The sequence below is a fragment of the Myotis brandtii genome, unplaced genomic scaffold, assembly GCF_000412655.1.
Source record: "Myotis brandtii unplaced genomic scaffold, ASM41265v1 scaffold266, whole genome shotgun sequence".
Lineage (NCBI taxonomy): Eukaryota > Metazoa > Chordata > Mammalia > Chiroptera > Vespertilionidae > Myotis > Myotis brandtii.
This window is the reverse complement of record NW_005360124.1, coordinates 9,610,112-9,675,721: the sequence shown is the minus strand read 5'-3', so window position 1 is coordinate 9,675,721 and position 65,610 is coordinate 9,610,112. Positions and strand designations below refer to the sequence as shown.

Below are 65,610 nucleotides of genomic sequence, written 5' to 3'. Positions count from 1 at the left end.
TGCCTAAGTGACTGTTACGGTGGAAAGACTGGAATGACCGGTCGCTATGATGCGCACTGACCACCAGCAGGCAGACGCTCAATGCAGGAGCTGCCCCCTGGTGGTCAGTGCACTCTCACAGCAGGGGTGCAGGTCAGCCAGAAGCTGGGCTCAAGGCTGGTGAGCGCAGCTGCCACAGCAGGAGCCTCTCCCAACTCCGCGGCAGCACTACCAAGCAGCGGCAGCAGGCACAGCAGGCCAGGATGAGCACGAGTGGTGCAGCGCCCGGCCCCGATTCGGGCTTCTCCCTGGCTGCCTGCCACTTCGCGCACTGCTACCTTATACATCCCCTGAGGAATCCCAGACTGTGAGAGGGATATCCGACTGCTGGCTTAGGCCCGATCCTGGTGCCGTTCTCTGTAGAAGGCAGTCATTCTGAACAACTCAGCGACTCAGGGAAGTGCAGGGAACTCAGGGTGAGCCTGCCTCCGTGCTTGACTCACCCACTTGAGGGTGTTTGCAGGACAGACTGTGGTGGCCCAGCCTGTGCACGTGCAACAGCTGCTGAAGCTCAAGCAGCAGGCCGTGCAGAAGCAGGAGGCCATCCTGCCACAAGCGGCAGTTGGACATTTCCCAAGGGGTCCCAGACTGTGAAAGAGTGCAGGCTGAGCTGAGGAATGCCCCCTACAACCACCACCATGCACAAAATTTGTGCACCAGACCTCTAGTATTATATAAAATCAAAATATCCTTCAGTAAACTATAATCCCTAAAGTAATTTGTTTATAATTATTTAAGTACAATTGCTAATGGTTCATGCAATTTATTTCCCCACATTTTAAATAGAACAGTGCTTGTTTTGAATTAAATAGCATAAGATTCAATTTTATTATTTCAGCATACTACAGTATCATAGTATAAAAGTCATATTTATTTGTGAGTATATATAATTAGCATATTTTTATTTCAGTTTAATGTTGGATATCAAATTAGGCCAATTTCATATGCATAGATAAATTAAAATGTGAAATGTTAATATTTTGTATCATAGATTATGAATCCAAGGCAATTTATTAATCACAGATATGTATATAAGTCATTTTTTCTAAAATCATATACTCAGAGGCCCATTTATTGAAGAAAACAAGATATGATAAAAAATGAATGTGGATTTGACCCAATAATCAAACATTCATGAATAACTGACAAACCTACCTTTTAAATCTGGCATATGTTGGCTGACATGACTATTGCAATGCTGAATTATGAGAGCATGTCTTTAAGAAAGTATTTGTAAGAATTGCTTAAAGCCTCACACTAAATATATAGAATTTAACTTAGGATGAGCAAATGCCTCTTTATTATTATTACTAGAGGCCCGGTGCACAAAATTCATGCAATTTGGGGGGGTCCTCCCAGCCTGTCCTGTGCCCTGTCACAGTGCAGGAACCCCGCGATTGATTGCTCCAAAGAGGTAGGCCAGAGCCGGGGGCCCACCTACATGTCGTGTGGAGCTGGGAGGCAAAACCCCCAAGACCCCCAGGCAGGCCTCGCCGGACCCCCAGGCAGGCCTTGCCAAGCAGAGCCGGGATCCCCAGGCAAGCCTCACCTGACCCCCAGGCAGGCCTCGCCTCGTGGAGCCAGGGGACCCACCTACTCGTGTGCGGAGCTGGGAGGAGGCAGGACTCCCAGGCAGGTTCTGTGCCACGCACGCAGCATCAAGCCCAGCCCCGCCCACCTGTGCGTGCCTGCTGTGCGTGCAGCCATCTTGTGACGGCATGAGGGCATCACGGTGTGATGACCACTTAGGCTTTTATTAGTAAGGATTGTTACTTAATAATCATGGCTGACATTTTTTATGTGTTTACTTCCAGGCATTTTGCTAAGAATTTAAAAAACATTTCTTCAAGTCCTCTTTGTACAACTCTAGAAGTTTAGCACTACTATTATGTTATTTATAAGTAGGAAACTAGGGCTTAGTTATATTGAGCAATTTGCCCAAAGTTATAAGGTTTAGTCATATGTTATAGAGTAGGTCATAAATCTGAATCTTTAAGAATAAAAATTTCGCCCTAACAGGTTTGGCTCAGTGGATAGAGTGTCGGCCTGTGGACTGAAGGGTCCCGGGTTCAATTCCGGTCAAGGGCATGTACCTTGGTTGCGGGCACATCCCCAGGAGGGGGTGTGCAAGAGGCAGCTGATCGATGTTTCTCTCTCATCGATATTTCTAACTCTCTATCCCTCTCCCTTCCTCTCTGTAAAAAATCAATAAAATATATATTTTTTTAAAAAGAATAAAAATTTCATAATTTCCTTGCTCATTTAAACAATTAAATTAATTTAAAATAATCTGAAGTTCTCAGAAGAATTTAAAGAATAATACAAAATACTCTTATTTATCTTACATCCAGTTCAATTTTTTGCCATACTTTAGTTCTTTTTCTAGATATTTCTCCTGTTTTGTTTTGTTTTGAATTTGGGACCTGTTTCTTTGTCTCCACATTTTGGCTGCTTGCCTATGTCTGTTTCTATGTATTAAATAGAGCTGCTATGTTGCCTTGTATAGTAGGTGTCCTCTAGGGCCCAGTAAAATAGACTTTTTAGTGTTGTAGGCAAAGATATGCTAACAAAATATTCTATCAGCATATCTACAAACTAGTAGCACTCGTTATTGAGATATAGTATAGTATTATCTTGTGTTTTGTTCGTTTTTCAGGTGAATGAACCATTAGTTCATCTAGAACAGTGATTCTCAACCTGTGGGTCGCGACCCGTTTGGCGGTCAAATGACCCTTTCACAGGGGTCGCCTAAGACCATCCTGCATATCAGATATTTACATTATGATTCATAACAGTAGCAACATTACAATTATGAAGTAGTAACGAAAATAATTTTATGGTTGGGTCACAACATGAGGAACTGTATTTAAAGGGCCAGAAAGTTGAGAACCACTGATCTAGAAGGTATACAGAAGACTCTTTAGCTTTCCTTTTCTTATTACTTTACTATATAATTTTATCAATACAGTCATTTTTATATCTCCTGGAAAGAAAACACTTGGGCTGAATTTTGCTATTGTCAACTTAAATTGAAAGGTACATTTTCCAGAATTACCCTCCCTGTAAGGTTTAGGATTAGCGTTGGCCAACAGAGGAAATCATATGAGATTTGGAGGTGGAGGGAAATTATGGGTCATCTGGAGTGACATGCAGACAAAGAGGTGCCCAGTGGTCCCTCATACTTCTTTGCTGTACCTTTAGCTCATCTTGGGGACGGATGCCCTGGTGACTACCAAGGTCCCAGGTCCGGCCAGAGAAGCTTGCCTTTTGAGCCACAGAGGCTTCCCAGATATTTTTCAATGAATATTCCTTTGCAGTACCCTTTTGAAGGCTCTATGTGCCAGGCTCCTCAGATTCCCCTATAAGTTCTGACTTATTCATACATGGCAGGGCTTCAGTAGAAATAAATATTGATTCTTTCTCTGGTCTTATGACTTCCTCCTTCCAAATCTTCATTTCCCAAGCTTCTCTCACATGTTGTAGAAGGGCTAATCCATACGATAAATTCTCCATTCACCTAATGCTCTATGTACCACTGCCTCCCTGAGTGAACCCTGACTTATACAACTCCAAACTAATCCCACTTTCAAGGAAACAGACATTTGGTGGGCACCTATCTTGACGCAGGGGCTGGCTTAAGCACTGATATCAAAAGAATTTTTTAAAAGTGAAATCAGTTTATTGTTAACAAACTGATATCTCCCCTAAAAGAGTATTTGTAAAGCTCCAAAAAATATTTTGACACTAAGTTTCTCATCTGTATGAATACCTAGTAATTAATGTGAAGTCAAGGGATAATGACAAAAGCATAGGATTCGAGTGAAGCCTAATCTTAAATTTCATTTTACACTTATTAGTTGTATAACTTTGAGCATATAGCTAAATTTTATTGATCATTAGATCCACCCTTCATAAAATGAGAGTAATACAACTAACCTGCATTGTTATCGTCAAGATAAAATACGGGATTGTATTTAAAGTACCTAGCTAGTACTATGGCTGCTATATGGAGGTACTACACAGCTCTGGGGGTTGAACCACATTACTCAGTCCTCACTACCACAGTCCTGAGGACTTTTATGCAGCCAAGGACTTTTTTCTATGACTTTTATTCTGAGCAAAATGTATTCAGCCAAGAAAGAATGGGAAATAGTGGTCTTAAAATAATTTCTGCAGCAGAAACTGGATTTCAAATGATATAATGAACTAATGTGCAGTAAAGGGATGGAAATAATTAGCTCAGACAAGGCATTTGATAGCGTTAGCAGAAAAATAATTGATCTATATTTTATGTGATTCTTTTTTAAAAAAGGACTATATGGATAAATTACTAAAGTCTTTCATAGTTATACCCCAAATATATATACATAATAAATAGTGGCATACAATCTTCTGATAAATTATATGTATTTGATTAGAACTCAGTATTTGCTCTTTTTATGAGCCTAAGACTGTGCTCTTTTTCAGAAGTGAAATTTCTATTTTTCATTTAAATATGCAATCTTCGTACATACATCTTATTTATCCATTAGTTACTTATTACTTGTATATTTTCACAGAGATGTTGAAAAAAAGTTTCTGAATATAAACACAATGAAATTGTATCATGCATGAACATTGGAAGAACTAAATTAGGTCCAACCTGAAAAACATGTTTATCTACATTGTCAAAAAGTTGGACCTGTTCTTTGGACACTCATTTTACATATTTCAGGTCCTTTATTTAGTTGTTGTCTGGAATTGTGTTGATTTATCCACACTTAAATTAGGAATGAAGTTAATGGTTAGGGAAATTTTATTTCCTTAGCCCAAAGGTGAATCACATACAGAGAACAGAAACCATAGTTCATATTTCTGTTCCATTTCAGACTATTTCCTGAGGCTCCTTCATGTCCTGGTCGCATGGCCAATAGCTTTGGACTACCACTTCTGCTTCAAACAGAATGTAATTTTTAACCTAAAGACTTCACACTATTAAGTGATTGGTTTCACTACACTAAATCCTGGAAGTTTTCAATTTCTACTGCCTCGAGCTTTGCCCCAATTTTAGTATCCATTGGCTCTAGTGCCCTAAATGTAGTTTCTTTGGGACTTCATGACCTCTCTCTCTTAGACTTTCTTAATCTTAGTGTCCAACTCTTGTTCTGATGTATGCCCCTGTGCTTACTAGTAAATCACTATCAGCTACCCTGAGTTGCAGAGTTGGAAAAAATAACGTTCCATTCAAGTTCATTTTCTCCACAGGAATTTATCCTTTGCTGTCCTCAACTTGACCTAAGTTTACTGTTTCAATCCTCCAACCAAGTACTGATATTATAAAATGTTTACATAGATATTGAAAGGTACTTAGCGAAGCATACTGTATATTACGATACATATCATTATTATCCACATTGGCATCTTTAATAATAGTTATGCCTATTTAATTTAAATATTAATTAAATTATCCTTAATTTAATAAAATAAATTAAAATTTATTTTAAGACCACTATTTCCCATTCTTTCTTGGCTGAATACATTTTGCTCAGAATAAAAGTCATAGAAAAAAGTCCTTGGCTGCATAAAAGTCCTCAGGACTGTGGTAGTGAGGACTGAGTAATGTGGTTCAACCCCCAGAGCTGTGTAGTACCTCCATATAGCAGCCATAGTACTAGCTAGGTACTTTAAATACAATCCCGTATTTTATCTTGACGATAACAATGCAGGTTAGTTGTATTACTCTCATTTTATGAAGGGTGGATCTAATGATCAATAAAATTTAGCTATATGCTCAAAGTTATACAACTAATAAGTGTAAAATGAAATTTAAGATTAGGCTTCACTCGAATCCTATGCTTTTGTCATTATCCCTTGACTTCACATTAATTACTAGGTATTCATACAGATGAGAAACTTAGTGTCAAAATATTTTTTGGAGCTTTACAAATACTCTTTTAGGGGAGATATCAGTTTGTTAACAATAAACTGATTTCACTTTTAAAAAATTCTTTTGAAGATCAATATGCTAAATCCAAATTTTAAAAAACCTTTAAAAAGGCCATTTAAAATAATATTTGCAGTGTACTATAGCTACATAAGATATTATCATTGGGGAAGCTGCATAAAATGCACAAGGGAACTTTATAATTTTGTATCTCTAATGTGCCTTAAGCTATTAAACAATAAAATATTATATAAATATGAAAAAGTTATGCAAATCATTTTACTTTGTTTTAACATATTTGAAAAATAATCAGGCACACAGTTCTCTTCTCCACTAATTGAAATGCCATCCATTAATCACAATGCAATTAATTATGAGAGGTGGTTACATTTACCCATACAGGAGCTAATTCTAGGACTGTGGAGGCTTTAGTGGCTACCACATTAACATGATAGTATATACTGAAGAAATTTTTTTTTAAAAAAGGAAGAAAACACAAGAGGATTTCTAACAGTGGGAGAGGATTATGAAGAACCATGAAAAATATTTAAAAGTATATTTTGGATTGTCGAAACTTTGAATAAATTGTGAAATTTATTTTTCCTGTTTAACAAATTTATGGACATCTATAGAACACCATTAAAAAAAGTTTAGAAATACAATGTAAGTTTTAATTGGAATGAAAGCATGAAGCTAAAAGGCATTTCACCATCATCATCATTATCATCATCATCACTGTTGTCTTTGTCATTATTTAGCACCTTTTTTTGAATCAAACACTATTCATAGTATTAATTTTTATATTAGAATCTCTTAGATTTTAGCTAGGACTAACCATGAGCAATAAAAATATTTAAGAATAACAGAAACAACTCAACTGATTGGTAAATCATTACTATAGTTAGCAACTATAGTATTTTAATTTAGAAATATGTTCATAAAAACATTTTTACATTTATGTTAGATTTTAAAGTGTTATGATAACATTAAAGCTTTGACTCATTTATTTTAGAGTTCCAATTATGTTCTAGTATTGTACTAAAATATAGTGGTGACAAAATAGATCCAATGAAGCCTATAATTTAGTGGGAAGAAAAAAGTAGTCAAAATATAAAAAACATGGTTGCAAACTGCAATAAGAATTATACATGCAAAAGTTAAAATTTGAGTTTTCTTCTGAGCCCTGTCACTAGTTAGCTGTGAACCATTTAGGAAATTACATATTATTATAGATCAATAATTTTTCAACTGAAAATTTTATTTTGCAAACATTTTTAATATATGTATGTATAAGCAGATTTATTTTCTATGATTAATTTTTAAAGAAACATTAAAATTGTAATATAATTAGTTATTTGGAAAAGACGGCTATTAACTTTCACTATTAAACAATTTTTTCTGTATAGTACAAAAATAATAATAATAAGACCATAAGACTTGGTATGGATGCAATCCTAAAACTATATTTTAAAGGAAAATGTGCTTATCAAAATTTTGTCCTGCTACTTTATATTCTCACTATATTTTTAAGGTCAAAATTGCAATTTTCTTCTTGGGATTGAGATGCAGTGAGCTATGGATAGACTTTTAAAATAAGATTTATTTGTTATTTTGAGAATTGCTTAAAATGAGATTTACACATTTGTTTTCTGCTGGGTTTTAAGGTCACAGCTAATATATATTAACTAGAGGTCTGATGCATGGAATTCATGTAAGAGTAGGCCTTCCTTCCCCCGGCTGCTGGCACCAACTTCCCTCTGGTACCTGGAACCTGGGCTTCCCTCTGGCCACCGGCACCCCGGACCCAGGCTTCCTTCCCAGCCCCAGTCATCCGGAAAGACGTCTGGTCTAATTAGCATATTATGCTTTTATTGTTATAGATTGCTTTAGTGCTGGATACTATGTGTTATTTCTCACACAATTGTGATATGTGAAGAAGGTGGTGTTTATAACCCCCAATTTACAGGTGAAGAAACTGAGAGTGAATAGCCACCTTCTCTGCCTACATGTCAGTCAGAGAGGGCAAAATTTGAACCCAGGGAATCTGCCTCTAGATTTTCAAACCTGCCACCAGGCCACTCTGCCTTTTTAAGCAAACATCTAAGAATGGCCTTAACTTTTGGATACTAACGAATGTAGACCTTCCCTTCACTTACTTGGTACTAAGTTTGGAAGACACTTTTTTGACAGTTTTAATGTGTTAAAATGTACTGACCTGCCTTCCAGCATTTTCAAATCATTGTCTCTTTCGTTAGTGTAAGAATGGGATTATCCTGGACTTGTTAAAATGGCAGAAAAACCTGTAGGATTCTTTTAAAAAGCTCTGACCTAGTTTTATAAGTGTGCAATGTGCTATTAAGGTTTAAGGTCAAGATGAGGGCTTCCTTTCCTTAAATTTGCAAATCTGTATTAATGAACCTCAGTTGTGGCCTTTACTTGGTTGCTTTTCTCTGTATACCAGAGCTTGAAGGAGACTCTTAGTCCCCCAAAATCTAGAGTTCCAGGAGTCGTACGTCATTTGGTTCAATTCCCTGTCATAACAGGAGCATTTAATTGGTTTAAAATCTATCAATTCAAATAACTTGCAAGCATAATTATAATTTCAGATGGATATGAGGGTAAAGTATGCTAATAGAAAACATTGTTTCTTTCAAAAAGTTGTTGAAATTAGTCTAAATGATGTTAAGTTCCAGGCCGCATTTACTGTAAATTCATTATTTAAGAATTAATTGCATAGAAAAAGAGGAAACAAGAGACTAACCTCTAAGAAACCCTTTCACTGTATTAATATCTTATGCTCAACTTTTTTTTAAATCTTAATAGAGTGGTACAAAGGGAGTAATGGCATTTGTAAATTTTCAGTGCTTTTAATAAATTCACTTTAAATGTATCTAAACGTTTAAAAATTTTATTGTTTTAGGAAAATAGATCTTCTCTTAACATATTTAGGATTGGGCACATGACAATTATAGTCAATTTGTTCTCAATCCAGGCTAAACATTAGAATCACATGGAAGATTTAAAGGTAAAAAACATTAATGCTGTGATCTCATTCTAGGCAAAATTAATTAGAATCTCTAGGATGAAACTCTGTCCATATTAATGTTTGAATGCACCTTCACCCCAATTAGGTAATTTTGTTTTTTAAAATATGTTTTTATTGATTTCAGAGGGAGGAAGGGAGAGGGAGAGAGGGATAGAAACATCAATAATGAAAGAGAATCATATACTGGGTGCCTCCTGCATGCCTCCTACTGGGGATTGAGCCCATAACCAGGGCATGTGCCCAGATTAGGAACTGAACCTCAACCTCCTGGTTCATGGGTTGACACTCAACCACTGAACCACACTGGCCAGCCACTTCGGTAATTTTAATGACTAATACATAGTTTCATCTCTTTTCTCATATACTGACCTACAACTGTGATCTTTCTATTCCTGTGAGTACTACTAGTAAAAGGTTATCCCCAATGGCTTTTCCTTCTTCTTTTTAAAATTTTTATCTTTGCACATTTAATTACATTTATACCTCAATTACTTGATAGACTTAATTTTGACATTTTCTTAATAACACATTGAGTCCTAGTTAAAATAAAAATTTCCTTCATTTGCACTTTCCCAGTCTTTAAATCGCCCTATATTTAGCATGCATTTGTCTATTTTTGTGATTCAGGTTCAACTTCCAATATATTTGTGTATGCTTTCCTAATAGTATAAAGCACTGAATTAAATTTTGAAATCTGATAATGGAGACGGTATGAAATAAATGTGGAGAAAAATACAAAACCTCTTCCTTAGCAAATATTTTTGTTGTTGTTTCTTGTTTATAAACTCCTACTCATGTGATCCTTTTGTTGAAATTTCCTAGGGGATACACCTGTTTTTAAAATAACTTTTACATGTATATGTCAAATTCTTCTCTTCTTAAGACTCATCTCAAGTTCCACCTTTTCTATGAAGCTTTTCCTAATGTAATTCTGCCTTCCCTCCACTTCCTGAAATCACCTCTCCTGTGATCCCACAATACACTATCTAAATTAGTCATCGTCCTTTTTTTTTTTTTTTTTTTTTTTTTTTTAGCAAAGAATGTTGCTTGAGAGCAAGGATATGCTTATTCATTTTAGTATATCAAGAACCTTGAACCTGGTTGTCATGAAAACACACACACATATTTTCTTGAAAGGATGAAAGATTCTGTGGCAAACAGCCTATATATACTGTTCATCTTGTTCAATTTCATAGCAGTATTAGCAAGCAGAACCTGCCTTGCATTCAAAGTTGACACAGTAGCAAATAAGATTTTTAATTGGAAGCTGCTGTGCAGGGTTTCTAATTGTATTGTCAATTTTAATTTCTTTTATATATCTCTTTTATTCATTTTGGGGTCTGGAAAAATGTATGTAGTCCCATGAATAGTCTAAACAGTTATCATTAGGAACTTGGCTTCATAAGGGAATCCAATATGCATATGGGATAAACTATTTGTTCCAAAGAATGAAGTCTATCTTGCCGTTTTTTTGTCTTTATTGGATATTTTGTCCATGCTAGGTCAAGCCCCTTGATTCAACTTTACATTTCTCTTTCTCAAAAAAGTGTTCTTTTCTATCTCTGGGCTATGCACAAACTTACATGAATTCTAAAGCCTATTTTACTTCAGAAACTTTGTAAAATTTTGGCTGCTTGTTAACATGAATTCCACCTAGTTTTTTATTTAGTGATTTATTTGTCTCAAACTAAAAAACAACACTTTTGCTTCATATGTGTTATTTGAAAAAGAAATGGCCTGTTTATAGTTAACTCTATAGAATTAACTCTACAGAATTGGTATCAATAAAGAATAATTTTTAAATATACTTTTAAACAAGTACTTTTTATTGCCACTGGTTTTTTTCTTACCTCTTTTTGATGTTTTTCAAAATCATTATGAAAGGAGTCTTAGAAACAAAACTGAATTGCAAACTGTGTCTTTCAAAGCTTCACAAATTCAACTATTTATTTCGCCTTGTGCTGTTATGTAAAATTTGTCCTAGCATTTTGCTCTGCAAGACGGCAATTATTAACAATATATTTCTCTAAACTGTTGCCGCAAAGCTATTATTCATGCAGGGTTACAACCGAGTTAATTTTGGGAGAGAGCTGTTCAAAGAAGCCCAGAGCTGTGGTGCTTATGAGCACCGCCTTTTCTGTTATTTCTAATTAGTGTGAAATGGTTCCAAACAGGAGTCCGCCCCGCGGAAGTCTGTGTAGCACAAAGCCAGCCTCATCAACGGACACAGGGAACAGTTTTGTTTTGCTGAATAAACAACTGCGTCATGAAGCCTTTTCAAAAGGAATACAATCTGATTTACCACGCTCCTTAACTGTTGAACGTTGTTTATATGGCTTCAAGTCTTTTTTATTAAAATTTAAAAGGCTTATTATTATGACTCAACACAGATGATGATATGTTTGCAATGTTCCCTGCAAAAGGACTGTAGACTTATCCTAGTAAGACATTTTCCCTTCTCTTTCTATTTTATAAATGAACTGTCATCTTTTGTTTTGTGTGGTTTGGATGCATGACTACCCTTCTACATGTCTCATTACACCATTAAAACAATTTTGCTATCAATAATTACAATATTGCAAGAAAATCCGTTTATTACTTTTTCTACAAAATTTCATTTGTAGTGTTTTACAGATTACTGTTCTCTTGCAATAGAAGTTCTCAACGCATGTTGCTAGTCATGTGTATGAATGGGTGTTTAACTGGTTTAAATATAGCTCAAGCTGGAGATCTTCCGACATTTGCATTAGATGAGTTAATTGGACAATTGCATCCGATTGAGAACATATCTCCGATTTCCCATTCGGGATTCACTAGAGAAAAACCCAGAGAACTGACTGTACATAATAAGACAAACCACACAAATCTTGGTCTTGAGTTTGCCCTGGGTTGCTCAGAATAATGTATAAAATTATGCTAAATTTTTGTTTCTTCTTGGGAGACTTAAACATGTCTTACATTTTCTGCATCCTTCCAAAACGCCTAGCATATTGTAAGTACACAGAGTGGATGCTCAATAAATGTTTTTTTGAATGAATTTATGAATGGGTGTCAGCAATATTGCTTTCCACATGCAAAGTAATATGAAAAGCTAAATTACTTTCAATGAATGCCTTTAAAATATACTTACATGAAGTAATACTTATGTTATTATATTATCTTTAATGTCTAACCATGGAGTGTCATAGATTGCACTATTAGATACAAAGCCATTTCAGATTCAGATCAGAGAATATTGAAGAGATTATAAAATCACAATCGCTTATTACCTTGACGTAGGAGTTGTGCATTCATATTTAGATAGAAACCACACAATTTAATTCTAAATATGCTTTTACTTCTGAGATCAGTGGAAAAAATATTTAACCAGTGAAATGCTAATGGCTATGGAAGGCAAGGCTCACTATGGCAGTGTGGCTAAAAGAAAAAAGTGCTCAAGAGACTATCAATTTATATGGATAAATGAAAATATAAGCCTTCAGAAGCCAATGAGCAGGTTTGATATTTTTTCCCTCTTCTGATTTAACTTACAAAAACCTAAATACTAAGACACATGTTTCTATCTTTGCTAGCATTATCACAATCTTTGCCTTATTGCATATTCACAAAAACCAATGAGATGTTTTAAGGTGAGAAATAGATAGCTACAGGTCAAGTTGTAGCTATAGATTATTTTGATACACACACATACATATCTACACATGCATATATATGTTATGAAATGGAATATTGTTTAATATTAATCTGTAGCAGCTTTTTCCCTAACAGTCTTGATATATAGTTTATTATTTCTTTGTTTCAGCTGTATTCACTAGCAAAAGAGACTAAATGTCACTTAAAGAGCCGACTATCAGCAAGAACGTGACCTGAAAGTTTTTTACCTTTCATGTTGGTGTTTTCCACAGCAAAAACTCAATTCCTGCCATGTCCTGTTTTTCTACCCCTGAAATCTCAGTAACTTTAGCATTCCACTCAGAGATCTATAAAAGAATTTCCTCTTATTAAATATGTTGCATTAATGATTTTCAAATCATTTTTTAAAAGTCTACATGAAATAAGAACTTTAATGTACATTGGAACTACTAAAGAGAAAAGGTACATTCTTCCCAGATATTAAGGTTTTATTTGCTTGACAGTAGCATCTCTACTTATTTCAGGTAAATAACTCATCTTCTAACCTAACCAACTGTGCTTTCATTTAAACAGGTTGAGTTGAATTTGCAGAATTAGTTATTTCATATTTCATATTCATGAATATATAAAAGAAAATGAGTCTGTTTAGACTCATGAGCTATATATGTTTTTAACCAGACTCATTTTGTTTTGTTTTGCTTTTTATTTTAGTTTCCTGTCCCTTGTGGAATTTTATTATTGCTTCATTACTAAAATCAGTACATGAGGGATGGGGTGCAAAATCCAGTTTTTATCTAGAGTGTCTTTTTGAAACACTGACAATGAAGAAAATTAAGAATAAGTCAAAATTACAGCTAAACAACCACGGGAAAAAAACTAAAGTTACTCTTTTCACCTTCTGATTTCGTATTTCAACAGTATTTTAAAGCTTAATGCTTGGCACTGTGTGATTAGTGTGTAGAATATCCTTTTTCACCAGAAGATACCATACAGATTTTTGCAAGGTAACAATTTACTAAAGCTGAAATTAGATGTCAATATACCATAATCTGGTGGTAATCTGGACAAAAGAATTAAGAGACCAAGTAACATGTTCTTCAAATTATAGCATTGAGGTGGTAATCTGGACAAAAGAATTAAGAGACCAAGTAATCTTCAAATTATAGCATTGGGGTACACCTGGAGTTCACTTTCTAGCAATGTAAGAGTGTTAATTTATTTAAATTCCACATTAAAAGGGCAATCCTGGGTGAAAGTCAAGCACTACATATCTTTAACATTGTCACAGTGGAGGGGTCATAGATGAAAGAGATGCAGTGAGAATTCACCACCTAATGCTTCTCCCTGTACCAGAGGATTCCCTTACCTGTAGTTAGCCTAATTAAACTGGAGAGGGGAGTGTTCTTAATTGGTTCCCTGCTCTATTAAGTAATGTAGATTTTTTTCCCTAGTTGTATAAGGTATCTTCTCTCTTTGGTCATACTCTGTATACCTGGAAATTACGGATTTCTGTACCATGCTGTTTTCCTGTATTCACTTCCTTTAAAACTATGGATGTTTTCATTGGTCATTTATCACATTTACTAATGCTACACACATTATTTAGACAAAATTGATCTGTGTGAATAGCACTGTTTGTTATTTAACTTCCAGATTGTTTTATTGCCAGTTTTTAAAATTGGCAAACGTACTAATAGAGCTTTAATATTTACAGTTGCCTGAATTGAGTCGTGCATTATGCTGAGCATTTTTCTCATCCATGTCCTCGGTTTAACCCTTATTTCTGGTGGTGGGTAGTGTGATTCCCATTTTATCCCTGAGACATTGAGACCCACTGAAATTAGACAGAGAGTATTTTAACCTGGGACTATACTACTCCATGCAATTCATTTACACCTTGTTTAAATATTACACACCCTTAAAATGTCTTTCCTACAATGACCAAGCCATACTTCCATCCTGGATCACATAACAGTTTCTAATGAAAACAACAACAATAAAAACTTCAAATCAATAATTTCTCAGTTTTATCACACTTAAAAATCAGGCACTTTTACTCTTTCTTTTTATATATGTTGTGCTGTTTTGAGTTTGTTGTTTTTATTAGAAAACAGTTATTGTGTTGAGTTTATATTTCTTTGTTTTGCCTTTGTTTTTGTTTTTGTTTTTTTTTAAATATGGAACGCTTCACGAATTTGCTTGTCATCCTTGCACAGCGGCCATGCTAATCTTCTCTGTATCGTTCCAATTTTAGTATATGTGCTGCCGAAGCGAGCAGTTGCCTTTGTTTTTTATTTTTTTTGTTTACGTTTGGTAGTCCAAAATTATTTATGCCCTGCCCTGTAACCAAATATTCTGATAATTTGACCTTTAATATTTTCCTTTCCTTCCTATTATCATAAAACCTATAGTGATAATCCAATCTAAACCCCTGCTTCAGGTCCTGAGTAGGCTTTTATCAAGGCAGAGATTAGAACCCAAATTATCCAATTCTGAAGTAAGTGCTCAGTCTACCTAGGCTGTTTTGTTTTCTATTTTTGTTCAATTCACTTTGGTTACTGCAAAAGTTTGATTGTTCTGTTTTATTTATTTTTCATAGTAGAGATTACTTTAAAAAAATCAATTTACATAGTGCTTAGCTTAGTATAGATCCATGGTCGGCAAACTGCAGCTTGCGAGCCACATGCGGCTCTTTGGCCCCTTGAGTGTGGCTCTTCCACAAAATACCATGTGGGGGGGCGCATGTACAGTGTGATTGAAACTTCGTGGCCCATGCGCAGAAGTCGATATTTTGTGGAAGAGCCGGTATTTTGTGGAAGAGCCACACTTAAGGGGCCAAAGAGCCGCATGTGGCTTATGAGCCGTGGTTTGCCGAGCTGCAGTTTTCCGACCACTGGTAGATCATCAGCTATTCTTTCATGTGAATTCAAGTTTCCTAGCCACTCTGGCTTCAAAGACATTACTGTTTTAATATCACGTGGCTTGCCAAAATGATGAAAAGCAACTATGAGTTACAGACTCAAATTAAGCAAGTAACATTCTTTAACCAATACTCTCTCACCATTACAGAACGGTGAAGATTTGTTCTCAATGGTGGGTTCCAAATGCTCTGATATTTTGTCATTATGGAACACTTTCATTTTGGCTGCAAAACAAATGGAAATTTCAGATTGCAGCAATAAACTTATGCCTACCAATATTTACAAGCCCAACATCATGTTTGCATGAATCCTTATCTTTCTGATATTTATTCTACGGTCAAAATCCATAAATGGCGTGATGCATAGTACTGTTGCCTGGCTTAGGAGGCTATGATGCTGGTGTGAGAATGCTGCAAGGAAAAATGTAGATTTAGGATTAAGGTTATTTTCCATATTTTTTCACTAACTTAAAAAATTAGAAAATATAACTTTAGAGCAATTTTCCAAGAAACTGATAGTGTAATAATGGTGTATATTATTTTGAATGGCTAGCACTACAAATAAAAAAGCAACATGGCTGCTGGTAAGCCTCCCCCAAAAAGGCATCAAATCTTGCACCTAGCACTACAAATAAAAAAGCAACATGGCTGCTGGTATTTAAGCCTCCCCCAAAAAGGCATCAAATCTTGCAATACTAATACTTAACATTTTAGAAAGAATGGCAAACTAATTTGCCTGAGTTGCACTTCATTTACAGAATCATATTTCTAAAAGTCTATTCTAAGGCTTCCAATTTGAAGTCATCAGCCAAGTAAGCTATCATTTTATAAAACAGGTATAAAAACCCCTTCGACAATCAAAAGGCTCAATATAGTTGTGGCTTGTCAAGACTCATTGGTTTCAAATAAGTGATATTCCAGGTAAATTGTATATCCACAAAAGCTCCTTTTCAGTGATACATATACTATAGTTTGTTTTTTATTTTTCATAACTATAAGATAAAACCCTATTGACATAATTGCAGAGGTTTTTTCAAAGTATTGTTTAAAGTACAGAACTTTATTTCCCTAAAAAAAGTCACTAGAAGTGGTGCTAGGCTTTTCATCCCCAATGTACATGCTGCTTATTTAAGCTGATTGCTTGGCACACTGGCTGCCCCTTAGGCCCACTCCCTTTGGCTTCCTCATGTGACAACAAGTATACTTTGGATATGAGATTTCATCACAAACAAAAACTCTTTATCTTGAAATTATCATTCATTTTAAAGATTTAGATGCCAAAACAGAAACATGAGTGAGTTGTTTCAGGCCATTGGGTTGAGTATGCTTATACTACATTCTTTTTATAAATTATTATCATTTATTTGAGAGAGAGAGGAAGGGGGGAGGAGAGAAAGAAGGGGGGGAAGAGAGAGAAACATTGATTTGCTGCTCCACTTATTTATGCATTCATTGGTTGCTTCCTGTATGTGCCCTGACCAGAAAACGAGCCTGCAGCCTTGGCATATGAGTTGACTCTCTAATCAACTGAACTACCTGGACAGGGCCTAAACTACTTTCATGTGTTTCTGAGGTCAGACTGAGAAATAACATTTCACTTTACAATTGGCCAAAAATAAAAATAAAAAAAAGGAAATAAGACAAAGCTTCTAGAAACCAATTAATGAACAAATATTAAGAACAAAAAGCATTACTTAGCAATGTGACATAAAAACCTACACTAATAAAAGAGAAACATGGTAATTAGCGTACGACCGCTACCCTTTTCATTGGCTAATCAGTGAGTATATGCAAATGATATGAGATTTCATCACAAACAAAAACTCTTTATCTTGAAATTATCATTCATTTTAAAGATTTAGATGCCAAAACAGAAACATGAGTGAGTTGTTTCAGGCCATTGGGTTGAGTATGCTTATACTACATTCTTTTTATAAATTATTATCATTTATTTGAGAGAGAGAGAGAGGGAGAGAGAGAGGAAGGGGGGAGGAGAGAAAGAAGGGGGGGAAGAGAGAGAAACATTGATTTGCTGCTCCACTTATTTATGCATTCATTGGTTGCTTCCTGTATGTGCCCTGACCAGAAAACGAGCCTGCAGCCTTGGCATATGAGTTGACTCTCTAATCAACTGAACTACCTGGACAGGGCCTAAACTACTTTCATGTGTTTCTGAGGTCAGACTGAGAAATAACATTTCACTTTACAATTGGCCAAAAATAAAAATAAAAAAAAGGAAATAAGACAAAGCTTCTAGAAACCAATTAATGAACAAATATTAAGAACAAAAAGCATTACTTAGCAATGTGACATAAAAATATTCTAATAATTACAAACAATATTTGAGTGCTTACAATGTTCCAGGCATTATATTGTGTTTTCATCATTTGTCCATATTGACTTTTTACAACACTATGCCTGATAGAAGACACAAACACGCAACGGGGGGCCTGTTTGTCCATATTGACTTTTTACAACACTATAAGGTAAGTACATTATTATACAATTACCATTCAAATAAATTGTGGTTTGAAATATAAGTAGGGCTATGGTCTGAATGTTTGTGTCACCTCAAAATTCACATGTTGATATCCAAATGCCCAATGTGATAGTATTGAAGGTGGAGCCACTGGGAGATGATTAGGTCAAGAGGGTGGAGCCTTCATTGATGGGATTAGTGCTCTTATAAAACACACCCCGAGAGCTCCCTAGCCCTTTTCACCAGGTGAGGACATAGAAATATGGTACTGAACCAGGAAGAGGGGCCTCACCAAAGTGTGACCATACTAGTGCCTTGATCTTGGACATCCCAGCCTACAGAATTGTGAAAAATAAGTTTATGTTGTTTATAAACTACCCAGTCTGTAGTATTTTGTTATAGCAGCCTGAACAAACTAAGACAGGTAGCTCTCACAATATCTGTTACCTAGTAAGTTGATAAAATGGAATTTGAGCTGGTCCTTAGGATTGAGAGCTTATTTGATTAACCACCAGGTTGTCCTCATAGAAAAGCATAAAGTATCTTTTATTGTACTAGAATGTACTAGAATGTGTGTGTATTTAATGAGTGATTGAATACTATTATTTTAAACACTATTTTGTCCATGAGAACACTGATGCATGAAAGATTAAGTAATTTGTTTAATCTAATCTACACAGTTCTGTAAAAAGAAAAAGAGAAAAACACTGAAAGTTATGTTCCCTACAAGCTTGAGTACTTCTCATTGAAAATCTACTAAATATTTAAAACGTATTATATGCCAAGAACTGTGTTGAGGAAATCCTTTAAAATCTTTAAATCAGAGAGATTTTGTCATTGTTAGATGAGCCAAACACAATCATTACCTTTGTGGAGTCTAGAATTGTCAAATTTTCATAGTTCTATAAGTTTACCCTAACAATTATTTCAGTTACCTAAATATAAGTGCTTACTTGATCAAGTGTTTTTAAAAAAATAAAAAATATATTTTATTTCATAAAATAAATGTCAGTTTTCAATGAAGTATAATAAGTAATATATTCTTTAAATATAACAAAAAATCCCTAAAAGTAAATTGCAATGTTGGATCAAATGAAGTATGTAATTCATTTTTAGGATGCCATGTTCCCTGTTCCCTTGAATAAAGATAACACAAAGAATGTTGGTAGAATATAATATAGAATTTGTAACAAAAATCAACTTATGAATTAAAGAAACAAAACTGCTTTATTAAGGCAACTGCTTATGATGAATATAGGATTGATGACATTAAAAATTTTATCTAATTATAAAAACAAATTTGATTCTTGATAAACCTGCTGTCAAATAACTCAAGACCAAGAAGTAGTAAGTAAAAATTAATATTATTTATATAGTTATTAAATGGTTCATTATCAGTTATTATTTATTCATTCTTAATTGCTATAATACCATATATAGATAATGGACAACTTTTTAAAATGATGTTTGCTTGGTTGTTGACCTGGGCAAGACTCTCTGACCTCCAATACAGTGTTAATTAAAGACAATTTTCCATTATGCTCAGAGAAAAGAAATAGAATGGGAAAGAAGATAACTTCTAAGTAATAAATTATTAAGTATGGAATGTGGCTTCAGAGAAATAAAAATTTGAAGGTACTCCAGGATGTTCACCCAGGTCAGTATTTCTAGACCTTCTATTTTGCACCCAGAGGAAAATATAAGAGTTTTATTGGGCTCTGGTTGAACAGTAGGCTTATTTGACTTCCTTTTGTCCAGAGGATTTCTGGGGTTCTGATTATTCTAGGTCATAGGATGGTGTTGTAGCAACTTTGTTGATGAAACAGATCAAGATAACTTCCCATCAAGTACTTTATTGATGTCACAGGGAAAAAAAGTGAGTCAATTGCATACCATAACCTACTTTTACAATGCAAATGTCACAAGTTAGAGCACCGGGGATATGACTAATTGCTTATGGCACGGGAAAAGTTATTGCAAGAGATTTAGAAGACAGTAAAATAGAGTATTACTATATATTTGCTCAATAGTAATCACATGTTAAACTCTATTTTTTAAAAACCTTAAATTTGTCAGAACATATTTATTAAAAAAATGGCATTTTTTTCTGAAAGGAATTTTTTTTACAGTAATATAGGGTAAAATCGCTTCATGTCCTTCATCTCTAGTGTCCCTTTCACCCTTCTCTCTTTTGAAAATTCTTCTTTTTCCTCTTCTCCTTTGCACTTCTTTAATTTACAGTATTGCTGTGTGTGCATTCCTCAAGAAATGTGAAATGGAGCAAGAGGCTGTAACAGGGGAGGGAGGAATTCTAACAGCTAAACAGGTGCACACAGAAAATAAATAAAAAATGAGAATCAGACCCCCTGGGTTCTATAAAAGGAGCATTTGCTGAATAACTAATTTGGTAGCCCTTGTGCCCTATGAATTATTGTTCTGATTTACCCACTTACACTGTCTAACAAACTCAAATTGCTCAACACTCTAATTATTCTGTATGCAACATGAGAAGAGTGTAACTTCTAACACCAGTTATTAAAGATATGAAGTGATTCTGTTTTTTCACTGTTTTTGTTTATTTTGTTTCAGTTTCCTGCTATGTTGAAGGACATATTAATGCTTAAATTTTGTTGCATTATGTTGTATTTTTAAATTTTGCCACACAATTCAATGTAATTGTTTAAATATTAAAATGGTTATTTTGAAATAATAATAATCTACACAATATCCTCTATTTCATTCATTTACTAAAGATTTATTGAACATCTACTATGTATATCCCTACCTGCTATGTGCCAGTTTATACTGAAACTATAGCCATTTGAAAATTTTTACAATATTACAGATCAGTCATTCTACATAATATATTCTTCAAATAGTATCTTCCAATCTATTCCATCATTTTACTATTCACTTTCTAAACATATGAGCCATGAATAGCTAAAGCCAGTTAAATTTAAAATAAAGATTTTTTTTTAAAAAAAGAATTATCTGAATAGACACTTCTCCATAGAGGACATACAGAAGGCCAATAGACATATGAAAGGATGCTCAGTGTCACTAATCATCGTCACTAATCATCAGAGAAATGCAAATCAAAACCACAATGAGATATCACCTCACACGTGTCAGAATGGCTATCATTAATAAGTCAACAAACAAGTGTTGAAAAGGATGTAGAAAAAAGGGAACCCTCATGCCCTGTTGGTAGGAATGCAGTTTGGTGCAGCCACTGTGGAAAGTAGCATGGAGTTACCTCAAAAATTAAAAATGGAACTGCCTTATGACCTAGTGATTCCACTTCTGGGATGTGTCAGAAGAAACCCAAAACATGAATTGGAAAGAATATATGCACCTCTAAGTTTACTGCAGCTTTATTTATAATAGCCATTATTCTATTTTCTTAATCTCTCTCAAAATTATCTAATTCTAACTCTAACACTATCACCTTATGTTTCCATCATTTTTCACCTGGTCTATTGAGGAATTGTTTTAGTTTTCTATGCTATGTAAAAAGTTACCACACATTTAGCACCTTGTAGCCATATGTGTTTATTGTAGGTTCTCTGTTCAGTGAGACGTGGATTTCAGGGTCCTATTCTAACCTTATTCAGGTTGCTGGCAGAATTCAGTTCCTTGTGATTATAGGAAGGAGGACTCTCCTATTTCCCTCGCTGTTGGTCAGGGAATGCTCTCAGTCCCTAGAGCTGACCCTCAGGTCCTTGATACGTGGTTATCTCCATAGGCAGTTCACAATATGGATGTTTGTTTCTTCAAAGCCAGCAGGATAATGTGTTCTGCTTTAAATCTCTTCTCTCGGGAAAATACTGACCCCTTTTTAAAGGGCTTTTTAAAAGGACTCTCATTAGGTCAGGCCTGGGATAATCTCTCCTTTATTGATTTCAAAGTTAACGGATTAGAGACCTTAGTTATATCTGCAAAATACCTTCACCTTTGCCATACAACATAACCTAATCATGGGGGTAAATCCTATCATATTCATAAATTTTACCCTTATTCAAGGAGACGGGATTACAAGGGGTGTATATGTAAGAGAGTGAGGACTTTGGGGGCCATCTTATAATTTTACATTCCAAAATTGTTAATTAGTACCTAAATGCATTCTGACCGATTCCATTCTTCAATGCTGAAAGAATCATCTCAAACATAACTTTTATCATTTTGTTCCCTAAATTAAACTATTTCTCCTTCCCATTGCTGTTGATATTAAAAAAATACATTTTTACAGGAACTATAATACCTAGCAGGGTCTCTGGCCCAACTCATCTCTCCGGCTATGTCTTCTACCCGGTTCTTTCACTTTCTGCATTTCAATCAAACTGATTTTCTCTTGGTTCCTTTATTTATCAAGTTCATTCTCCCCAAAGGGCATTTTGCATTCCCTGATGTCTTTACCTAGACCTTTCTTCTGTCCCCTTTCATCTAGCTATTCTGACTCATTCTCCAGATCTCACATAAACTATTACTTCCTTTTATAGGTACTCTTTGTACTATGTACCTTTTCGATAGCACTTTTCAAAGCTGCAATTTTCCTGTGTTGTGAAGGGCATACTGTTTCCTCTACTAACTTCCCTCGGGCAGGAACCAATGTGGGTTCTTACAGCCTTGTGTACCCCTGTGTCTGGGACAGTAGCTTGCACAAATTCACTAAATATATGTTAACTGACCAATTAAATAAAAGTTTCTTGCATGACATATTTTATATTTGGTTTTGAAAAGAAATATAATATTTTCTATTTATACATGTTTATGTATAATTAATATTTTAAAACATAATTAATGGTTATCATTTAATAGAGTATATATTGGAGTACTGTAAAAGTGATTGTGTTTGTCAATATCCATCGTTCAGATTTTGAGCAATTTAGAACAAATTGTTTAATATTTCAGTCATGAAGAGCAAATCATTCGAAGGCACATGAAAATATTTGTAGAGAAGATGTTTTAATTATAGGTTTATATTTTATTTATCTTTTAAAAAATATATTTTTATTGATTTCAGAGAGGGAGAGTGAGATAGAAACATCAATGATGAGAGAGAATCATCCATCAGCTGCCTACCGCACTTCCCACACTGGGGATAGAGCCCATAAGCTGGCATGTGCCCTGACCAGGAATCAAACTGTGACCTCCTGGTTCATAGGTTGATACTCAAGTACACCAGTCGAACTAATTGTAGGTTTTTAAAAAAGAACTATACTCTGATGTGCTGTGAAGATTTAAAAGGCCTCTTAGTATTACAGCTGGAGGTGTAATAAAATCTAGTTGAAAATATAATAACAAAAAGTAAAGCTCCAGAAACTGACATAGACTAATTCAAACCTGTTTTACTTTTAAAAAGTAATTAACCAGGTTGATTTCACTTTTAATCTGATTAACTCTTCTTTATGAAACTGCATATACAATATCTCAAGCTAAAATTTGAATATTTATTTGAATAGGAGAAGAAATGTGTAAGGGAAAGAAATCCTGCCAAATCTAATGCCTACCAAACAGATTTTTTTTATTGAATATGAATGATTGCTTAATTCACCATATTTTGCAGATTAAATTTTGTTAATTCTACTTTTTCAGGTTTCATGTCCTAAGAAGCAAATTCAGGACCCATCTCTGTACCGAAGTATTCTGGAATATATGACCCTGACTACTTTCTGCTTTAAAGGGTATCAAACTGGGGAAGGAAGCACTCTCAATAGTCACTAATATTATTTCTATTTTAAAAATATTTTAGCAATTATAAGCTATTTTCTTATGTTAGTGGACGTGGTGGGTGATATGATTTCTTAGGGAATAAATAATACTTTTGAAGCAAAGAACTACTTTCCAAACAAGATTGTTCTTAGGACACATTGTGTGAAAAATTAAAATCCTATTATTGTATTATACATTTAGAATTGTTATATCTTCTAGATGAATTGATCGTTTATCATTATGCAATGTTTTCCTTTATCCCTGCTAATATTATTTGTTTTGATGTCAACATTCTGTAATATTAATATACCCACTCCAACTTTCATTTGATTAGAATTTACATGATAGAGCTTCTTTGTATTCTTTTATCTTTACCCATGTTTTTATATTTAAAGTAGATTTATTATAGACATACATAAGTGAGTCTTGCAGTTTTATCATATCTATCAATCTTTGCCTTTTAATTGGGGTATGTAGGTCATGTATACTTAATGCAATTAAGTATTGATATGGTTTGATTTAAAACTGTCATTTTGCTAGTAGTATTTTGCTTGTCTGATTTTTTCTGTTCCCTTTTTCTTCATCTTTTACTTCAAATGTTACTTGAGCATTTTTAAATGATTACATGATTGACTTACTTGTTATCACTACCGCTTTTTAATTTTTCAGTGGTTGCTTAAAGGTTATAACATACATCTTTAACTTATCAAGGTCAATCTTCAAATAATATTCTTCCACTTTTCACATGTAGTATAAGAACATTACAATAGTATACTTTAATTTCTTCCCTCCTATCCTTCACTATTATTTCTAAATATGTTATAAAACAAGGAATACATTTATACTCTTGCTTTGCTTTAGAAAAATTAATAATCTTTTATATAAATTAAAAACAATGAACAAAATCATAGTAATTCTTATTTCACAAATCCTGATAATTTCACTTCTTGTTTATATCAAATTTCCAGCTGGTTTCATACTCCTGCCTGCAGAACTTTTCTGATATTTCTTGTCATGCCAGTCTGCTAGCAACGAATTTTCTCAGGTTTTGTTTGTCTGTGAAAGTCTTTATGTAACCTTCATTTTTATTTTACACAAAGAAGTCCAAAAGCAGCATGGATCCAGGGATGATTAAACCAGTAATTCAATAGCATCATCCAACATCCAGTTTCTTTCTAGCTTTAGGCTCTTCTATCCTGGAAATATTGGTTCCTATCTTGCACTTTCATAATCATAGCATAACTGGATCAGCCCAAAGAATCTCATGCTTATCAATCTGAACATCTGAAAGAGAATGTCCTTTGTTCCTTTCCTAGAACACCAAGAGAATATTTTTTCCCCCCATTAACACTTTGGTTTAGATTAAGGTGCAAGGCTACCATGATAAAAGTGCAGTTGTGAAAGTGTTGAAATGAGCTGTTTAGTAGTCAACCATCAGAATCAGCCAAGAGCTATCCTCATTTTTAATATTTCAACATGATAATAACTAGGTTTTATACAATTTGTTGGTTTATTTTTCATCTCGTAGAATGAGATTTCTAAGAGGAAATTGATTGTAAGACATTTTTTTCCCTTCAGTCACATAAGAAAGGAAATTCTATAGATCAATGATGTATTAAGGTCCTCCCACATTTTGAGGATGTTTAGGGGGTTTTGATGGCATGTTTTCTCTCAGAAAGCCACAGGCAAGCAAGTATAAAACATCACCTCCAAGTATATCCTTTGATTTTACAATCAAAACCTTTCATATCAAAAACATACTTGCAAAAAATGGAAATGGATGCAATTTCAATAGCTTGAAGTAGAGTCAACCTAAGAAAAAATGAGAAGTTAATGCAAAGACATATGTAAAACTAAGGTCTTTTTTGAAAAATTCTAATATATTGATGTTTAGAAGTCTATTACCAAATTAGTATTGTGTTGCCTTGGCCCAGTGGTTCAGTTGGTTGGAGTATCACCCGTACAGCAAAAAGGTTTCAGATTAGATTCCTGGTCATATGAGAGGCAACAGATAGAATTTTTTCTCTCACATTTCTTCCTCTCTCCCTCTCTCCCTCTTCCCCTTCCTCTCTTTCTAAAGCAATAAACATATCCTTGGGCGAGGATAATAAAATTAGCATTTTGCTGACTTTTGTATAAGTTTTGAAATTAACCAATATATGCCTTATTCCCCTGAGATTATAATATCTAAAACTTTGTCTCAGAAATAAATGTGAAAGTGCTTAATAGCATTGTTAAATATCACAGATTCATAAACAGTTGTATGAGGTAAAAAAACAATAACATTCTTCTGATGTGTTTTTTAGTTTGTTAGTGTACTCATCAAGTATCTGCACAGCCTCAGTTAAACACTTTGTCAGAAAAGGAGTTTACAGTCTCCCAAAGAAGACCAGTTCAAATAATAAGTTTCTTTTTTTTGGGGGGGGGGTGTACCATATTACTTTATTTGAAGGAATGATACAAATGAAAGAACGTAAGTGGATGATTTGGTACAAGTTACAGAAAAATAAAGGGAACTCCAACATGCATACTGGTTTGGTGACCAGGGAAGTCACCTCCATTGCCATGGGAAGCCAACCTGAGGCTTAGCTCTCTTCATTGTCTCCCAGGGTGTGCTTGTCAAAGAGATACTCGGCCATGACGATTTCAGGGGCCCCTGAAGTTGATTGTCTGGTTATCCAATTCTTTAACGTATTTCACTGGCTTATTCAGGTAGTGAGTCTCAATGAAGTCACAAAAATGAGGGCCACTTTTGCCAGTGGCCAGTTTGTGCAATTTCAGTAGTGACTGATTCACACTTTTTTCCCAAGAGTAATGTATACTCCATTGCATTTAGCCCATTTTCCAAGTTGTCACCTTTTGGTTTCTTAATATCCTGAAGGAAGATTTGGCCACATCATTGGTTCTGCAGCTTCATCAGTTTTTCAGCACATTCTCTCTCCTCGTGAGATTGGTGAAGAAAATATTTGGCAAAGTTCTTCAAAGCCACATCATCCTGGTCAAAGTGGTAAGACACTGACAGGTAGATTAGGAAGCATAGAGCTCCAGGTGGGTCTGGCGGTTGATGGTGGCCTCTGAGAGCCTAGTGCAGTGATGGCGAACCTATGACACGCATGTCAGAGGTGACACGTGAACTCATTTATTTGGTTGATTTTTCTTTGTTAAATGGCATTTAAATATATAAAATAAATATCAAACATATAAATCTTTGTTTTACTATGGTTGCAAATATCAAAAAATTTCTATATGTGACACGGCACCAGAGTTAAGTTAGGGTTTTTCAAAATGCTGACACGCCGAGCTCAAAAGGTTCGCCATCACTGATCTAAATCATGTTTCTATGGTAAGCCATGTTTGCTCTTCATACTTTCAAGCCATGTGCCGCCCTTTTGCCCTTTGCTGTGGGGTGCTGGAGCTGGTATTGATGTGCTTGGGAAAGCCATATAAATACTAAAACAATCATAAAAGTAGTAGTTACTGTATACGCTGCATATGTATATCTATCTATGTATATATTTAAGGTTTCAGATTAGATTCCTGGTCATACGAGAGGTAACAGATAGATATATACCATAATCACAAATGATATTTCTACAAAATTGTTAGCATAGGTACACCCTTGACTTTGGGGAATGTAAGGACACATACAATATCTAATAGCTAGTGCTTTAATAAAAACTATTTGAATTAGTCTTGTGTAGTGAAGTATGACTCATTCTTTAAGACTTCAAAGTTAATGTAGTAAAGAAAACAACAATTCTATTCCCAATAAATTTTCTACTCAATGTTTTATGACTTTGTACATTGAAAATTTATTGTTGGTATGAAAATATGTGATTTTTATGTCTTTTATTCTTTGTTTTTAATTCCTATCTGCTTAGATAAATATAAGCACTCTATCAATAAAAATTATGTCTTCTGAAATTAATTTTTTCTTTGTTAAAATCTAGCATAGAATCCTAGCTTCTACCTTAGGCTGAAAATGCCCAGGATTTTTATTTTAATCTACCAAATATCTACAGAAACAGATGTCAAGATAAATTACAAAATGTTAGTCAAGATTTGGGATAATTCAAAAGCATATGTGACTACAAATGTAAAATGTCCATAAATACTTTTATATATAGACCTAACAATATATAAACGCTTATAATTAAGAGTAAGTCAAGTAGCCAAAATGCTTAATCAGATTGTGATGTAAGTATAGTAAAAATTTAGAACAGCTACAATACTGTAATTTGTTCATTTATTACTTGTTTGTAATGTGACTATTAAAAGTGCTGTATTTTCTTTTAAAGTAACTTAGTCTCCACATTTGGGCAAAGAAATGTTGAATATATATGTACACCAAAAGACTCTATCTGACCTAATAATCTCCAAAACCAGCACAGGTGAATAAAACTTATGGCCCAATTGTAGGTGTTTTTCACATATTTTAGGAGAATGGAGAGTACAGAAGTAGTCCTGCAGAGACAAATATTTGCTATATATTAATACATACCCTCCCAGTGGCTGGGAGGAAAGTTTTAATTCCCACCACATAATGGTCCATTTGCCTCGAGTGTTTCAGAATGGTTCAATAATCACTAGCCATGTGTGTAGTTTGTTGAATTATTTAAGCTTATTTCCAGGGGGAAAAAAAGACAGGGAGGAAGGCAACTGATTCAATGCAAATGAAAAGCTTTTGAAGCTCCCTATGGTGAAGATGTGATTACAGTCAGACAGTTAATAACGTAGACTTAGAAAAATCTGAAGGTTTTAAAACTGTCTGGCCAGTCAGTAAATGAGGTTTTTCCACACTATCGACCAACTGCCATGCGTCGTAATGGTTTCAGATCTGTTTGGAGTTAGAGTGGACCCACAAATGAAGCAAGAATACCACCCCCTGTACTTTCGATGATTAGGAAAAGTAGTTTGTAAACCTTAACTGTTTTCCTTTGGATTTGGGATTGAGTCTTTAGCACAAACGGTTTAAGAGCCATGCACAATGAGTGCTGCTCTCTGAAAACCCAGAGATAGAACATCAATTGGGTGATGTGCAAAGTACCTGTATGATGGCATGAGGTCTCTCTTAAAATGACCACAACCCCTCCACCCATGGACATTCACTGCATGTTGTATAGCTGCCAGAGAATTTCTGGGCAGCAGTATTTGTTCTGGTTATTAGATCAGATTGAAATAGAAACTTGGCACCTAAGATTTTATTTTAGCTGTTACTCAAAACCCAATAGACATAAGTGTAAAAAATACATTTTCACTTTGTAAAATGTTTATTTACTATTCATAGGGTACAAACTTTTCTTTGTCAACAAATCTCTGCATAGATGATAGATACTTTAGTGAATTTCATAAAGATATTTTGATAACTAGACAAGTGTTAAATGTTTGAATTCAGGAAATCTTTGTTTCATCTTTTGTTTATATGGGGTGTTTTTTTTCATCAGGGGTAATTATTTAATTTTTTAAAAAATGTATCTTTATTGTTGAAAGCATTACAGATGTCCCTTCATTGACTCCAGGTCTTCACTGCACTATTGTCTGTGTCCAGGGGTTATGCATAGATGCATACGAGTTTTTTGGTTAATCTCTCTCCCACCCCCAAATTCAGGGAGTGTTTGAGTTATTGATATGGTGGTTATAAAGAAGTTTGAATTTTCTTTGAAGAAATTAAAGTAATGTCAGGTATTACATTGAGTTGAACAATGATGACTATAAAATTTGCTCTGAGCTTTGTGCATGAAATTTTCTCCCTAGTCTCAAAATTCAGTTTAAATGACCAGCTTTCCTAAAATTTTATGTGTCATTTACTTTATTGCCATTTGCAAGGATTATAAAAGAAACCATATTTTTAATATTTTACCTTATAAGAGATTTTGATGTTCTACTGCAATGATTTCCTTATGAGAATTGTTGTAGTTATTAAAATTAACAGGTTTGTCCTCAGGGCCAAATACAGCCAGTTAAATGTATTTGTAGTAACCCTATTTTTGGTGTGTATCTGTATTTCTTTAATTAAAGAAAAAAAAGGAATATTAACATTTCCAATCATCTAAGGGAAACCTTGAACTTCTGGAGATAAGCACTGGACATGCTTCTCCGTTAGTGAAGGTGTAAAATTTTGGTAGTTTTATATTCATCCACAGAAAAATTTTATTATTCAGTTCTCCTTTAAACATGTAAAATCCCATAAATCATGCAAAAATAATCCTTAAAGTAGAAGATGATCAGTTATATAGCAAATGCAGTATCTTTAAATATTCTATCTCATGCTCCTTAACCACATTAATTAATAGTATGATACTTATCTTGGAAAAAGGCCCACCCTTTAAAAAATGTTTTGTGAAAGCTCTATTATTGATGGAGTTTACTTCTTAAATTTAATCAGCAGCTTGCTCCATGCTGCACTAGAAGCATGAAATCTTCCAGTTACTCATTATGTATAAAGATTATTTTCAAATTAGAAATGAAAACAGTTATTTTTCTTTTAATATGGTTTTTGCTTTTCCCCTTAAAAATAAAGACTTGGAAAGAAAAAACTAGGAAATACTAATGTCTTATCATTGGGAACTATTTGAAGCTTAACTGATTTTGCATTAAAAATACAATTAACTTTTTAATTTTTTTTCTTGAGAAACCACACAAGAGGACATTTGTGTGCTGCTATTTGAGTAAATTTCCACATAGTAATATTATTTATACCAAAGAGATAAAGCATTCTCTTATTGAACATCACAGTTGAAAATAATATTTTACCTTCACAATATTTGGTGAATTCTCCTCCTTATTGTAACATTTGGTTTCAATCTATCAAATTTTTTTAAATCAGGATTCAGAATGTTTAATTGGCGTTAAGAGCTCAAATTGTTCAATTTGATATAACTACTATTTTCTTTTTAAACTGCCCCATAAACAACCTTTCCTTCTCTAAGATTATCAATATTTGATTTATATCTACACAGTAAAATTTTAAAAATGGATCATTTATAAAATTATATACTCACACTCTGCTCCAAAGTAACATAATATTATAAAGAGAACAGGCAATAGCATCCACAACCATGATTGGAAAATTAACGCTCTTTCTATACAAATCAGAGGTCTACATTAATGACAGTCACTGGATAAAAATATTTCTTTACATGACTGTAATGACCAACATTAGAATCTGTAAAAAACGTCAAGGATTTAGCTTTGGAAAATTCTGAATGTGAGCTTTTAACTCAAAATCGTATTGCTGTCATTAGTAGAGTAACTGTTTCTATATTATATATGCTTAAATAAATTAGATAAATGAGATTATTCCTCAGGAAAACAAACATGTAGAGCATAAAAACAGCAGAGTTTAGCATCATCGTATTAACTGTTTCCTGACAACATGAAACTAAGCAAATTGGCTACCTTTAAAAGGAAACTGAAACCAGACAACCAATGGGTCAGGCTGCCTGTAACAAAACCACTATTTTCCAAGTTTTATCTGGCTACATAGGGATATAACAAAATTAAAAAGTGCTTAAAAGTTAATATGACCTAAAAGTAATTGAACTTAGTATGTGGGCTAAATAATACAGAGTGTTTTCTTTTCCACATGAGATTTTGGTGCAGACACATGTGTTTCTCAAAGTTAATATGTGTCCTTTTCTGAAATTTTAGTTGAAAAATTTGCCTAAATAATATGAGCTACTATATTTTATAGATACTATAAGAAGAAAACTTCAGCAAAAATTGGATAAGGCAAATAAGGTAAAGTAGTAGTTACCCCCTCTCCCAAATAAAAGAAAATATAAGAAACTTCAATGTAATTCATGCAAACTATGTATTGAAAGGAAAATTATAGAATGTCATTATTTTGTATTTACTATGTGAACAGAAACTTACTATTTAAATTAGTTTAATATATTTCCAATTAAGTCACTTAATATACTATGTAAGTAGAATTCAATCTAAAACATCACATGACCATTTTTGCCTCAATGTATTCCCAGTAAAAGAAATGAGTAGAAACAATTTGATTGCAAAATTCCTGTAATTTTACTATGAATAATAGTTTTGCATTACTACTTTCACTAGATTTGGAAGTTGCCGTTCCCCACTAGGACAACTAATTTTGGTTAGAAGATGGGTTGCTGGCAAATATCAGCTTCAGCACATCCAGAAACTGCATGTGGTTAAAAAACAAAACAAAAACTAAGTCTCCTTCACTCGTATTGGTGTGAGAACTGAAGTGGGGAGGCGGGGAGAGGTTTTTAATTGATTCTTAGAATCCAGAGAGTTGAAAAGGTCAGTATGCAATGTAATCAAAAAAGTGCACACCAAATTCTAAACTAGGGAAGGAAACAAACCTGGGTAAGATGAGTGCAAGTTTTTTGTTTGCTTGTTTTTTACAGGATGATAGGAAAGTTTCTATACTTAAGACTCTAAAGCACTTCAGAAATATACCTGCTTCGAATAGTAAAATGTATTACTTGCCTTATTCAGGTGGGAGAGTCCCTATGAATAACAGGTGTGACTTGTACTGCATTGAAAGACTAGGTTCTTCATTAATAAAGAGATGAAGAAGCCAGAATGATAAACCAACAGGGACTCCTCGGGAGTTTTGTATTAGGCAGTAATTAAATAATAGTTCATGTTGTTTTCTTTCACTGGGAATCACATCCTTTTCACCTATTCTCGGCTAAAGCAGACACATCCATTACGAGAGTCGCTACAACACTTGTCAGATGCAATCAGCTCCAAGCCGCTGAAGGCCAACTGACGTGTACTCTCTAAAAGAGGGGTTTCTTCCCCACCCCCAAGCCCACTGTCCTTTCACGTGCATGCAACAGTCAGAAGGGATCACATCACCTAATGAAGAAAAACAGAAGCATATGGTAGGAAGGGGTCTCGGCAGGAGGTGACTGAAATGCCAAGGCTTATACATAAACAAAATAGATGCAAAACTGTGTGTTCATAGAAGCTGTCAGCTACAGATTCAGGAATTAATAAGCCTGCAAAGGAAGGCAGACGTTTACTGTGACCACGGTTACCTAGGAGTCTGTATTTTATAAGTTTCATTTTTTATTACTCGATAAAGTGGTGCACCAGAGCAGGCTAGTCCCCGATAGTTAATTATGCATAAGCAGTTGCAAAGTTCGATTTTGCGGTATAATACCGAGCCACCTATTCTTCACAGTGTATTTTACTCGCACCTACTGCAGACTTCCGCATGATAGCTGAACTGCAAACTGTAAGTGATTTCATCGCCCTCTTTTTTGCACCCCATCACTGTGCAAGGGTGAATGCTGAACAAAGTTTGTGAATTCACCGCACCTTTGTAACTGCAATGTAAGTGCCCATCTTTCCAGAGGTGTATTAATTAACATTTTAGATGTGCACTGGGAATATTCGCCCTTATTGTTTCTTTCAAATTCACTTCTGTGCGAAGTTAATGGTGTTAATCAAAATCCCTTCTCCCGGTAATGGCTCTGATCTCGGGACTGCAGCTGCCCTGCTGCACCGGATCTTTATCATTTGCCAGGGAAAATGCACATTGTCCCCCCTTTTGACAACCCTAGTGCTATCACTTTGTATAATCAGCTTGACTGGAACCTTCAAACTTGTGTGTCCCTTTGCTGTGAACATTTCAATATTCTGTGATGATCTGGTTAGAACCAGGGGATTTGGAAGGACAGCATTCAAAAACAGATTTCCAAAATATGACCCCAAGCATTTTGGTTCCAATGTTGACCACAGCTAAAACAAGTTATTGTTCTAAACAGCAAAGGTGACATGGGCTCTCCTATGAACAGTTACAGTAAGAAAAAAAATACTACTATATTATCTTCAAGTTGCGTTTTAAGTTTGAGTATGAATAATCAACCTTATTCAACTTGAATATTTTGTATTTTATATGAGGGGCAATCATGTCTCTTAAAAATTACATTTTTAAATACATTTTGTTACCATGTACCATGTGTTCTCAATGTCAACTAAGGGAGAAAATAGAAATTAATTTAATTAATTAATTTTGAGGATAATATTAAACAGGTCATATGCTTTTATTTCTTAAAAAAAGAATTCTTTGCCGCCTGGTGTGGCTCAGTGGTTGAGCATCAACCCATGAAACAGGAGGTCACAGTTTGATTACAGGGGAGGACAAATGCCTGGATTGCAGGCTCAGTCCCCAGTAGGGGGCGTGCAAGAGGCAGTCGATCCATGATTCTCATCATTGATGTTTCTATCTCTCTCCCTCTCCCTTCCTCTCTGAAATAAAAAATATATATATATTTTAAAGAATTTTTTGCCTAAAAAGATGCCTAGAATTATGAGTTGCCTTTACAATTTAACGTCTGTCTAAAACTATGAATGTGATTGGTTATGTGACAAAATTGGTGGAATAAAGTTTAGCTTCCTCAATGCTCCAAATGTTTCATATCTATTTATTGACCTAATTATCAATATCAGTGCCTCTGTATTAATCAGTACTTTGAACTAGAAAAGTTTCTGACCGAATACCTTCCTGTCAGTCTTACTGTTGATAGTAGCATGTGGGTAAAGGTCTTCTCAGATCATTTTTAAAATGCTTGTTCCTGATTTTTACGCTCATTTCATCCTAAAACTTTCATTTTGAGTAATTAAGGATATAAATAAAATCACAGAGCTTGGGAATTTGCATCCTCATGAAACACACACTCCTAAATTAGCATCAACTGGATCAAAAATGAAGGCAGAATTAAACAAGTGGCAATTGATTGGAGACTAGTCAGGAACAAGTGATTGAACCTCAAATTCTGCTTCCAGTAAAGTGGGCCATGTCTTCTTACCAAGCTTCTCCCGGGATGAATATAGAGAACTGGATTGAGATATTTCTCAGAATCATTTTTTTCTTTGGCTATGATTCTTTAGGTGGATCTAAGACAGCTCTGCTTGGCCCAGAATTGTCCCAAATGTCCTTTTAGCTACTTCATTACAGGCAACAGGAAAGTCAGAGAGAGCAACTGCAGGCAAAATGTTGACTCCTCCTGGCATGCCTTTGATTCCAGTGTGAAAGGTACTCCCAGCATTCTGTTACGCCCCTAATTCATCTTCTATGTGCTCGGTGTGTTAGCAAAAGCTTGGCCTGAAGTGCTTTTTTTTTACTCCTGAAGAACAGCCTTTCAGACATTTCTGGCAATTTGGTTTTAAAATGTGGAATAAAGAGGCTATGTCGGCAGTGCCAGGGGGAAAATCTGCACTACACAATTACTGGAATAATTCAAAATAGAAAAAAAAAAGAAATTTGCCTGCATACTGTGGTCATTATGTATTCTAGTTTAAAAGAGCTTATTGGGAAAATATTTTTGCAGGAGGGAATAAATATTTCTGAGCAGTCTCTACAATAGTTTTGAATGCTTGCTTATTTCTCTCCGTAACCCTTTGGAAAAGTCTTCATGAATAAAAAAAAATAAAATAAAAAAACTACAGACATCTAATAGTATCTTAACCCAATCCAAAACAAGCAAGCAAGGCTATCACTTACCATGTTTACAAATATGTTCAATTTCCTAAACTTTTATTATTATATACCTCTGGATGGAGCATTTTCAGATTCTTCTCTATTACCATAATCATGTGTAGTAACAGATCATCTAATTTATCCTTCACTAAAAAAAATATTTAAAGAAACTGACAAATTTTTCAAAATGAAAAATACATATGGCAGTAAGAATTAATATTGAAGACATGAGGATTCTTTCATAAAAATGAAAATTTTCATTTTAAATCATAATAAAAGTTATTTGGAGATATAAGTGATAGTGTTATATAATATTTTAAATATTAGATATATATTGAGCACAAAAAGGCCAGAGTTTTAAAAAATGAATTATTTGAATATAAACTTACATTTTTAACCTCATTAAAGTTAATGTGAATGAAATTAAATCCACTTTTTTCTTATATTACTAGGATTGCACTATATTCTATGGAAATTGAAAACGCTGAATATTTTCATATCTTATCTGATATTGTAAAGATGAAAAGGCTACTAATATCTGACTAGAGGCAGTGGCGGAACCCAGCTGAACATATTTCACAAATTCCACAAAACAAGAACTTTGCTATTGGCCAAGAAATGTTGTCTTGTGTTGAGCTACTATCTCTTCTCAAAACAATATTCTATCAAAGCCAACTCCACTGTGGCATTGCAGTTCCTTAGAACACACTTTAGAATACACCAGCACACACTGGATCTCTGACATTTCTAGATGTTTACCAAGCTTGCTGTTATGTCTTGTTTTACTAACATTCAGCTCACCCTGTTGCTACATAATGATTTACTTATTTTATTGTTGAAAGTTGTATAAAGACTTTAATGTCTAAAATATGAAAATATAAAATGCAAATGAACCTCTGGATCAGATTCTAATAAGCAAAGGGAATAAACATAGTTATAAGAAAATGTCGAAATACAAAAACAGAAAAAAACACACATTACATTTGATTGGTAGATTCGTACAACTTATTTTTATATAGAGGTGGCAAGGCTGAATGTATTAGATGTTTTAGTATAAAAACACCAACACGAAAAAACCTCCCCCAAATACTATATGGTATCAGAAACAATATAAGATGCAGTAAATTACTTTACATTATAACAGGAGTGTCAAAACATTTGGGGCTGCATTTACAAAAATTAACTTAAAAATAAATTTAAAACAACTTAGGTGTTTTAACAGTGACATTTGCAAAGCTCTAATTATTAGCTCCTAAAGTATACTTTTTGTATCCTCTAACAACATGTGTTATTTGACGACTTGACAGATGTTTTAATTAGGAGAGCCTTAAGTTAAAGATTGTTTTGATAGAATAGCTCCAGAAATTGGCAGTTTGGCACTACCTTCCAAAAAGCTTGGCATGTTGCTTTCAAAACAGACAAACAAAACCACCCACATAATCAATAACAATGATAATAATAATAGTAGTAAATGGGTCTAGTACAATTAGTTTTCTATACAGATTGTGGTTCATATCACCTACTCTTTTCCTTTGACAGGTAAATGGTTGAAGGCAGAGACTTATAGATTTTACATCCAGCCCGTGAGGATTTTGACTGATTCCACTGAGCAGGCTCAGGTCAGCTAAGTCCTCCCCTTCAAAGCATCATGGGTGTCTCCGAGCATCATTGCAAGCTTGTCCTGGCAGTAAGCCAGGCTTCAAAAGCCTTTCACTGCAGTCACTGACTCACTAATGGGCAACTGCAGGCTTTCTGATTTTCCTTTCGTTTCATGTGTTCATTTGACATAAATTTAATTAAACCAAATCTGGTGTTAAAGCAAGACGAGATAAAAGTGATATGTCTCAAATTAAAGAACTGTGAAAAATACAGGAAACGGAACTATGCTTTTTTTTAAAAAAATCTGTTTCTATAAAATATTGTCAATTTTCGTAAGCTCACTTCTTAAAGTCAGCTAAAAAAAAAAAAGATACCTGTATGCATTATTAAGAATAATGTGTATCCAGGGTTAGATGAAGGTCTTGGCCCCATATTCTCTGTAGTAAAACCTTTCATAGAATTCTTATATTTTCTTTCATTCTCACACTTCAGGTAGTCACCTCTTCACAGGATATAAGACAAGTCTGCCCTTCTTCTGGCTACATAGCTATAGTTGTTAGCCAGCTCAAAAGCATACAACAGCAGAAACATGAAAAGATCACATATTACATATAAAAAATCATCATTTTTCAAAGGTCTCTTTTGGTTTTTACTTAAGGCTAAAGAGGAGATTGTGAGAATGAAAAAGATCATGTTGCTTAAAAAGCTCCATTTAATTGCTTTGAATGTTGCTTTAGGAAACATCCAAGTTTTTCCTTTTAAATATCACTTTTTTCCCATTAAAAGAAATCTCAGACTAGAAAATACACTATGCGAACTAAAAGCAATTTTGCAATCTTCCTCAAGAATGCTCAGCCTCATTCTCTGCCTTCTTGAAGCTGAAATGCTGCCACTTCCTAGGTCCCCACTGTAAGTCTCTGGATATAACATGATTATTCTGAACAAATGCATTCAAACTAGCAAGCGAGTGCAGTGTCCTGTGGACAAGAATCAGAAAAAACAAAAGTACTGAGCTGAGAGGTTGTGCAATAGAAGGTAGATTTCCTTGAAGCAGGAAACAGTGTGTGGCATGTGGAACCCTTGCCTTTCTTGCATCCCAACTTTTTGGATGGCCGACTTCTTTCATTGCCAACAGAACTCGGATTCCTCCATACTCCCCTGACTTGATCACTTTCTGTAGAAACCCACTGGAATTTAGACTCAGGGTTTAGGATCATCAAATCCTTCTGTAACCTCATTCATATTAGAATTGAAAAAATGATGGGCCAACAAGATTAAGTGACATGTCCAGAGTTACACAATCAGATATCAGCACAGCTCAGACAAAATCCACATTTTCTGATTCCCTGATGAATGTTTTTGTTTTAGTTTTTGTTTTTTTCAGCACTGAGTGCTTCTTTGTAACAGATCTTTTGGATTTTTCAAAATAAACCCTTCTTCATATCATATATAATAAAAGGGTAATATGCAAATTGACCCTAACAGCAGAACCACTGGGAATAACTGGTCACTATGACACACACTGACCACCAGGGGGCAGACGCTCAATGCAGGAGCTGCCCCCTGGTGGTCAGTGTGCTCCCACAGGGGGAGCTCTGCTCAGCCACAAGCCAGGCTGAAGGCGGCCAGCACAGTGGTGGTGGCGGGAGCCTCTCCCACCTCCTCAGCAGTGCTAAGGATATCCGACTGCAGCTTAGGCCTGTTCCCCGCTGGCAAGTGGACATCCCCTGAGGGCTCCCGGGCTGCCAGAGGGATGTCTGACTGCCAGCTTTGGCCCAATTTCCTGGGGAGCGGGCCTAAGCCAGCAGGTGGACATCCCCCAAGGGGTCTCAGACTGCGAGAGGGCACAGACCAGGCTGAGGGACCCCTCCCCCTGAGTGCACAAATTTTTGTGTACCGGGCCTCTAGTTGTCCCATGTTTGCCATGTCTCTGACCTAAGAGAAAATATCCCTAATGGTATAGCTAGAATTAAAGCTAAGATTCTCAAGAGCCTCATATATTATTCTTCCTTTAGTAGTCAATGAATATCATTTGTTGGTTAGTCCTTTGGTTTTTGGAATTACTAATGGGGACATTTTAGACTATAACTTATATAAAGTAGACATTACTCATGAAAGCAATTCAAGTTTTTAATAATCACAGTACAAAGCCTATATTTCACTAGATTCATATTATTATCCAAATAGAAAATATAGAGCTTGGTATAGTTCCTCTTAGACATAAAGCCTGTTTTTCAAAACTTTTTTTGATTTATTGTTAGGTATGGACCTAAGTTTATTAACAGCGTTATGTACTTTCTATATACATATGTATATATTTTTCAATCTATATACACATTTGTAACATACTCAAGTTTTAACTGCTTTAAAATGTTTAATGAGACATTGACAAGGTCCACAATGATATCCTGTGTTAACATGGTTTTATTAGAGTCTGTTCAATGTACTAAGTTCATTCAAAAAATATTCATTAAATGAGTACTATATACAATTCACTAAATACACAAGCAAAATGGAGAATCAGCTACTGGCCACTTAATAATAACTCTACCTAATAAAGAATTCATACTTATCTTATGGTATATGTTATATTTTTTAGTAATTTCACATTTTTAAACAACACATGATTCAAATTTTTATAATTTTGCAGTTCTAGAATCCATAAGTATTTTATTTTCATAAAGGCTGAACTTCTGGTGATAGACCTCGAGGTAGAAGTCCTATCAAATGCTAAAAATTTTAACAATGCTAGGTAATTGAATTCAGACTGTAATTAAGAATGTTTATGAATCTTACCATATTGAATATCTGATAGTTAAAAAATTTTCTTTTAAATCACAAATAAATTTCAGATCACTAATGTTACCCATAGTCACAAAAATAAAGTATCTTTATCCTCTAATAAAGTAATTACTACACAATAGTCCTCAAAATTTTTTCCTTTCTTACTATATTGCAAACCTGTATAATCAAACATTTTTGTTAAGAAGGTAGAGCCCTAGCCAGTTTGGCTCAGTGGATAAAGCATCAGCCTGCAGACTCAAGGGTCCTGGGTTTGATTCCGGCAACTGCACATGCCGGGGTTGTGGGTTTGATCCCCAGTAGGGGCATGCAGGAGGCAGCCAATGAATGATTTTCTCTCATCATTGATGTTTCTATCTCTCTCCCTTTCTCTCTGAAATCAATAACAATATATCTTTTTTTTTTAAAAAAGAAGGTAGAATATATATTTTTAAGTACCTTACATGATTCCTAAATATTTGAAAGATTAAATTTCTGTTTCTAAAATGGTTTTTCATAACAAATTGAATGTCTCTTCAAATATTTAATAAGTGAATATTTGGGAGTTTAATTTTTAAACCTTTTATATTAATTGATAACAAAAATTAAAGCTGCAGATGTCCTCAGCACAACATTTAGAAAAGCAGGTAAAATGTAACTCTGCACAGGTTTTAAACTAATGGAACCTTGTTGCAGGACAAAATCTTTGGGAAAAAAAAAGATTCCAAGATTCCTAAGGTGCCAGAAATTCTGTATGTCCCCATGAAGATTTTTTTTTTGTAAGATTTTCAACAGTAATAAAAGACTGCCAACAAATTAGCATCAAAGATTTATTTGGATAAGTATGAAAAACTATAGGTTCACCACTTGTTCATGGTATTAAGAAGAAAATTGCTGACAATGTGAAAAAAGTAGAGTTCAGAAAAACAAGAATTTCAAAAATAATCTGTAGGAATCGGGTCTAAAAATTCCATCTGTTATTTAATCTCATTACATGGCATTTCATCTCCAATATTTAGCCTTTGGGTTGATGTCTTGGCAACCATTATTAGGCAACTAGTTCCTGAAAATGATTGAAAAATGTAGGCTGATCCCTGGCAGAGTCTTCCTCTCTTGTTAAGAATTTAGATAATATCTAAGGCTTGGTGCTTGACATTCTAAACTTCCTCAGAGTAAAATTATGGTGCAGAGTACCCAGTACCAAACAAGACATGACAAGTAATTTTTTTTATAGCAACCAACGTTTGGTAACATCTGGATGAATGGTTGTCTTTATAAATCTACGCTCTTCCCCACCCCCTTTGCATCTTATTTGGCATCATATTAGATAGAGTCAGCCTTTCACACATAATTTTGTCTGGGTCACACAGCATAATTTCTCCTCCTCCTCCTCCTCCTCTCCCTCCTTAAATAACATCTTTGTATTGGATTGCAACAGAATCTCAGAACTGTGTGAGTTTGCTTTTGATTGATTTGCACTAAGCAGTTCTTAACCAGAAATTTCAAACCAACCACTGCTTAATCCTTAGGTCAAGTTATTTATCTGATTTATGGACAAAAGTAGGCACACCACAAGTACTCAGACTCTTAATTCATTGCTATTAAATGCTAATTTATAAATAAATATTTGCATATTTATATACAGACACTTCTAGTGTTTAAACATTCAAATCTTTAGACTTTTAAAAACAATTATAACCCCGCCCCCTCAAACATGTTCTACCCCTCTCACAAACAGAAGTATGTTAAAGAAAGGTGGTAACAAAAATGTGAATTTGGGAAAATAGACAATCAAGATCTATACCCCAAGTCTGTTTCTTGAATAGTGATTAATAAATAGAATTTATTTTCTGTTATTAGATTCTGGGAAAGGATAAGGATCTGCTTACCATTACATACGTGCAGTGAGGAGATAGATTTATCAAATCATAGTCAAATTTAAAATATATTTTCCCATAAAGAGTCACAAAAAGTGGTTAATTACTGTTAGTAGTTCTATGTGGCAATCAAATAACTTATGTGAGGCTGCCTGTTTAATACTATGTCCAAGAACTTTCCCTACACAAAAATATATTTCATATTGTAAACTGCTTATTTTCCAGAATGAGCTTGCTTCCCAAATTGTGAATTTAGCTTTTTAAGTGCATATAAAGTTAGGTATGGCTTAAGTGATGCGCTAAATAAATAAAACATAAAAGATACTGTCTATCTTTTATGGCTGCAGAAATGAACTACCTCCAGATTTCAGCCCAGTTGGCACAAGGATAATGCTATGGAGTAATTCACGTCTGAAACAGCTTCACTGATACCATTTAAGCTTGAGGTATATTGGCAGAACCAGGATATGACTAAACTAAATTTGGCTTAAGCCACCTATTACTCATGCCCTCTTTCTACTGCATTCACACTCCAATTAACAAACTGTGTATGACACACACACATATATTTATAGTTTATATTTTTCCTGTGTTGGCAATGAAACTTAAAATTACTTTCTGTAAGCTGTGAAAATCTTCCATTTGAATCTATTTGATAAGCTTGGCCTCGGAAGTGATGGGGTGCATGGGTTTTTCCTGTTCGTCCTAGAAAAGAGTTACATTTGTACCCATTACCTCTATTCCATTACCACTTCCCACTCCTCTGGGATAATGATCATCCACATCCTTTGCATAATAACTAACACGCAGAAGGAGGCTACGTGCCAAAAATTGCATGCTCTACTATCGTTTCCAATATAAAGAGAGGTATACCAATATTGCAACATTAAGAAATTCAGCCAAGGGTACAAAGGCAGTACCCCCTGTGCCAAGATACCAATCCAGCTCTTACTAAATCAAAATCTGTGCTTTCCTAAAGGTCAGAATTATTGAGGTATAATTTACATACATTAAAAGTCAAAGTCCTATGAGTTTTGACAAACATACTGTGTGTAGCCAAGACCATGATCAGCATGTCATTTTCACGACCCTAAACATTCCTTTGTTACTTTTCAGAATCAACCCTCCTCCTCTCCCTTCAGATCCTTGGATCTACTGATCTGATTTCTACCCCTACACAGTTGTGTTTGCTAAAAAAAGTTACAAAAATGGGATGATACAGTATGTGGCTCTTTGTGTGGACTTCTTTCACTTAGCCTTTTCATTTATTGATTCCTTTGTATTTATTGATAAATTCATAAGCAACAGTCCACTGGGTAAGAGGTACTTCAGTTTGTCCATTCACTCACTAGTCATGGACATTTGGGTTGCATTCAGTTTTTAACAATTATGATTAAAGTCACTATAACCTCTCATGTACGGCATTAGTGTGGACATGTATTTTCATTTCTCTTGCATAAATAACTAGGAGTATGATTGGTGAGTCATAAATATGTTTGTTGTCTATGTTTTATTTTTATCAGAAACTGCCAGACTGTTTGACAAAGTGACTGTATTATTTTGCATCCCCATAGGCAATGTGTGGGTTCCAGTTGCTCTGCATCCTCGTCAGCCACTTTGACAGACGTGTAGTGGAATCCCATTGTTGTAATTTGTATTTCCCTAATAAATCATGACGTTTAGCATCTTTTCATGTGCTGGTTTTGTCATTTGGCTTTTGTCTTTGATGCAATGTCAAATCTTTTGGCTCTTTTAAAAATTCGTTTGTTTTCTTATTATTGTGGTTTTAAAAATATATTATTGATATAAGTATTATATCAATTATATGTTTTGCAGTTATTTTATCCCTGTCTGTGTTATTTTAACAATTATTTTTGAGAACATTTTGAGTTTAACAGCAAGATTGAGAGGAAAGTAGAGAGATTTCCCATATACTCTCTGTCCCACACATGTATGTATAGCCTTCTCCATTTTCAACATTCTTCACCAGAGGGTACATTTGTTACAACCAGTGAACTTATATTGACATAAAATAATCACCCAAAGTCCATAGTTACACATACTATGGTTTTGTACAAATGTACAATGACATGTATCCATCATTGTAGTATAATATAAAATATTTTCACTAACCTAAAAACCCTCTGTGTCCCATCTATTTATCTTTTTCACATAACTTTAAGTTGAATTATTTTATAGAACCTGGCAAATATTTGCTCTCTCTCTTTAAGACAAAGAGTTAATAACCCTACATATAAGGAGTAAATATAAAAACAACCACAGAAAAAGTGTGCAAATAATAAGACAAAGCAAATCATCAAAGAAGAAATATGTAATAAGTAAACATGTCAAACAATGTTCAAATTTCCAATATTAACAAAATACAAACAACTGTGTTTTTATATCATTGGCAAATATGATTTTTTAAATTATAATTATATAATTAGAGATATGGAGTCATTAAATATAAGCAAGAAAGAAGTCACATTCATTGCTGGAGGGCCAATAATTGCTACTTTATAAACTCCTGAGGAGTTTTGCAATAGGTATTAAGAACCTTCCACTGATACTGTTTTGTTCAGTAGGCCTAGCTGTGAGTACAGACCTAGCAACAAGTTAGTTACAAAACTGGTAGAAGATACTTTTCTCTTTCTCAGTTCTATTTTATCCCAATTTTACAGACAAAGAAAGTGAGGTACAAAGAAGTGACTAATGAACAAAAATATAGAATTAGTAACTGAGGGAGGTTTCTGGTTCTAAAGCCTGTGTGAATTATTATAAAAAGAATGTTTTTTATAACAGTCAGACTTTTCCTGGAATTGCTATGAAGGATTGGTGAATTTTTTTTTATTGAATATGAAGTTTTTCTTTTCTTGAAAATTAAAAGCAACAACACATTTCTGGTTTCTTTTATATAGCTGATTCTATGTGGAGGCATAGTGAGTTCCTTTTACTCTTTATATTTATATGTTTTTAACAATATTTGATACACACGTATTTCTTTTTTGTGTCTGAGGGACCTTGATTCTGTGTTTCTCAAGAGCAGGAAGTCTCCAATTTAAGAACTTCTGACTCTAGACCTATGCACATGAAGGGACACAGAAATTGGCTAGTGTAGATGTTGAGCCTGAAGAGACTATTGATCTCAATTCAACTTCTCAATACAGGGAATCAGTTAAAATTCGAGTATGATTATGAGGAATTCAAGTCTCTTGTCATTCTGATTACATGCTGGTCATTATCATAGAAGATGAGTTTATTCTAAATCCTACTGAAAAGGGAGAGAAGAGAAAGCATGGAAAACATGGTTACATGTTTTACATGCTTTCTGTTTTGGTTACTGAGGATTGAAATAAACATAGAAAATATTATTAGTGGAAACAAAGGTAGGAAAAACGGATGTAGAGAAAAATCAGTGTGTGCGTGGCACTCCCCTTTCAATAATAACCACCATCTCTTATCACTTCTCTTCAGTAGGGAACCTATATCCCTTCTATGACCTACTGATAATCACAGCAATATTTATTGTGTGCTTATTCTATGCAAAACATAGTTCTACTTGCCTGATAATAAACATTATTTCTAATTTGTGATGGTTAGTTTTATGTGTCAATGTGGATAGGCCAAAGTACCCAGATATTTGGTCAAACACAAGACTGGGTGTCTCTGTGAAGATATTTTTTAGATGAGATTACCATTTAGATCAGCAGACTTTGAATAAAGCAGATTACCCTGTGTAACACAGGTGGTAGTCAACTCAATAACTTGAAGTCTTTAAGAGAAAACAGATAGAGGTTTCCTGAATAAAAGGAAATTCTGTCTCCAAACTATTTTCAGACTTGAACTGCAACATCAACTGTTCCAACCTGCTTGCCTACCTAAATATTTTAGATTTGTCAGCCTCCAAAATTATGTGAGCCAAATCCTTAATATTTATCTACTATCTATCTATCTATCCATCCATCCATCTATCTAGTTATCTATCTTTCTACCATCTATACATCTTATTGATTCTATTTCTCTAGATAACTTTTTACTAATGAGATTTCAACCCTTCCTAATTTCCTGCTGGAAATTCTCACCACCCCTTCATTATTCTTATCCCTACTGCTAAAGACTTGGGATTCCCATACTTATTTCTCCAAGTCTTTGTCCAACAAAAATCTCTATAATTCACCTTTCATTTTACTTCACCACTGCCACTGACCAAGTTTAGACCATTATCATCTCTCTCCTGAATTCATATAACTTTCTCATTAGTCCACATTCCCCTTTCTCCCTTCTTCTACTTCATTATCCACAATGCTACAAAATTAAATTTATAAAATATATATCTATTGTCATCACTCTTATCCTTAAATATTTCAGTGGTTTCCCAAATATTTTTTGAAAAAAATATCTAAGAAAGTTTTTTAAGGTAAAAATGCATGCTATAGCTATGTAAGGCACAGGAGAGTTCATGAAACATAGAACCATACTTTGGCTTTTTTTTTTAAAGCAAAACATGCTTAAAATATTTTAATGAATTTTGGAAATTAAAACAGGGATCTATCAATATATCTGATTTCCTTTCATATTCTTTAGATGCTAAAGATTACTTCATAATTAGGATCAAGGTTTTATGGGAATTGGGAGTTTTCAATCAGATAATATATATTGAGCACCATGTTGGACCTACAATAGTCAACCAATAAATATGTATTCTCTTTTTCTCTTCCTTTGGTACTATAGAGACCAAGGCAGTATTTTTTTCAAACTTTTTGCCATGACCCAGAATCTACATTAAGAAATACATTTTTTATTTTTGTTGCACAATATGTTGTAGCACAATTAAAATGTTTGAACACACACAAACACACGTCTGCATACATGCATGTGCATGTGTGCACATCTGACATAGAAAATAGAAACAAAACTTTGACAAAACAATATTTTATATGAAATGCTGATACTTAATTTTCCATTTCAGTCTAAGTTTATTTAATTTTATTAATTATAATTAATTTTATTAACTATAATTAATAATTTTATTAATTAATGCTGATTGCTATCACTTAAATAATTTTCTGATCCAATAATTGGTATTGATGCATATTTTGAGTAGCCTTACCAGAAAATATTTTATCTTTCTTTTGACTCACTAGAGAGAGTTATGAGCTTTCTCACACATCTAGTTAAAGTTTAAGAAAGGATAGAGGGATTGATTATATTGAGAATAATGAAAAGGGTATTTTATCGATACTCCCAAATTAAGGTTTATATAAACCCACTATTATAATTATATTTTAAGTGACCAAGTATACATAGTAAGTTGCAAAATCATTGAAAAAGATCTTACCTCTTTTGAATTGAAGCCGACTTGTATATTCAGTATACTAGGGCTGCCTCTCCTTTATTATTAATGAATTCACAGATTTTTCAATTCTTGTTCCAGATGACTCACCATTTTCTGCTTTGGTTTCCAGAGGTACCACTGAAATAAAAGTATGAAAGTCTATAAATGAATAAAATCATAACAGTGAAGAGAGCCAAGGGTGCAGTTAGGCAAGAGTCCAAAGTTAAATATTTCAATAAATTTCTACATGACAGAAAGAAGCTAGGAGCACGTGAATGAATAAAACGTGCTGAAAGCTTCTATCCAGAAAACTTGAGGGGACTGCAGGGATCTGAGGATACGTGGGCCAGCTGGCACCAGCATGAGCCACAGGTCTCAAGAGTTAGCAGGTACAATGAGGACCAAGAGTGCAAAATAATAAGAAAGGATTGATTCAAGATTTGAATAAATGTATTAATTAGCACCAATCCCTTCCTAACCCCCAACTGCAGAGAGATACTTTTGCTATTAACCTTAGGCCAAATATAACAAATAAATGCTAGAGAAACAAAATATATAAAAATCAAATAATGTGAAAAATATATACAATCACTCTTGTATAAAAGTATTGAACAAGTTGTTTGAACAAATCACAGATTTTTAGTCTAAATACTGGTACCCCAGAATCAAACATTCTTTATTCTGGATTGGTATTGATCTTGGCTGAAAGGAAAAAGAGATACTCTCAAGCTTCATCCATGTTGTTGCAAATGGTAGGATTTCCATCTATCTCGTGGCTAAATAATATTCATATCTTCTTTACCTGTTCTCCCATTGAAGGACATGCCTAATGTTGTTTCAATATCTTTACTCTTATGAATAATGCTGCAATAAACATGGGAGTGCAGATGTCTCTACTAAATACTTACTTCATTTCCTTTGGATATATAACTCAAAAGTGGGATTACTGGATCCTCAGGTAATTATATATTTTATTTTTGAGGAGCCCCCACACTGTTTTCCCAATGGCTGTACCAATATATATTCTCACCATCAGGGTGCAATTGTTTTCTTTTTTTCACATCCTTGCCAATACACAACTGTTCCTAAACATTAGTGCACACCAGAATACCCTGGAGGGCTTTAAAAAAAAGATTTCTAGGTCCAACCTCCATAGTTTTTAATTCAATAGATCTAGATTTGGACCTGAGAATTTGCATTTCTACCAAGTTTTCAGGTAATGCTAATATTGCTTATTTAAGAACCATATTTTGAGAAACACTGCCTTACACAATGTGTTTGTAGCCAGTCAGTCCTGAATTTAAATTCAGCATACACCATTCAAGAAAAGTGATCTTTGTAAAATGACCTAAATTTAAGAGTCTTCATTTATTCTTCTGGAAAATGGGAATATTAAAAGGCTATTGCATATCTTAATGTAATGAACAGAACCCAGAACATGCTAAGCAGTCAATAAAAGTTACTATAATTGTTCAATGCAAGTTGATAATATTTTCATACCATCAAGCATTTTATGTTTTCAATGTCTGTTTCTTTAGTAATTTATGCCTTTAAGCAACAATAGTAGACTCTAAAATATGTACAGGGAACTGAATTAACAGTTTCTTACATTTACATCATGACATCATCTGAATTTTCCTTGATGTGTCTGACACTGTGTATTGTGGTTAGAGCTTTCGCATGAAAAAAAATTGAAGATAAGAATATTTTATTACCAAATCTTTTAATTTGGTGTTTTATTTCTCTAGCATGCTCCGGTACACATGGCTGTTTCCTGCTGCAACAGCCACTGTGAGCAGCTCTCTGGCAGTGACTTGCCTCTTCTTCAATGTGTTAGGGATTGCCTTTCAGTTGGGGAGATCCACATAAGACAAATAACTGGGACAGTTGCTTAATTCAGAACATCAAAGAAAGGTTCATTAGAAACGATGAAACCCCTGTGTAATGGGCACTCAATAAATATAAATGTGTTAAAAGATATTTCTCTCTCTCTCACACACACACACACACACACACACACACACACACACACACACACATACACACGCGTGCGCGCACACACACAATTTATTACAGGGAGGTATTTATAACAATATCCAGTTCATTCTTGTTAATACAATGATAATAATATAAGTTCTCTCTGTTATAGCCTAATCAGGTCTGTATTCCTCTACTCCAGTGGTTCTCAACCTTCCTAATGCCACGACCCTTTAATGCAGTTCCTCATGTTGTGGTGACCCCAACCATAAAATATTTTTGTGGCTACTTCAGAACTGTAATTTTTCTACTGTTATGAATTGTAATGTAAGTATCTGATATGCAGGATGTATTTTCATTGTTCGCGACCCACAGGTTGAGAACTGCTGCCTTACTCCAATGCCCTAATATCTCTTTTCTTGAGCCACACATTTCTAGGCTGGTAGGCATGTTTTTCAGTTACAAACCAATTTCTAAGCTTTGAACCTGTGGGCAATGAAAAACAGGATGACCAAGCTTTTTAACTGGTTAGAGCAAACCTTCCACTCAACAGGTATCAAAATGAAAAGTCAGTGAGATTAGTTGGCTGAAGAAACAAAATTCTGCACTGAATTAAAAGTTCATTCTTCCAGCCAATCTCCCACCTTTACCTGTATTTTTAATACCCTCCCTTTTTTTAACCACAAGACTGTTTGTGAGATAAAGTGTCAAGGACTCAGTTCAGTTTTATAAAGTACAACCGGTTCTCAAGAAGAAACATGCTATAGTGAGTTAAGAACAAAGTATGATTATTAATCTTAATATATTTTTGGAGTGCTGACAGATGGTGAATACAATGAAATATTTTGATAACTTCATGCTATATTTTCAGAGATTTGGAAGCGTATTGAAAATATGAGGTTTAAAATATTTAAACATGTAGATGCTTTTTTAGATCATTGTGACCAAATCTTTTTTTGCAAATAACATGCTGGAGTTTAAAAAGGAAGGTGGAGCTAAGAGAAAAGTAGAAAAAACACACACATACAAATGAAGAATCCCCGCAAGAATTCTAGTGGAACAGCAGGCATTACACCTCCAGGGCAATCTATGCGTCCTTTAAACAGAAACTCCCTCAGATGAGCTCGTCTAGGATCACTAAAAGAACTTGGGCCAAGTATGTCAGCATTAAAATTACTGAATTGGCTGAAAACACTGTTGTGTGTCAACCTTTATTTGTCCTTTAAACCAAGAAAAAAGAATAAAAGTATGCCTGTAGGCCAAACAAAGTCCCCTTCTTTCTTTCCCCTCCCTTCCATTCCTCTTGCTCTCTTCAACCTAAATGAGATTTGTACAATGAATTGTAATAGAAAGTTCATATGACAAAAATTACAGTGGTGTGGCCAAGAAAACACCCAGGGGGCTTTTAGCTTCCGTTGTGCCAGGAATGAACTATCAGATCAGCCTTCTGGACTCAAATGCGACGCTGTCAATAAGGATACATCATCTTTTTTGTGGTGTAGAAGAGCTGTCGGTTGTAATTCCCATTATTCCAAAGCCAGGATTTTCCATTAGTCCAGCCACCTGCTGGGTTGCTCTACTCAGGTTTAATGGAGTCTGAACTTGAATTTATCACCATCTGTGGGAAGATGGGAAATGAGCGAGCATCACTAATTCCTTTTCTTCATTTGTTAAGTGTATGTATAATCTTTATGAGGAAGCAGCAAAAGAAGCAGAGGTTGGGGATGGGTGGGAGAACATTTTAGCTCCCACTGACATCGGAGTTCCAGACCAAGGAGAAAACATGCCGTCTGTTCTAAAGCCAATTCCAGCAACAAAAGGAATGTTTTCATTTCATATGTGATGTAGTATCAAAATCATGCAGATCCATGATACTACTTCTCTTCAGCTGCCAAAAAAGATCTCAGAAGATTTAATCAGATCTCTGGGGAAAATGAAAGACTTGGATACAAAATCAAGTTCATACACACAGACAAAGTTCAAGATTCCTAATTACATTAGCTTTAAAATAGAGCTGTATGGAAGATAGGTGTCTATTTTTATGCAGCTTTTCATTTCCTCCTGAAAGTAAGAGGGGGAAAAAAGCTTCATAGAAATCAGGAAGAGAGAAAGACCAGAGGATATCAAAACCTTCCAGATGATCTCTAGATTCAAAGTGCAAGGAAAATTGACATGAATGTACCACAGTGGTCCTGACTGATAGTCACCAATGGTGATTCATTGTCATTTTCAATTTTAAAAATCAGTACACAGGTTTACAAGAATGGCAAGCAATCTGCAATTCAACTCTGGCATTGGCTAGCGGATAAAAGCTTGCAACTCTGATCTGCCCAGTTTTTAGACTGCTCCAAGATGTTGCCTTCTTGAATCCTCTGTCCAGGACAAGATGCAGAGAAAAACTAAGCCATTCTGACATACCCGCTGCAATAGGTGGCGCTGACCACTCCAACTAAGAACAAGCCAGAGAGTAACGGCAGGTCAAAAGGCAGCAGGGGAAATACTCTCAGGAAAGAGGACGGATTTAAACCCTCCCCCCCCCACACACACACACACAGAGCCCCTGAGAAAACACTGCATGCCATTGTCTTTCTTCAGGAACCATGAGTTCATCCCTTTCTCATGAATCTCCCTCCATGTTTATAATCTCAGATTAATGACTCTAAACAGTGAGTCTGTTCTTAAGTCCTGGGGGTCAGCTCTGTGGACTTGAGGAACTTGGATAATTGGAAGGACTATTACTTATGAAATGAAGCAACAATTCCAGGAGAGGAGAGGAAGAAGCACAACAAATAACTGCCTTGTTGTTTTTTTAAGACTACCAAGAGAGTTAGCGCTCCTATCAGGGAAGCTGTGAATACTGTATTGTGACAAAGCAAAATGCCTCCTGGGTGCCTGCGTCTAGCGGAAAGCTTTTGATGTTTGATCTGTAATGAGATGGAGGAGGAAAGCAGTTCCCTTGGTTAACTAGCATAGACTAGATATGAACAGATTCAAAGATTTAAGCCTCAGCTCTGGGACAAGATCCCTCATCCCAGTAATTTATTATTTAGAAAATCCTGTAAGTTCTTTTCTTTTTTTTTTTGTACAGAATACGTGGTGGTTTTTAACATATTCCTGCTTTCAGATTTAATGTGGATAACAGCACTCGTGATTGCTATGCCGTATTTCACTTTTGCTTGTTTAATTCTTTCCTCAGTGTGAATACGCTGTGGCTTTATTTAATTTCCTTTGGGCAAATATGAGTAATCGGAACCTGGGGCTTCATACTGGGCCTAGGTACCTTGTACTAGAAAGTGCACAGGCGGTAAAACAAGTAAGTGTAAAGGGCTACATGTAACACAGAGCTCAAGAGGAAGATATAACGGTAAAACAAACAAAAATAAGCAGTTAATTTTACTCCACATGGCATGCTATGGATGATGTCACACATATGGTTATTCATACCAGGAGCAGCTACTTCAGAGCTGAAGTCAAATCCTAGAAAATCTGTCAGTTTGGGTTAACGGAATGTCGTTATTACCTCTAGTCAAGCAGATGGAGGGCAAACTTCTCTGCTGGATTCTGCTGCTCTTTAATTAATGTCCACATGTATTATGTCAATATAATGCATCACGTTTTGTCTAAAGGTTGTCTTACTTTTTTTTAAACAAGAATGATTATTTCACCTAATTCAACATTTAATCAGTTGTGCAAGAGTTCAGAGGCATAGGTAGATAGCTGGAAAATTGTGTTTAAATCAGTGTGTGAGAGAAAAATAAAAAAGCAGGCTGGTTTTACACATTTCATTCTTAATGTAGTGATAGCTACATTCTTTCATGAGCATTTCCAGATGAGGGATTCTGAGAGTGTGCATGTGAACATCAAGAAAAACAGGAACCCCAGATGCTAAAGCTGTGCAGGTCTTATTACAGTGCTTTTCCTTACAAAGAAATTAATAGCTGCAATTCATTTAGTGCTCTGTTGACTCTTGTCAGTGAAGAATGGCAAGTGGGAACATAGCACAATAGAGACATCTTATTTCATAACTTTTTGTGTTCAGAAATAACAAGGAAGCCTTGGTGTCTGGTATTATGCATGTAAAACTGTGGCATTAAATCTTTAGCACAATTCGAAGAATTAACATATGATGTAACAACAAAAGAAGGCATGTGCCTTAACTGTAAATGTTCTTTCTTAACTACATGATAGGCTTGCATTGTTCATTTTGAGAAAATATTTTCACAATGCTGGCTCTAGTCTTGAATTATTTAAGTTAGTCAAATCCAAAATCGTTAAAATGTGCAAATATTATGTGGAATCACTCCAAGAGGAAACAGTAGGCAGTGATCTGGTACCTCGGATTGAGCACTCAATTGCTTAGTTTCCTTTCAAATTCTAGAATAGATATTCTCTTAATCGACATCAGTACTCCTACTACAACTGGTAACATATATTCTGTAGTTCCACACGGGGTTTCTGAGTGTCAAGACCACACAACCCTCCAGCGTAGTCTCTTCTCATCTCTAGAAGATGGTAACTGAATCCTTTGATGAATACAATTTTTCAAGTGAAACAATCATTTTACACACACACACACACACACACACACACACACACTTCAGGATTTCAGAATCCTGGAGAGCAAGGGCTATGCATTCTAATTTTATTTTCTGAACAACACCCTATTTGATAGCTACATTCCTTCAGAATTCTAAGATTATATAGGCTCACAGATTCACTGAAGTGACAGGGAATTAAAGAACAGATTCTAAGAGTCTACTGAGCTCCACATTTTTGTATTGCTAGTTTAGGCCAATGGTTATCAAATAAGGACAATTTTGTCCCCCCAGAGTACATACAACTTGGGAAGGGGTAGGTGCTACTAAAGCGTACTGAGTAGAGGCCAGGAATGCTGCTAAAATTCCGAAATGTATAAGGTAGGCCTCAAAACCAAGAATCAGCTGGCCTAAAATCTTAATAGTGTTGAGATTCAGAAATCTTGGTCTATGTCAATGAAAGTATCCATTACTTCTAAAATCAATTAAAAAAAATCTCCATATAACTGGGGAAAGGGTGGTTTACAAGTCAAAGAATTATTTCCATCATAGGTACTATAACTAAGGAAGAGATGTACAATACCAACCTTGGTTGTCTTAGTTGTGAATGAATTATATTACCATATACAGACAGTCCTCAGGTTACATCAGACTCAACGTCCGTCGTTTTGTGGTTACATCTCCATCTCCCATTTATTTATAAAAAAATGTTCCATCAATTCGACGTATGTACATAGGTGCTTTATGTTTTTTATTATTTATTTACCACAAGTAAAGGTCAAGAATTGTTATCTTTCTTTTAAATTGTTTATACTGTTTCACTTCATCACTGCTGTGTGTGTGCTCCATGTGAGTGACATAGGTGCTTATGTAGGTGGGTTCCGACTTACGGTGAAAATCAGGTTACGTCGCGCGCGGTAGGAACGGATCTCCGACATAACCCGTGGACCCACTGTATAATAGTTTATCATAACTTCCATATGCTATTTCACTGAACTATCATATTGTGTTTGTTTGTTTTTCATCTATTTTTTTGCCAATCCTATAGGCTGGCCAGTCTCAAAATTCACTTTGCTATATCATTTATTCTAACTATCTGCTTTAGTTTAAAGTTCTGATAAACTAATAAATATATCTACAGGGTTGTGCACACAAAACCATGCTGTACTTTATAGATAATTTGGAGAAATTTCAAAAAATAATTTCATCTGTACTTGGTTTTCACCAAATATGCTAACATTAGAACCAGACTCCAATTGTAACATTTGACTACTCTCTGTAGAAAAGACCAGAGTGCTGAAAGTTTGGAGCCTTGCCTTTAGTTCTAGCTTTTTTTTACCAACTTTCTTAGTGAGCTGATGACTCACTCTACCTCTGTGCACCTGTTTTGTTACCTGTGAAATGTAGATATTTTCCTGTCTTTTTAATAACACCTGGAAAGTACAATGATATATGATGACTAAAACATGACCTCAAACGGAAGATGTTCATAATATGTTCATGTTTATATTAAAATCAGTTAAATGTGCTTCTGAATTTTGAAGCTTTACTTAAAATATATATGTACATTTTGTAGCAGAGGACATGACTTTGTCCATGGAGAGAAGTGCTAAAAATTGTGAGGGGACAGCATATCTATGAAAATTCCATTAATATGATAAAGTAGTAAAATGTTCATTGTTACAACCTAAAAAAATCACAATTTCCAAAATTCATAGTTAGTCCATGTGACTTTATAGAAAAGAAGAAAAAGAGAAAATAGAGGAAATGACTATTACCTAGACCAGTGATGGCGAACCTTTTGAGCTCAGCATGTCAGCATTTTGAAAAACCCTAACTTAACTCTGGTGCTGTGTCACATATAGAAATTTTTTGATATTTGCAACCATAGTAAAACAAAGATTTATATTTTTGATATTTATTTTATATATTTAAATGCCATTTAACAAAGAAAAATCAACCAAAAAAAATGAGTTCGCGTGTCACCTCTGACACGCGTGTCAAAGGTTCACCATCACTGACCTAGACAGATAACTTAGTATTTTTCTTTAATTTGATGTAAAGAGCCAAAATAGGGAAATAGCTTCCCTTGGTAAAAATATTATATAAATTATATTCTTACGATCTGGAACCAAAGTACTGCCTGTATATACTAGCCCCTGAGATAAGTCCTATTATTATCTCTTCCATGTAAAGGGGGAAAGTAAAGCACAGAGTGCCTAAGTAATTTACCCCAAATCAAACTCCTAGTAAGTAGTAGAGGTGGGACAAAAAACTCAAGCAGTTTGCTCCAATATCTTCATTATTAAGCACTCCGCAGAGCAGCCTAATAGAGGCATACTATCAGTAAGATGCAATGAAAAAGGAAACTAAAACCATAGCTGATTTTGCATTAAAGTTGGGTTTTGTATGAGATTGGCTTATAAAATTATTTTCACAAGCATATTAACTTTTTAAATATCAAAACATTCTACCAAGGTATTGATGAGGTATGAATGTTAGCTATTTCTATCATCATCATCATCATCATCATCATCATCACCATCATCATCACCAACATCATCATCATTCCTTACTATTATTAACTGTCTTATTAGGTTCTCAACTAAAACAAGGTGCCCACTAAGCTTACAGATAGCATGTACTATAAGCTTACAAGTACTATGTACTACATATTTTCTAGGAAAGCCCAGATTTTTATAACTGGGCTTCATGAACAAATATACAGTATATACTACAGACATCTGGGCTTTCCAAGAAAATATACAGTAAGTATATGGTATCTGTAAACTTACAGTATAGTATACAGAATATGAATATATTATTCAAAACAATAAGATAGAAGACTGTTTTTCATTTCTATGTTTTCAATACCTACCTGTTACCACCCGATTAGTGTGTTTTGAGTAATCAATAAAACCTACCTTAACAAATCATTCAACTATATAATAATCCTAACAGTTAACAGCTTGACTCCTTTAGGGTGTGACTTCATCCATTACTCTTTAGTTGCTCAGATCTTTTCTATTTGGTTCTGTGATACTGTGATTATTTGAAATGGTTAAATAATCTTGGAAATTACTGAACCTGATGATAACTTTAATTTCAAGACTTTGAAGTACTCTTCTTGATGCCTCACTACTTTTATGGTTGTGTTCAAAGTTCACACTGTCTCATTTACTAACATCTCTATGTAGATCTATTGCAAATTGTATATAATGTTTCTTGTGCTCATCATACTCTCATCAACATATTTTGAGGTTATTAATAGCATGATAATTTTGAAGTGTTATGTAAAAGAAGAAGCCTTTTATGTAAAGGAGATCACATTAATCCAAACTGAAGTTTATGCAGTATAAGCTTGAGGGAAAAGAAATTTGAATGCAAATCAAATTGGATTTTTCTGGAAATATCACTTTAAGTCTATGAGAAAACCGCTGTAGCTGTGATTAAAATGTGTTCTCTTATATTTGATTACAAAAAAGTTCCTGTCCTTTTCCAAAAGTGTTTGTTAAAAAGGAACTTTACAGCATTTCCAATCTAGTTTAATTATCCATTCAGTAGGCATTGACTTTCACCAGGGCAATGTGAGTCAAACTGGGAGTGGAACAAATACATAGGAATAGTCCGTGGATAGAATGAGAGAACACGGAGACAATAAGAGAAGGCTGCTCTTTTTATAGGAATCTAGTAAAGAAAAGAGGGGGAATGAATCATACTGAAGAAGGACACAAATAACAGGCCTAAGAACCTATGGCAGCCTCAGCAAGGCCCTTAATAAGGAATAAAAGCAAGGAATGAAAATGACATTTAATATATACTTTAATATTGCAAGAAAGCATTTATTTTCCTCATGATCTCTTGTTTTGCCCAAATCTTCCTAAAAACCATGTTTTTGTTGTTATTTTATTTATTTATTTATTTATTTATTTATTTATTTTTATTTTTTTTGCATTTGAAAAATGGAGCAGGGTAAAGGAATGGAGTGAGCGATGTGGGGAGAGCGATGCTAGTTTAGAGCGCAGTCAGGGAAGAAAGGTTTCTGTGATGGGTGATATTTCAGTAGCAACCATAGTGAAATGAAGGATCATGACAAGCAGATGATTAGGTAAGAGAGCTCCAGGCCAACGGTTAGCAAAGGCAAAGGTGTTAGGTCATGATGTCCATGGAAAGTTTGAATACAACAAAGAAGCTAGAGAAGAAGACAGTAGTAGGATGATGTTGTAGAGAGAGCATGGGAACAGATGACAGGAAGAACTTTGAACTTTATCTCAACGTACAATGGGAAATAATCAGAGCGCTTTGAAAGGGGGTGTGTCATGATAAGAAATACACCTTAAATGAATCATTCTAGACACTGAGAGGTTAACATTTGCAGCATGCATCAGATTGTGTAGGGCCTTAAAGACCATGGCAAGGCATATAAAATTTAATATAAATGTGATTAGAAGCCAAGAGAGTCATATAAATAGAGTATGGAATAATCTTTGTAACTTAAAAAGATCACATGACTTGCTGTGTAGATTACAATTTTTAGGAAAAACAGGTAGACCAATTAAGAGAACATTGTAGTGGCCCAAGTAACAGAATTTAGTTGTTTGGACAAGATAGCTGAAAGAGGGTGTAGTAAGAAATAGATGGTTTTGAATATTGTGAAGGTTGAGATACAGGAATTTGATAAGATCGGTGGGGGAGTCTGAGCGAGTCTTCCAGTATGTGCCACACTGGCCTGCAGATTATTTTGAATTAAAATCAATCAAAACCAAACAAAGTCAGAAAAAGGTGTTTTTTGTTTGTTTGCTTGCTTGCTTTTGGGTTTTTTTCCTTTTATTTTCCTCCTTAAAGAGATTCAGATAGAAAAACTTGCTTTGGGAAGGGAACCTTATCATTATTACCTTAAGAATATTCACCTTAGCATTCAATAGAAAGGGTCCAAGCAGGAGCCTCTAAACTGGCTTCCCCTGTGTCCCATTGTTTCTGGGTGGCCTAGCAGGAATTTGTTTGCCACTTTCTCAGCTCCCTGGGAATTGCCTATTTGCCCCCTTTGAACCCCAAAACCCATCCCCCCACTTCCTCCTTTGTCCAAAATGACATATATACCCAATTTTGCCTCAGTGTCTTTGGAATTTTCATGCTTAGGTGAATTCCCTGTGTGCATGTATTAAAATTTGATTGCTTCCTGTTAATTTGCTATATGTCATTTGAATTATTCACCCAACCTCAACTAAAGAGGTAAGGGGAAAGATTTCCTGGCCCTGACATTGAATATGTTATTTATAAGAAAGAGAACAAATAAAAACGTCAAGCTTTGGTGACTGAGTAAATAGGTAATTGATAGTAAATGATTGCTAAGATAAGGAGTTTGGAGGAAGAGGCATGGGGAATCAAGCATTCTTCTTAGGACATGTTGAATCGAGTTTGGAGGAAGAGGCATGGGGAATCAAGCATTCTTAGGATATGTTGAATTTGAAATGCTCATAAGCTTCAAATTAGAATGTGGATTTAGCAGTTGTATATACACATATGTGGTTTTATTTAAAGGTTTCCTCTTGAAGGATGAAATTATAGAGTCATTAGGAAGAAATAGATGGTGTGGTATCAGATATTTCCAGTCATCTGCTTCCCTAGTATATGGTAAAATGGCATTTCTTAGCTCCTTTATGGTTAGTTAGGGCCTTGAAAATAGCTTTGAGATTAAGCTATTTTAGGTGGAACCATTTAACTTCAGTATGAGGGCCTCAAGAACTCTATTTTTCTGCCATTATCTTCTGACAGTTTTCCAGATGATGGCTGCTCCATCTGTCTGAGTCCCTAAATGAGGACGTATAGTATAACTTCCAGCTGACTCACAGCAACAAGGCAGGAATGAGAAATCAACCTTGCTCTTTTAGTCTCCTGAAATATGGTAGTTGTTATTGCAGCATAGCTTAGCCCATTCTGGATAATACAGACATGACTAAAGCCGTAGGATTGGATGGGGTCATGTAAGGAGTAAGTGTAGAAGGAAAACAGAATAGGTCCAAGGATTGGGGCGTTCCAACATTTACTAATTAGAAAGAGAAAGAGGATGACCATCAGGCAGAGAAACAGTCTTTAGGTTATTTGTTCATTTTTTTTTTTAAAAAAAACATTATTAGTATTAAAATAGTTGCTTTAAAATTGTCAGAAATTTAAAAAAAACATTTCCTTTTTGAGCAGAAGGAATGGGGGGAGGAGAACACTTATTTAAAATGCCAATTATAGCCAACTATAGCATGCATAATCGGTTTGCAGTCTAAACAGATTCTTCTCAAACATTTTCAACTATTGAGTCTAGTGCACAGTCACATGTCAACCCACTGCTCCCAGTCTGTGTTAACTTCATTTCTTCAATAGCTTTAATATTGCGGTGAACTTTGTGGCAAAGTATAGCTTATCAGGGTCCAGTAAAATTTAATAGCATTGTTAAATTTATTTGACAAGTCAGTCACTGAACTTAGGTGGCTTTAATGCTGTGTCAGCTTACTTACATAAGAACACCAAAATATAAGCCTGTAAATGCCTCAAGGTCACCAAACAAAAATGCTGAGGATAACCAATCATAGAGAGCCAACTAGGGCTTTAAGCTACAGCCAATCAAATAATTTCCTTTCTGTGCTTCTTCACTTTCTCTATTTAAGTCTTTCCCCTGGCTCCCACTCGTGGAAGAGTGCTCCTGACCACATCCGGTTTGGCACTGCCCTGTTTCAAACTATAAATGTTCAAACAAACTCAAATTTTTAAATATGCTAGTTTATCTTTAACAACATATACCAGGGTTTTTACCGCATATCCTATTTTGTTAATTGCAAAGTCATTTTTTAATTGCAAAGTCATTTTGGTTTCCTTAATTGGATTATATATTCCCAAACTTCAGTTTTCCATGAATATTGGATCATTTGGAATGCCACATACTTGGTGTCTGAATGATAAACAGATGAGATAAACAAGCACGCTCACATACCAATGTGCACATGCTCACGTGTGCACACACACACACAGCCTATTTGAACTCTATAATATACTATACACTGAGCAATGTATAAACTTTGCTGTCCTAATTTTATTGCTTAATACATGAAAGGCCAAAGGTAGCTTCATGTGTCTTGATGACAAAATAAGGCGGCATCTGTAGCCACCTTCCCCTGTTAGGTTTAAAAAGCTTTACAGCAAATGTGAAAGTGACCGGTTTCCATCAGTGGCAGGTAATAGTTTCATTTATAAATGTTAATTTTGAATCTTTATCCTACTGCTCTTCTTCCATACAGAAAGCTCATTTCGATGCTGTCATAATTCAATATATTAGAAGACAATTTAATCTATACTTATGAATCCAAATTCCTGTTAAAAAAAATAACTGCTTGTGATAATACTAATGGCAACAGCACTACTGAGATGATCACTGCACAGACAAATACATTTTTAACATGGAAAGCAGATACAGACAGGCGCTGACAATTGTGTCACAACATTCTCCTCTCCCTGGCAAGGTGAGAGTTTTCTTTTGACGTTAATTTTAAAACAAGCCACAATTTCAGAAACATTGACAAATTTTGAAATGATAGAAATTTTAGCTTGAATATTGTCCAATGTTTCTCTCCTTTCATTGCTAAAAAGGTTTTGGTATCTTTTTCCCTGAGGTAGTTCAGCTCAAAGCGGGAGGGATAAAAGAGCAAAGGGAACAGGTGGAGAAACAAAGGGTAAAGAGACTAGGGACATGCACGTTTTGAATGGAGGGGACTTGATCACAAAAGGATTAGGCAACAGTGATGAGTGAGAATTGGAAGTGAGAGGAAAGGGGTAACTTAATGTTTATTGTCAGATATTGAATCTCTTTCATAGGCTTCTATAGATTCAATTTCTGAATTTGACAAAGTAGAGTCCATTTTGACTTATTTGAACTCTGCTTCTTATTGTATTTATTTTTAAAATTTTATTTATTGGATTTGAGGGAGGGAGGGAGGGGGGGTGAGAGAGAGAGAGAGAGAGAGAGAGAGAGAAAGTGAGTTTGTTGTTCCACTCATTTATTCATTGATTGATTCTTGTATGTGCCTTGACCAGGGATAGAACCCACAACCTTGCTTGGCATATGGAAGATGAAAGAATCAAAGAAATATTGTTTTATTTACACCAAGGTATTGTACATTGTTTTGTGTGTGGACACAAAATTAAATGTTAGGATTCAAGATATTTGTTTTCAATTTCAGGCATAAATGTGAATTTGGTAGATAGAGCTATGTATATTAAAAATGCAATTATGAGATGGTTTTTATAAAATTATCTTTGGAAACTGTAAAGTTCTAATTAAACATTGGTTAAATGAAAATAAATATGTAAAAATTTGTAGAGCTTTATTCCTATAAAGTTCAAAATAAAAGATACTTACTATTATTGCTATCATCAGAGTTCCCTGTTGATGGGAGAGCCATCGTGTGGTACTATGACATCAATAATACAAAAATATAGGGTGAATAATGTTTATATGATAATATCTTTTAAAAAAATAATATGTTTTATAGTTTGAGGGGGAAGGTTTGGAGAGAGAGGAAAGGAGAGGGATAAAGAGAAACATCGTTGGTTGCCTCCTGCACATCCCCTACTGGGGATGGAGCCTGCAACCCGGGCATGTGCCCTACCTGGAATCAATCTGGTGACCTCCTGGTTCCTGGGTCAATGCAAAACCACTGACCCACACTGGCCTGGCAGATAATTTCCTTTATGAAACTTTTTCTTGGTAAGTTTTAAGAGGAGTGTTTGTACTGTATATTATCTCCTCTCTATCACAAATTGTTCTTCAGTTGACATAAGGTATGTTGGAGCGCAAAAGCAAGAATTTAATGGCAATCATTAAAAGTATTATCTGGGACAAACTATGATAGACTTTATTTTTTATTATGTCAGAATTTGTGGTAAAGGAAAAATGACTATTCTAAATTCAACATTAGATGTGTATAGAGATAACCTACGTTCAACCCACAAAAACAAAGGATGGGGGGAAGTTCTACATTTTAACAGTCTGAAGAGCCACATATTCAAATTACAAGAAAGTTTTGCTTATTTATCTTTTGTTTTACTTTAAACTTTGATTCAGATCTGCCCTTTCCCAGCACCCACATCTGAGGAAATAGACAGAAACTCAAGCTGGGGAACTGGGCCAAAGTACCAGTGCAGATAATGAGAATTAAATGAGGAGCCTACTGAACAATGTCCTCTGGAGGCCAATGGGTCTAGTCAACATAAGGCACTGGGAAAGTAGGCAGAATGCTTTCATGTTCTTTACAGTCTCTTACAATTTGTAGGAAAAACTCTCCAAATATAGTTCCAAAGTCTGCTTAGTAAACACATCAAGGCAGATAGGGAGAGAAAAATCTATCATATCCAAACACTCTGCGGTTCTTCTGGAAGAGTTGGAGGGATATCCTTGCAAAGCAGGAGATTCTTAAAACACAGCTGTGCTTTCCTCCAGTAGTATATGCGTAGCAGGAAAACAATGAGTTTGTGGTATTAAAATACCTAGGTTTGAATGCCATTATAGTCACTTGGAAGTCTGGCTTTGAGCCACCTTTCTACTTGCTCTAATCTATCAGTTAAAAAGGACGACACTTACAACAGAGGATTAAATAAAATAATATGCATTACATGATAAGTAGCAAGATGCTATGCATTGTAAATATTAACATCAGTCAGTTTCATTGAGTCGGAATCATTAACAATCAGATAGTCAGGGCATCTTAAATAAATCTATCAATTTCCCTCTCTTCATCCTGGAAAATAAAATAAAACTACCTTTTAAGTAATAATTAATTTAGATGACATCCTTCTTTTCACTAGATCTCTTTACCTTTGGGGGAAAGTAAAGGAAAGAAAATATAAAGAACACTTACGAATGTCATTGTATCCCTTACTCTAACTTCTACTTCCCTCCACTTGAAATGATCATTTCTATATTTATATTATACATCAAAAAGAGAGTCAATTTAAGTCCCCCGCCCCTTTCTCTCTCTCAGCATACAAGGTCATTAATTGCTATTGGGACCTTCATAAACCCTAGTCTGCCGATGGGGTGAAAACTCTATTGTTAAATGTATTATGGCAGGACTGTCTTTGGAGATTGCCTGCTTGATTGCTTTGTAAAGGCCCAATGGCACACAGCAATTAAAATCCATAGACCTCTGTAACCCTTCTGATGTTTTATGGGCCTTTTTGTGTCCTTCGGTGGAGTTTACCATTTGTGTATTTCCCACTGGGTCTCTCTTTCAAAACTCTAAGTGGGATTATTTTTTATCCACGGTGATAAAGCTAGTCATACATCATGTGAAAGGTTAATGAATATTTTCAAAAGGAGCATATGTTTTAAGTAAGAGGGTGAAAGTTATAGTAAAGAATGGTTATAGGAAAACTAGTAGTATTTTCCCAATCTCATCAGAGTTAACTTCTATAAAGCTCACCTGTGATTCTTAAAGTACAGCGTTGCTCTTAAGACTGAAATAACCTCAAATATTAAGGAAGTTACTTGAGTTCACATGAAAAGCCCACTTGTGAACTACTGCACAGAAATTTCACTGTTCAATCATCAGGGTTATACCATATGCAGAACAGATAAATCTATTTATTTTCTATTTCATTGAAATGAAAAGTTCTACCTGAAGCTAGGAAGCGTTAAAGCTTCCTAGCTTGTGTCGAGATTGAGAAATTTGATATTGTAATAACCTGGGAGAAGCCAGAGAAAAGACCACCAGAGTGGTGTTAAGGAAAGCAGCCCAGCTGAGTATAAGCAATGATTCTGAAAATTCTCACAGTACCAGGTATCTTTCTGCTCTCAGCACCACTATCAGAAGCTCCCATGGTCCTAAAAATAAAGTCATTAGGCAATTCCTAATGCTTTCAGTCATTTGCAATTGTAATTGCTTTCTTTCTCTATATACCTTCTTTCTACCGCCCCTCCCCATTTTGTCACTCTTTGCTTCCTTGTGCTCTCACTCTCACATATTCAAAGGGCATTTAAAAATCTTCATTGGAAAAGTGATTTGTACACTTTAAAAGCCAATTGTTCAGTGCCAGGTGCTCTTTGAAGGAAAAGCATTATTGCACTTCAGAAAGAGAACACTGAGCTTCAGATTGTACTCTGCATGACGCTCACATATTCTACAACTTTACAAACCATTATTTTAGGTGTAAATGGTAAATCTGAGAAGAGGACAAGTCCCTTATGAATTTTCTAAATCATGTTCTGAAAAACATCTTGTGTATTGTAGCTGGGAGAAAAGTGATTATCCCATCATGTGTAGATGGTGTGGAAGGAAAAGAGGGTGAATGTAATGACAATGCACTATTACTTAATGGACAGAGGACTAGTTCTTAATCCCCATTACCAGATGGTCACAGATCAACAGGAATAATTCAGTAACTCTTCGTCTAGCTCCATGGGGTTCTTATCTACTTAAGAACACATATTGCAATGTGCTTTTTAAATATTATGTTTTTAAATTTCTAAATATTTTTGCTTTTAAAAGTATTGTGTTAAAGCAACTGCTTGAACTGTACATAAACACTCTAGTTGATGTTTTTTCTAGATCTGAATTTTCTAAAGTACTGACCATATTCTTTATGCATCTAGATCACCTGTTATGCTTGTTTAAAAGATAAATTCTTGGGTTAGTCACTTATATTGAGACTAGAGGCCGGGTGCATGACATTCATGCATGGGGGGGTGGGGGTGGGGGCTCAGCCTAGCCTGCACCCTGCACCCTTTGGCAGTCTGAGAGCCCTTAGGCCCATGGGGAGCAGGCCTAAGCTGTCAGTTGAATTGAGACTAGAGGCCGGGTGCATGACATTCATGCATGAGGGGGTGGAGGGCGCTCCATGGGGAGCGGGCCTAAGCTGTCAGTTGAATATGCTTAGTGCTGCCGCAGAGGCAGGAGAGGCTCCCACCACTGCCACTGCACTCGCCAACCATCAACCCCTGCATTGAGCATCTGCCCCCTGGTGGTCAGTGCGTGTCACAGCGACTGGTCGTTCCGCTGTTCAGTCAATTTGCATATTACCCTTTTATTATATACTAGAGGCCCGGTGCACAAAAATTTGTGCACTCGGGGGGAGAGGGGGGGTCTCTCAGCCCGGCCTGTTCCCTCTCGCAGTCTGGGACCCCTCAGGAGATAACGACCTGCTGGCTTAGGCCTGCTCCTGGGTGGCAGAGGGCAGGCCCAATCCCTAGGTGTGGCCCCTGGTTGGGCTCAGAGCAGGGCTGATTGGGGAGTTGGGGCGCC

General features: G+C 35.1%; 1 pseudogene; it reads right to left on the bottom strand.

Moving 5' to 3' along the window:
• Window positions 1-26,337: 26,337 nt before the first annotated feature.
• On the bottom strand, window positions 26,338-54,264 carry LOC106726439 (annotated as a pseudogene).
• Window positions 54,265-65,610: the final 11,346 nt, after the last annotated feature.